Source organism: Aythya fuligula, chromosome 13 (genome assembly GCF_009819795.1).
Source record: "Aythya fuligula isolate bAytFul2 chromosome 13, bAytFul2.pri, whole genome shotgun sequence".
NCBI classification, from domain to species: domain Eukaryota; kingdom Metazoa; phylum Chordata; class Aves; order Anseriformes; family Anatidae; genus Aythya; species Aythya fuligula.
This window is the reverse complement of record NC_045571.1, coordinates 10,933,460-11,004,276: the sequence shown is the minus strand read 5'-3', so window position 1 is coordinate 11,004,276 and position 70,817 is coordinate 10,933,460. Positions and strand designations below refer to the sequence as shown.

The following is a 70,817-nucleotide window of genomic DNA, read 5'->3' as shown; positions in this document are numbered from 1 at the left end:
ACACCTCGGGTCAGCAGGGCTGGGGCTGCTGGCAGCAATTCCCATGCTGAGTGACCCAGGGCCCCAGTGGGGACTGGGCTGGCTATGCAAGCAGGGAACCCTCTCCTGCCACCTCCTGACTGCAGGACCCTGCAGCAAAGTGCCTCGGGCTCTTGCCTGCTACAGCCAGCAGCGAGCTGGCAGCGTGGCCAGGTAGGATGAGTCCCAACGAGCTGTTCTAGGCAGTGTTTCCTTCACGTGGAAAGTGGTAGGGTGAAATCTGCAGGGACGGACCACGTAAATGCCTGTCGGCTGGGCGATGGGTGATTTCTGGCTGGGGCTCTCCTCCTCCCAGGGCACTGCAGGATGAAGAGCTCTCTCTGGGCTGAGCAACATGCTCAGGTTTCCTTTGTAAAAGTGTAACAAGAAAGCCCGTTTCATCCCCAAAATAGCTAGCAAGCTCCAGGTAACATTTTCTGCAAAAATTGAATCAAATCAGACAGAAGATTTCTTGATTAAATCTCCCCAAGTACAGAGTTATAGTTAGGAGCTCATGGGAGTACTTACATGTTCTGGTTTGTCACTCAGAAAACAATTGGGGAAGAGAAGGAGAGACACTGCTAACCAGCATCTTGTCACCAGCTGCAAGGCAGCTACAGAGAAGTCAGCACCGTAAATATGGGGATTTGGAGTCGGTGTTGTCCCATTCCCCTTCACAGGGCTTCTCGCATTTCCCCCAGGTTTGCACCAGGGCTGCGGCCCCTGGCTCTGCAGGGGCTTCTAGACCTGTTGAGACTTTCAGCACGTTAATTATGAATTAAGGATGTTAATTATGAATATCTGTAGATTTTCACTCAGAGGCTTCTTGACTTGAGGGCTCTGCCCTGGGAGGCGTGGGGTGCCGTGCTGCTTAACCCGGTGCTCCTGCAGTGACTGCCTCCCCATGGCGATGTGCCCAGGGGCTCAGAGGGTGAGATGTCCCACTCAGGGTGAGAAGAAGGTAGAGAAGCAGAAAGCTATATAGGAAGAAATAGGGACAGTTTTTGGGGAGCACCCCCTCAATGGAGGGATGTGGGTGCCACTGTTTTTTGGGGGCTCTGCAGCCCCTCCCCTGGCAGAGGGCAGGGTGATGGCGGGCAGAGGCAGTGTTCCTGGGAAGGAGGTGTGCAGTCTCACTGCTGAAGGCTTCTTCATTTTTTTAAATCATGTTACCTGCCTAGATTTGGCAAGTGCTATTGTGCATGTGAAAGGGGGAAGCACGATAAAGCATCATCAGAACAAGGGCTGGCTGACTGGGAGCTCCAGCACCAGGCGCGTACATCTTCTCCCTGCCTTGGTTTACTCAAGAAACTCTGACTTATTGCGGACCTCTGAGATTTGCTCTCCATATTTTTACAGTGAATAGCTGTAAAAGCAGACATCTTTTTCACTTGTACTGTGTTAAGCACAAATGAAGCACTTCCCTTCTAAAAGCATTTTAAGATGAAATAATTAAAAAGCAGGAAAACAACCACGAGTTTGGAGCCTTGTGAATCTCTTTATGCTTCCCTCAGGACCCGTCCTGTCTCTCATCCCATTTCTCCCGCTTCCCTTGCAGTTTATGGCCCTGAGCTGGTAAATCACATTCAGACCTGTGCCTCACTCCGCACGTAAGCAGTGGTGTGATCCCGTGGAAGAAATGTGTGTGATGGGAGCACCTTCAGCGATGTGCAGCTCTGCTCCCCCCTGCATCGCCCCCGGGCTGGGGAGCACTCGGCTCGTAGGTTTATTATTTATCTCAGTGAGCTGTGTTCAAAGCCGAGGAACTGACTTCACGGCCCTGAATTACTGCACCAAATGTGTGCGTAAAGACCCGTGTTTCAGCAGTGACTGATATGAATAGGTCTGCCTGCAGCTAAAAATAGAAAGCACGGGGCAGGCTTCCTGGCAGAGCTGTAGTAACTTCTAATCCAAGGTGGCTCGGCAGCAGTTCCCATGGCGAAGCTCCCCCGAGGCGGTGGGGACGGCTGTGCCGTGCACTTGAGCCAGTAATAGGCAACACAGGTTCCTGTTGGGAACGGGCTCGCAAGGTACAAAGGCCAATATTGAGGTTTGAAGTTTCCTTTCTCCCCAGCACAAGGGTGCTGTGCCCTGGAGGGATGACTGCTTGGCTTTGTATCCCTCCGTGCCTTGGTTTCCCCTCTGTAAGGTGGTCTGGGTGCTGTGTGGATGTGTTTTAACTGCACGGCTTTCTTGCTCTCCCTGCAGCAGGGTGGCTGCAGTGCCTGGCCAGACCTGGAGACCCCATCCTGCTCCCAACGCACCCCTCCTGCCCTGCAGCATCCTCCTTCACTTCTACTCCTTCATGCAAGGGTTTGCTTCTTCCCCCATTCCCAAACTGAGGGAAAAGTGTTCTTTCTCACACCCCTGGCTGTTCCGCCCCAGCTCTTGCTTGCAATGAACTGTTTCCTTCCTTGCAAGGCTGGACATGTCTGTCGGAGCTCTGTAAATCTCCCACAGCACGCTGAGGTTATTTCCCTGCTCATTAGGCCTTATCTGCTGTGAAAATCTGCTCCTTCCCTGCTCCCCCAGAGTACTCGTGCCATCAGTCATGACAACGGTTCATCACGGCGCTGCTAATCGCAGCGAGTGGCTCGTTGTCCCCCGTGCTGGAGCATATGGTCGCCTGCCTTACCGCTGCCCCGTGCAAAGGTTTCTGCACGGGGAGCAGCTGTGAGAAGGCTTAGCGGTTCTCCCCCTGGACAGCCAAATGTGATATCCGCAGCTGGACAGCTGGCACGAAGAGGCAGCAGGAGGGCAGGGGCAGCTCGTGGAAGCGTTGCTGCAGCCCCAGTGTGGCTGCCCCTATTTGTCCAGGTGCGACGGTGTCGGAGTGCAGCTGCCTCTGGGGAGGAGGGTGGCAGCAAGGTGGCATGGGCACGGGGCTGGGCAAGGCAGGGGGAGGAGGAGGCCTTACTGCTGGGCTCGGCTTCGTGTTTGTGCAAAATGAAAGTGCTGTGAGCCTTTCAACCCTGCCCGAACAGCTTGTCCTTGGTTTCTCTGGAGCCAAGGGGAGGTGTAAAGTGAAAGACATCATAGGGCTATTGCACAGACCACAGAGTAACTAGTGGGGCTGGGACCTGCACCTGCAAGGGTGCTTAGTCCCCGTGTCAGCATGAAAATTGTGAATGTGTGCAGTGGAGAAAGGAGAAGTCACTGCTCCCCAGGCTGTGCGGCAAGCACATGCCCTGGGCTGGTTCCCCTCGGCTCTTCCCCAGGAGGGGAGAGACTTAACAGATGGGATCAATTTGACTTCAGATGGAAAACCACCCCTCTGTTATTTCATTTCTGTGATGTATGATTTCCCTCCTCCTTGCACTGGGCTTGGATGCACGAGGTGTCTCAGGGCTGATTAGGGCTCATGCAGCATCACGTCTGCAGGGTGAAGTGAGCAGCCCCACAGCAAGGTGGGTGCCAGGGACAAGCAGGAGGAGGAGAGGGCTGCCCAGGAGGGGATGCAGAGATTAGGGGCGTGCTGTGGGTAAAGAGAGCCTTTTTTTTTTGGGATGGGAGCCCTCCAGACCTTTGCTCCCATGTTCCCCTGTTTTCTCTCCTGTCCTCAGAGAGCTTCTGGGAAGCCCCAGGACTGTCACTTTCCAACACAACAGAGGCCATGCTGGGTAAGCACAAAATCCTCCCGTAGGAAGGCTGTCACTTGCTGTTGTGCTCATGGTCCATCATTTGATGCTGTCTCTGCTGCATCCATATGCAAGGCAGGATGGAGATGTGCTTGTGGCTGCTCACGAGCCCTGGTCACTCACAGACCCATGCCCAGGGCAGCCACGCTCCCCAGAGCCCCTGCTGGGGGGCTGGCTGGGGGGTACGAGCAGAGCCCAGCCCTGGCAGGGTGGACCTCCCCCATCTCTGCCTAGAAGGTTTGGCAGCATCTGTAGAGCACGTTTTGATGTTGCTTAGAGATCAGACGTGCTACCGAAGGTGCCTTCCTTGATTTGCTGTGATAATGGCTTTAGGACCATAGCTGGCATTCTTTGAGTTGAAGGTGCACCGGGGAATTTTAAGTCATCTGTTCTCCTGTTCTGCTTTGTTTTTTTTTTCCTTCGCTGACATTCCACATCCTCTCTTGTTTCAGCTCTCAGGGAGCTTTCCTGCCTGCCATGAGTAGGGTGGGGTGGATTTGTGTTCTGGGGGTCAGTGCTAGCTCCCCAGTCCCATCCCAGCTGAGGGGGGACACCAAGAAATTCCCTACACTAAGCCAGTGACAGATTCCACTTGGTGTCTTCAAGCGTGAAAATAATAGGAGGGTTGGGCTGCAAGACGGAGAGACACGTATAGATATAAGGTGGTGGAGCTGCAGATGCTGTGGTTGCTGTAGCTTGCAGCTGGGTTAGGACGTGTGCCTGGGTTTGACTGTGAGACCCTTGTAGGATGTGGAGAAAATCACTTGATGCTGAATTTTACATCTGGCCAGGGACAGGCAAAGGGCGCCCTGGGCAGCTGAGTGCCACGTGTCTGTACCACTGCTCACAGCAGGAACAGGAAAGTCACACTGGCTGCTGCTGGGAAAGGGGTTGGCAAACACATCTCTTCTTCTGGTGTGGAGAAAAAGAGCTGAACAAATGGAGATGTGCAGGTGATCTGCAGTTCAGGGACTTGCTTTTTTTTTTTTTTTTTTTTTGGCTTGTTTTGTTTTGTTTTATTTTTTATTGGTGAGCTCTGAAGGGATTTGGATGGTTGACTCTCCCCAGCCTGCTGGCCTTGGCAAGAAAGAAGGCTTTAGCTTCTCAGGGCTGAATAAGATAACTGCGCAAGCTCGAGTGTTTCAGCCAGCTTGGACGCCAAGCTGATTTATTGCTCAATAGAGCCATTGAGGAACTGGAAATTGGATGTGATTTGTACTCAGGGCCAGCAGTGGCTTGCTGGGATGAATTCTGCTCAGGGAGTCACCTCTGTGACTGCCGCCTTCCCTCCCCTTCACTTCCAGAGTAATGGTATGGAAGGGTTTCACAGCAGACCCCCCCTTCCCTGTGGTGGGTACAGCTGAGAGTGGGGTCCCCACTGCTGCCCCCATTTCCTGCCCACACAGGATTAGCCAGCCCAGATATAATCTCTTCATCCTCGCTGAACTGCTGAGAGATCCTGCGCTGGCTGCTTTTGGGCAAAAAAAGTTCTTTGCAAATTCACAACGTTGTGAAAAAATAACAAACTAAAAAAAAAAAGAAACTAGGCAGAATAATTGGCCGATTCCTGGCGTCCTCAATGGCTGCTCTTAAGCAATTACGGGGACTCAGCAACACCCGTACCACAGCACGTTCTCGGAGATTAACCGTCTGCTCAGCTGGCAATTAGAGCTGGTTAAATGGGAAGCTGCCACTTAGTTTTGACTTTGCAGTGGCTGTTTTCATTTCTCCAAGTCAGGCTCCAGGCTCTGAGGGGAGGGGTGTGAATACGTGTGGGGAGGATTAAGTGTGAGCAGCCTTTCCTGTGCTGGGAGAGAAAGGCTTGTGGACGTGGTGGCTGGCAGGGAATTAAAGCAAGGCTCTGGTTGCTTTGTTAGCCCCTCCGCCCCTTTTCCACCAATCTGGGGAGCACAGCCTGTTCCCCGCTCCCTTGTTTCTTCCCTAACTTTCCCTCGTCTTTGTCTGGAACCTTGCAAAACGACCTAGCTTGCCGATGCCATCGGTGAAAGTGCCAGTGCTCTGTGTTTATGAGCAAAACTCACCTGGACAGGAAAATCACTAGGCTGAGATGTGGGCTCACCTCCCTGTGGGATCCTAGGGAGCACTGACACGGCTGTCTCGGCACCACAGCCTCTGGTGCCTGCCTCTGGTGCCGTGGTGCATCAGGGGGCCTGAGTGATAATAAATCCTTTAGCCCAAATTGTTTGGGTGACTGCTGGTGAATTGCTTCAGTGCTTCATGCAGCCACACCAGCCCTGATGAGGGTGGCAAGCCTTCATCTCTGGTCTCTGTGGGGCTTTGTGGGGCTTAGTGCTGCACTGAGGTAGTACCAAGACTCCATCCTATCTCCTTTGGAGGAGCTGAGTGTCTCAGATAATGACACTGTAAGGAAAGGGCTGGAGTACAGAAGCCACAAGACCCTGAAGCCCAATTTCGCCTTGTTTGCTGGCATGCAGAGGCTTGGTACAGCCCAGATCCCTGAGCGTGCCCTGGGAGCACGTTGCCTGTCCAGCAGCCACCTCTGTCCCACAGAGAAGGTCCCCTGCTCGTGAGGAAGGCCGTGCAGCCACCTGCTTCCCTTGGCTGCAAACCATGCTGACATGAGGGGCTTCGGCAGCTGCCAGCCATGGCCAGGCACAGGCCGTGGTTCCGCTGGGCAGCAGGGAGGCACAGCGGGAGCCTCTCTCCTGTGGGCTCAGCAGGAGCCTCGCACTACAGAATTAGCTTCGTTTTTTTTTTTTCTTGCCGATTTCTCTTTTGAGCTTTCTAGGCCAGCTGTCCTCCTTTATTATCCTCACAGTACCTATTTATCTCATCTGCCCCCTCTTCTCCCCGCTTTCCTGCCTCTGGTTGCCTGTCCGTTGCTGAGCTCCTGCCCGCCAGCAAAAACAAGCCTCGGCGGCGGAGCGTGACAGACCCCGCTGGAGACACATCGGGCCCGACAGCCGGGACCGAGTCAGCAAAGCCGGTCCCCGCTCATGCTCCCCCAGCACCCGGACGGGGCATGGGAGGGAGCTCCGAGGTGCCCGGCCCCTGCCAGCTCCCTGGACACATCAGATGTCCTGCCTGCACTGAAGGATTGAAGGGGCAGATCACAGGGTGGTGCTGGCCACGCTGGACACCATCAGGCTGCAGATCATCCTCCTGGAAGTCCTCAGTTGTGGCCCATGGGCCTCTACACGTGGCCTTGGTGGTGATGGTACAACCTGTTTGTACACAAACAGGAACATTTTGCATTTTTGTCTTCTGTGCTGGGCATCAGGGCTTTTGCCAGAGACTGGCCAAGGGAATGAGCTGGAGGAGTTTGAGGCCATGTGCAGATGAAATAGTCTTGGTTGTCAGACCCAGAGGGGCTGCGGATAAAAGGCAGAGCCCAGGGGCCCATCATCTGGCCAGCCAAAAATAAGAATCACCTGTGGATGTAGCTGCCACAAACACAGCCTTTGCAGCTGTCTGCGTTGACTCGCCCCTTGCTTCCACATCTGCTGCACTCCAGCCACCATGCCCAGGCATGAGCTAAACTGCAGGGGCCATTAAGTCAAAGGATTTGTAGAATTAGAAAGATTAAACCCTGCCCCAAAATATACTGCATTTAACTTTGCTCCCTCATGTCCTGCAAGTCAGCGGTGCCCCACAGCAGCTCTCATCTGTAATCAAAGATGCTCATCAGAAGTAGTCTGGTGCTTCTGCGATGTGCTTCCACTGAGGCTGGAGAGGAAAACAAGCCTTCATTGCCCACAGCTGTAGGACACAGCTGCTGATGCCTGGCCCTTTCCAAAGGCATTGTGCCTGTGTCAGAGCTCTGCTTTTGGGAAGCTTTGGGCTTGCTTATAGGTTGTCTGCAAAGAGAAACCTCAGCACCTACGGGATCTCAGGGGAAGGCCAGAGGGCTGACTCAGGTGAGACCTTGTATTACAGCTGACTTACAAGCTCCAGCCCTCTGGGACAAGGCTGTGTAAACACATAACCATGACGATACCTCTGGATGTGCAGAACACCATCAACCCCTCTGGCGAGGGAAACAACAATGAAATTGAGATTGAACTGAACTTTCCTGGTCACACTCCCTCCTTTATCTCTTTCTGTCACCGTCAGACTTTGTCAGGAACTTCCTGACAAGGTACTGGGGTGAAGGAAAGAGAAAGCAAGTAGTCAAATTCCTCTTAACTTCTGAAGGCAACAGGAAGGTGGCAGAGCCTTCAATGTCTTGGTCAGCTCAGCAGCCAGAGCTGTTCTGCACGGCTCTCATTCAGCACAGCTGGAGCAGAGTATGGGCCACATCTGTAGTGCTCAGTGCAGCCCATGATGAAAAGCAAAAAGGTGTGCAACGTCCTACCTGCATGGGGTTTTAGAGAAGTAGCTGAGGCTAAAACAGCATGTAACCCATTGGAAAAAAAAAAAAATAAAATCATCAAAACCTGTGTGGCAAAGACCCTTCCTGGTGGCTTGAAAATGTGTGTGCCTGCCTTGGCTGGGGAGGGAGGGCTGGGAAGAACTCCCAAAGAATTTGGAGATATGAAGATGTCTGTCAGGAAAAGGTTGGACCAAACCAAAAACAGATGAAGGGAAGCAGACTTCATTCTGCTGTACTTAAATTTGAAGGGCCACTAGAAGAAGAGGACATGGTAACTATCTTCCAACCTCCCAAACTGGAATTAAATTTGGGGTGTGGATGTTCCTCTGGGGAAGGTTAGGGCTTAGGAAGGAGGATTTCCTGGCCCATGTAGGCTGGGCCTAGGAGCCCTCACTATTCCAGCCCTGACATCTCATCAGAGGCTTTGTCTTCTTAATGCTTGGGCTGGGAACCGCTCCAGTCCCCCAGAAAACACAACCAAAGCGCATGTGTGACTATAGGTATAGTAGGGTGCTTTTTTGTAGAGACACTGATCAAACGTAGCTTTGTGGAAGTCATTATCAGCAAGTCTTTAGCTAAAAGGTTAGACTTGATGATCTTAGAGGTCTTTTCCAACCTACTTGATTTTATGAGTCTAAAATTGCTGTGTACCATTGCACTGGGCAAACTACACTGGGCAAACTGTCTGGCACTCTGGTGGGATCTGCTCTTACCTGGGATGCTGCACAGCTAGGGCTAAAGCTCAGGGGAAGAAAGTCAATCAAAGGTGCCTGATGCTATACAGAAGACAGGAACTGGGTCTTTCTTTTTCTTTCATTTTTCTTTTTCCTTTTTTTTTTTTTTTTTTTTTCTTTTCTTTTTGTTGACGGAGGTGGTGTATTCATCTCTTTGCCCTCAGTGCCTTATCCCGTCACCAGAATGTGCACTGAGTGCACCAACACACACATCTTTTTGCAGGCCACTTGTCCATGATGAGCTGGGGTACTTATGTGCCATTTTTTAAGACAGCTGAACTTCTGCAGAGATGGAGGGCAGATTTTACTGTAGCATGGGACTGTGGAGGCTGGGGATACTTGGGCTGCTTGGTGCCATTGAGCTGGGCTGGGAGCTGCAAGGGGGTGGTAACCTCCAGCAGGATCAAAGAGAACATGGAAATGAGAACCCCAAGTTTGGATTAAAGACATTTGAAAATCTCTTGTATCAGCAAGCTCTTTTCTCTGGAAGAGATTAGGCATGCGGTTTCTCTCGCCGTGCTGTTAATCTGGTCCCCATGGAAACACGGTGATGTTAGCGGTGACGCGCTCCCCTGCACGGCTGCTTGGCAGCCCTCTGAGAGGGGGGAGCCTTGCTTTAGTTTTTCACCCAAATCTGATTAGCTTGTCCCCCGTCAGCCCCTGACGGCTGCTGCCAGGGGAGTTTTTGCTGCCTGTTCTGTGCCGGTGACACCTGCACCAAGCTCCTGTGCTGCAGGTATTTTCCTGGTGAGTTCACAGAATCGGGTCTTCACACCTTGCTCAGGCAGCCCAGAAAAAAACTGCAGATGTTTACACAATCCCAGCTTTACTGAAAGGCACAGGCTGTGGCTCTCCAGAGCTGTGTGTCTCTCACCCTCCTACAGTTCCCAGGGTGACAGAGGTACCTCCTTATCCTGAGACCATATTCAGGAGATGTACTGGGTCTGCTGCAGTGGCCACTCTTGAATGAGTATTGCAATGCAGCCTATGGACAGTGCAGCCAGAAGTCACAACACTTGCCTTGTCTGGAAGCAAATCCAACCTTGCAATGCCCAGCAAACACAGTTTGTGTGTCTTTGCTCTGTGCCTGCCGGGGTTGGGGAGAGGGGAAATGCCTGTCCCAGGGTCTCATCCCAAATGCTGGCCAGCCTGGCCTCTAAATGCAAACTGGAGGTGCTAATGTGGCTATCCAGGTTAAGGGTGAGGTAGTGGGTGGCTTGTAAACGTTCCCTGCGTTTTTCTAAATCCCTTTTCATCCTGATTCACACATGGAAGGCGTGTGGGTGAGTGTGAGTAGGCAGAGAGAGAGGGATGGGAGGGCTGCATGAATTTGGGTAAGCACATCAGCTATCAAACATTGTGCAAAATTGCTGTGAAAGCAAGGAGAAAAGATAAGTTTCATGTCACATTTTTTTCAGATGATGAGCTACTGCTGTTAATATTTTCTCTGTTAGTGGAGTTAAAGTTATTGGCTTGGATATTGAGATGAACAAGGGGTCTTCTGCACCTCATATCTCCCTATCCTAACCCTTTCTTCTTTTTTTCTTCCCACTGCTCCACAGTTATGTTTCCCTGGAACAAGTCCATGTTTTTTTCCTATAGAACCCATTGCTTTTTCAGCCCTTGAGAAAGTTCTTACAGAAAACATGCCTAGTCCAAATAGCCACTTCAGTTTTATTACACGAGAGAAGGCAGACAAACACCAGCTACAGAAGCACATCCCAGCCAACCCCAGGGAGCTGATCAGAGAGGCCAGACCTGATTTGGGAGATGGGGCTCTGCACACCCTGCCCCGGTGGCCCTGTCCCAGCTCTCAACCCTACAGAGGGGTCCTGCAGCCTCCTGTGTGGTTCAGAGTCATTCTGCTCTGAGAAGCAGGTACCAGCGCCCATGTGGGCTATACCTCAGCAATCTTAGTTCACCCCAGTTTACAAATAAGATATTTTTCCTTGACTGCTATGTCCCAGTGACATCTCCAAGTCAAGCTGTGATCTCCATGTCCTGTGAATCATCACTGATAATGGCGATCCTGCTGGCTGACTCCGACTTTTGCCAACTGCACAGCACCAGAGGTGGTGGATACACCTCACACCTACTTCTCCTCTAACTGGGGTCTGGATAACAGTTCTGGGGCTGTGGCAGGAGTCTGGAGAGCATTTACCTTCCTCTTTTAATATATGTAGGGCAGGCAAATAGTGGGAATATGGGCGTATGTAGTATGCTGCTACCAGCAGGAGCTGGGGATCCACCCATGCTTGTGCTGGGGGCACAGCTTCTGAAGAAGATGAGGCTGTTTTTACATGGATGCTGTGCTCCCCGTATGCTCAAGGCTGCAAGAACAGCCTGAGGAAGAGTGAGGCAGGGAGAGCTCCCTGGTGCTCAGGCAATGGAAAAGGTCTCTTCCTTGTGGAGCACAGATTGCTGGAGGGATGCTCTTATGGACAGCAGGGTGGTACAACTCCCTTTCCTGTGCCTGGAAGGCATTCCTGCCTCCCTGTCCCAGCCTGGGGAGTAATTGGCCTCTCCCTTTCCCTTCTTAAACATTCATGCTTTCTCCTTGTGCCAAGACCAGCTGATTTTTCTCCCCTCTTGCCTTCAGAGGTATTCACTGCCTGGCCTAAGTGCAATTGTCTCAAGCAAAAAGTGGAAAACTTTGGCTGTTTTGGGCCTTCAGTATCTCCTTCTGTTTGTCCCTCTGCATCATCAGCATCTTGGTCTCCATCCCTGGGATTTTTCCCTGCTTGGTTCAGAGAACTTACTCGTGTAAGTTCTCTGCTTGTTCTGTGTCCTCTTTTCCCTTGCTGCAAATACATTGCTCTTCATCAGAATGAAATTAATTTTAAAAACTGTGGGGCTTAGCTGCAGGAACTGGCACCAGCTAAATCTTGTGGTGTGAGAGATCAGAGCCTAAGCATTTGCTGTGCACCACTCAGATGATGCTGGAAGGACTGCCTGGTCTGTCTTGGGTCTGCTGCCTGCCTCTGCTACACCTGTCTGATGTGTCTGATGGCGTGCCATTTAGTCGCTCTGCATCTCTCTTACAGCCAGGATCACAACACCTTGTGGGGGTGAAAGTAGATGTTCATTGGCATTTGTCATCTACTCCGCTGCAAGCACCCAGGGGAGACCTATAAATAAGTGAGGGGCTGTGATTCAGCAGCTGGAGAAGCAGCAGCTGCCACCATGTCCGTTTCATGATTACTTCAAAACCCTAAATGATTTTTTTGATGTGGGGCAGGGAAGGAGGTCTGCTGTGACTCCAGGGAGGACCGTGTGGAGGTAACCACTGACATAACGACGCAGCCCATGGGACTGATTGCAGGCCCACCACAGCATCCTCATTCCTTATTGATGTGCACCTGCTTTCATGTTTCTTTCTTCTTGTTTGCCAAGATGGGTTTTCCTGATGCCTCTGATCATTGGGCAGAGAGAGGCACTAAGAAATTGTTTAGGTCAGGCCTGGGGAGAAGCAAACAGGTATCTGGATGGGCTTTGGAGGTAGCAGCACTGTTGTGTCTGCAATGACAAGGATGGGTTTAGTGCGAAAGCGAGTGATTTGAGCAAAAAGCAGAACTGTGTACACCTCGAGGCTCCAAGCAGCAAAATTGCAGCTTGGATTTAAGTTCAGATTGCTGAGTTCAGCTTTGCTTATCTAATTCACTCAGTGCTTTGGGACATTATTGACAGTCACGCTTTTGTAAAGCTGTACGGGCCTCTGTCTGCTGGGATGTGCTGAAGAAAAGGTCCTTTCCTGTGCTCACACTGGGGAGAAAAAGTGTCTGTGTGTGTATGACCTTCCGTCAGCTATAGCATCTCCATTTGGGAGGGAGGATATGCATCCCTTCCTTATGTCAGAGAGTAAATACCCCCAGAGTCTGATGAGGTAAAGCTTGCCCAGCAGAGTTGTCTGTTTTCCCACTGATGAAGGTGGGAAGGTGTCTCATGGGACAGCAATATGGTAAATCAGTTGGTCCAGAGGGAAGTGAACAGTAACCTTGAGAGCAGGCAACAGACCTGCAATGCCCTAGATGATCCTGGGGATCTTCCACATGGACCCAACTGCAGCAGCACCAAGGTCCACCAGTGGCTCAGAAGAACCCTGGCCATCAGGCCCACGATGTTTGCGCCTTGGTAAATGAAGATGTGCTCTGCAACCTAGGTGAGAATGTGGGGAAACAGCCAAGAGGCATCGCACAGACTGCTTGCTGGAGCACAGCCAGCAGGGAGGGAAAAGCTCTCAGCCAGGTCATCCTGTGGCTCTCACCCTTACTAATGAACCCTTGTTCCTGATGGCCACTCAGCCCTTCTGCTTTCAATCCAACAAATTACAAAAGAGGTAAAAAGCAAAGAGGAGGAGAAAAAGACAGAATGATGTATTTTTGTGCACACTCTCCCTCTCCCTCTTCATTCCTTTGAGCCATTTTTAACCTAAGCTAATTCAGCTGGAAATATTAATAACCCTATAAGGACGCCACCTCCTTGTAATGAAGTGTAAAGGTCACTTCTGCTCAAATCACACAACTCTTTCATTTTGTTCTCTGCGAGGAACAGCTCCTCTCTTTAATTATTCAGTTTGCTTTTATATTGCAGTCGCTGCTCTCTTGTCTCTAATCTCTGACACTTTCCCATTACGCAAGTCCCGGGGAGGCTGGGCGAGGAGGCCTGTGGGCTCGCTCTGAGCACTGCGGGTGCTCTGAGCAGCAGCTGGGACCTGTCCTGGGGGAGGATGGAGAGGCTGGATGTGGAGAAAAAGAGGGGATTCTTGGTTTTCAGAGTTCTTTCTTTGATGCTGTGGGCCCACCAGTGTTTCTTCAGGGTGTGGGCGTTGTGATTCTTTTTTAATTTTGTGTGGAGTTAAATCTGTACTTGTAGGGCCCAGTTAATGGAAGCTGGGCTGGAGGGAAGTTGGGGCATGAGGGGTTCACCCTCTGGGTGGGAGGTTTGGGGCTGGGACATGACCTCCAGCCCTTGGCTGCCTGCTGAGGAATACAGCTGCTGACAAGGCCCTGAGATGGTGCAAAAACTCTCATCAGCACAATGCCCACTGGCATTCCCTGGCCCATGGCTAGGGGTGACAGAGCGAGAGCTCACAGCAACATGCTACCGATGTGAGCCCTCCTAGGACAGGCCATGGGAGTCACCAGCATAAAAATGGATGGTGGATTTGGGGAGAGCCACTGTCCGGGGATGATTTTGGGATCACAGGCAAGATCTTCTGGACAGGTGCTCAACAGAGGGCTGGGGGACAGGGCTGGCAGGACCAGGCCACAGCTCCCCATTGCTCCCAGAGGGGCTTTGGTTTCGCAGTCCCTCAGGGTCCCTCTGTCCTGCATGGGAAATCTGTGAGGCCCTGTAAGATCTTCAGAGGCTATTTCAGTGGCTGAGAAGATTATTTTGCACTTATTATTACTGTAGCATCCTAAATAATTAATGGCCATAGTTAATTGCATGGACACAAGAGGGGTGGAAACAATTTTTGTGGTGGCTGTAAGTCCTCCCTCCCCCAAGCACTGCTCCCTCCCTTCAGAACTTCTCCATGGTGTTTTATCTCTGTGAATGTCTAAATGATTTGAGCAATGTGGGGTTTCATCCATTTTCCCGTGGGACTCTTCATTCCCTGGTCTAATTGTAGCACCACGGCAGCTATTAATGCCCACAAACACACACAGGCCCTCGGTAGCTGGATGAGTTAAGGTTTATATAACCATGTGAAGAACTGAGAGCTGAAAAGCTTTCCTCTGTGCACCGCATTAATCATTTAACAGGAGCTCAACTGATGGTTTTTACATGTGTGTGGTTATTTTTCTTTTCTCCTCACTCCCCACGGAGCCCAGCTGTTGCTGGCTGTGTATGGTGCACTTAGCACCAGCCAAGTCATTGCTAAAGCCCAAACGATTTCTGCAGACTCGTGTTCACATTAAGCTGGTGAGTGCTGGCTAGAGAGCCAAATCATAGTCTGTGCTGGTAGTAAAGGAGCATACCGAGACCTCTGATGAGAACATGTAAAAGTTTTGCTTGCTGATGGTAAGATGTATTTCACAGCCTTAGAAGTTTGATACTGAAATGACAGAACTGGCATGGTTAACTCAAGCTGCCATTCTAAACTTTCTTCTCTCTTCTGTCAATCTGTCCTCTCTGATGTTGCCTGAATGCTAGGCTTCAGCAGCTCCCATCCTTGACACAACTTGTTGCAGAGAATAAATTTTGTACCAGCACCATCCCTCCCTCCCTCCACTTCTGTGATTGCTCCTGCAGGCCATTAACAGCAGCACGATGTGCAGTAGCACTTACCAGACTGGGGCATGGTTTGCTCTGTTTGGGGTCCTACAAATGGAGCTTGGTTCCACCTGCATCTCTGTAAAATCTGATCTTAAGCATACTCCATTCATTTATTCAAAATCCCACAACGACATAAAATCCAGAGTTCAAGAGCCGTGATTTCCCAAAGACAGGAGAGGAAAAAACAGCTGTGATTTTGTAGGTGAAAAGCCAAAAACATTTGACTGTGGTTTTGCAGGTGTGATTTCTGTGCTGCATCCAGGATGAGCATTGGAGGTTGCAATGTGAAGTTTGACACCTCTGCTCCTACTACTCCCTTACCAAACTTGCAAGCATGGCTTGTGGTAACAACATTTGGGGATAGCAAAAAGTCCCAGAAGAGGTAAGGAAAGATAATTGTGGACACTGTGCTGACACTCAGGGATGAGGCTGAAAAAGTGTGCAGGGACTATGCCCAGGATGGAGGAAGTGCCACTTCCAGAGTCATCAATAAAGCAAATCCAGTCTTCCGACTGAAGATGTGAGCTGTTTTATAATGAAGACACTGGGATTAGAAACAGAAGCTGGGAAAGCAAGAGGACTTGCTCATGACTATAAGTAGCAATGCTCTGGGTAATTTGTGTCCTAAACCTGTTTGTTGGAAAGCAACTCTGCTGAAATTGATACGGCAGGTATTCCTACGGTAACCATATGTTATGGTGCCTTCTGGCCCCAGCCAGAGGCATTGCAATTAAGGAAACAAATGCTGTCTTTTTCTCCTGGTCTTCCTTAATACTCCAGATGTCTGGTGCGGCCGTGTCTTGCTCTTTGGTAGATGGTCTGTGCTGCACAGTGACAGCCCTCGCCCCAGTGGAACTGCTAAGCTCCGGCATGCAGGGGCTGGTGTAGCTGTCTGTAACCTGAGGGAACAGATGGCATGGCCTGACAAATGCAGACTGTCCCCCCCTCTTCCCTGCTCCTTTCTGCTGCAAATTGAAGCCTTAAAAAGGATTGATGGGGCTAACAACAACCTCATCTAGGATGACTCTTTGGGGGATTAATGACTAGTCGCTGGGGAAAGGTTTAATGGTCCAAAGAGATCAGCAGTCTCAAGCCAGTTTATTAATCAGCTGGGGCTAAGGCCATTATAGCTTAATGGCTCAGCTTGCAAAGGGGCAGAGGGGCAGCAGTGATCCATCTCCGCACAGAAACAAACCAAACAAAGCAAGGAGATCCGTGCAATCCACTGAAGACTCACTGGTGGGGAGGCTGGCTACCCAGCCAGCTTTGTCCCTAGCCATGGCCACTAACAGTGGCTGGTGAGGCAGCACCCCGTGCAGTGGCCTGGGCAGTTGGGAACTATTACTGGGAGAGGAATTTTCTTTAATTTCTTTCTAACATGTTGTTCAGAGATCAGGTTTTTGCCCTGCAGCATGAACACTGAGGTTCTTATTATTTTTATCACAGCAAGTCAAAGTACAGAAGCTATTCTTATTCATACAAATGTCTAATCCTACTCTGATTCCTCCTGAGCTGTTGCATTTGCTTTGATTACTTTTTCCCAGTTATAGCTAAAATAAATTTTGCAATATAATAATCTGCCTTTACGATGCAGCAGTCACTGGGATGAGGAGAGAAGGCACTGAGCAGGTCCTGCTAAGGACCGTGTCCCACCTCTGGCTGCCCCACAGAAGTTAGATGCTATTTGTATGGAGGAGGGGGAAGTACTATGCCTGGATGACCTAACGTAGGGTCTCAAAGCCCAAATCTAATATTTTCTCTTCAATCTAGACCCTTTGCAGACAATCTAATTGCTTTGGGTCAGGTTGCCTGAATACAGTGTACAGATTAAGAGATTTGCCCTGGAGCACAGTGTGGACCTGTGCTACTATTGCTGGGGAAAAAAACAAAACAAAACAAAACAAAACAAAACACCTGCTCTGAGGTGCTTGTGGTCTCTGGAACAAATTTCAATTGCCTGTGTGCAGTGGGATGGGGTAGGATTTGCTGCCTTCTTCTGGCCAGGTGTCCAGGAAATATCACAGCATGCTAGTATGTGCAGCCTAGGGTCAGCAGGCTCTTTACTTGCTTGAAAGTGAGGTCCCCATTCTTCACACTCACAAGTCTGTTTTAAGAAGCCTACAAAGAGTTTGGTCTTCCAAAGAGAGGCCTGGATTTGCCCTAGAATCAGATCACAGTGAGAAATTGCTTCTCTTCTGACATGTTTTTAGATGGTTAAAATTTTACTTTATTTTGGGGTATTTTTTTTTCTCCGTGTGCTTCACCCAAAGTCATAAACTACCTGTAAGAGCAGATGCTTTAACTGCTTTTACCAGAGGCCTTTTGGGGTTAAACTTCTGAACTCATATTTTGCTCTTCCTTTAATTGATGTATAACTTACATACATTTCTGCTCCCTTGAGAAAGAAGACAGGCACTAGTGACAAGTTGAATTTATGGGCTTCCTTATCTGGAATGCTGTGTGTGGAACCTGTTGCTTTTTCCTATCTTTTCACTAGTGGAACAGTGTATGTGGACCCAGTTTTCTGTACATTTGGAAGCCAAGACTTCCAAACTAGTTGTGTCTATTGCTTGAGCTAATGAAGAAAAGGGATCACTGTGTGTCACACCTGGAGCTGTGATCCTACAAAGTCAATAAAAGTTTGGTTATGAGACTTTATAACATAAAGTGGCAGGGCTTTATACCGCTAGCTCGGCTTACAAGGTGACAGTTCATGATCTTGCTTTTTATGGCTGTGGAGACTCATGCTATTGAATCTGATAACGATGTTGGCACACAGACCTATCACTGAAATTAATCCAATATAAAATCTGTGTTTTTTTCTGATTCTTGAATACCAACACCTATAATGACTTGGGGAGCTGTAGGAGCCACCAAGTAATTCCTTAACATGGGCCTGAAGTCTCTATGCACTCAGTGGAAGTGGAATAGCAGAACTTCCTCAGATGAGGTACATTCATCCTGCCCTTAGACCAAAGTCGGAGGTTTCCTGGGAGACAACAAACCTAGTGAGGAAACCATGTTAGAAATATGCTGAACTATATTTCAGCTTGCCAAGTTTTCCCCTAATATAAACATGTGGACAGGTGCTGAATTTAAATTCAACTCCTAAGCACTGAAAAAATATTGGCTATGTATAGTCCACATAGAATGGTGACTCTGTAACCCCTGAAACCAGCAACATGAATTAATGACTTATCTGCAGTCTCCGTGGCAAACAATTCAGTCTCTTCAGCCAGAGAGAAGTGGGCTACTTTGTGAATATCAATGCAGATCAAATAAAACTTACCTCAAGGACAAATGTATTTGTTCCAAAAACTTGGCTAAAGAAATCAGAAATATTTCTTTAAAATGTATCAGCCCAGAGTAAGTTTTTATCTTCCTTTTTGATCAGTAAAACATGGTGACCAAGCCAAAATTTGAAATATATGATAGGGTATAGTAAAATCAATGCTGCAGAAAATGCCTTGCAGTTTAGACACATGGATCTGAAGTTCTGACAAAAGCATGCTGTCTGTTCTGCAGATATTGCACTGTTCTTCATTTGACTTCATATATATGTAGCCACCCTGGCTTGCTTTGCACTGCTGACAACTGCTTTTGTATTCTCTTTGCTGTATTCACTTGTGTGGTGTTTGTCTGTTTAACATTGGGCACAACAGCAAATGTTTAGGGAAAGGGATGGTTATTTTAATTCATGCACTTGGCATAAGTGGGCCATCAAACTCAGAAGAGCATATACAAGGTGGATAAGTAGAGAGATACAAGTATGCAATTGCTCTTTTCTTCTGTTACTTACATAAAATGAAAGTAAATTCTAACTTTTTTTTTTTTTTTTTTTTTTTTTTTTTAAATCTCTTTTCTCCTCTGGAATAAAATGGCTTGTGCCTGCAGCAGAAATAGGTACCTTCTGGCTCTAGGCTGCATGCAAGAGTCCTGGGGCTATCAGCAGTGTTGGAATGGGAGAGGGAAAGGAAAGCTGATGACTCACAAAGGTTTCCATGTCTAATTTTGTTTTGTTGTTTTGTGTTCTCTGGATGGTTTAGGGAGAGATGCTTTTCCCTCATCTATAATTTGTTGCTAGATGAATATATTGAAAACAGAATATCGAGAGATCTTGGGAAACTAATGGGAAATACCTGAATAAGCTTAGCATGTTTCTCCACTGGGCTGTAGGCTTTTGTATCACAGTGTCAGAGGTGTCAGAGGAAGCATGCAGGGACTTTGAGATGGTTCCACAAGAGCTATGTGGTTTGTTTTGCTTTTTGGTTTAGTACCCACTTGGCCAAAGCACTCACACCTGGTCTGACTCACAGATGTAGTCACCTTGCATTGTACATGTTCCTTTTTTAAGGTGTGATAGTTCTAGCTCACAAAACTCCTCCTGCAGCTTTTTGTTCTTACACCTTGCCTTGGCTTTCTTCCCTGAGCTGTTGATCTCTGTTGGATGCTGCTGGGGGCTGGCTGAAACTGTGATAAAATGATTGGTGAAGGACATTTACGTGAGAGGAACAACAGAAGATCTCCATTATGGCAAGGACAGGTTGCAGTGTGAATGCCTGACTTGGTGCCATGGGTATGTCTTTGACCAGACCTCATGTATTTCTCAGGGAAGAGTGACGTATGCAAGGCAGCTGGTACTGCTCTCCCAATTGGGAAGTTTTGTCTCCAGCTCAGCTCTGACTTAGGTAGTGATTTACCCTGCAGGGGATGTAAACACCAAGAAAAGCAGAATAATGTGAGGGAAATGTCTGTGTTTCACCTTGCATCTGGAAAGAGGAAGTGTCAGAATAGAATGCCTTAGGATGTTTGTCAGGGCCAGTAACACATAAGAGGCACAAACCAGCCCAGCAACAGCCTGGGAATGGCTCACTTTCCCCACAACCTGTTTTACTCGTGTGTGTGATGTGTGACAGAAGCTATTGCAAAGCTGGCTTTCTGTGTTATCGTTGCACATAAGGCACGTATCACCTTCCTTGGGCCTTTCCTGGTGCAGATTGATGAAGAGCAAGAAGCTAATGGAAAAAAAAAAAAAAAAAGACATTTTCCAGCAGTTGTGAAACACAAGTCACTACCTGGTTTCTCCCTGGAGTCTGTGACTGGGCTTGAAAGAACATGCTGACAACCATGGGTGCACTCTCTTGTCCACAGTGGTTGCTTTCTCTTGGAGCCCTACAGACCTGTTATGACATATGTATCATCTAGAAACTTCATTTGGGGTTACCCACCATATGCCCTGTGGATTTCACACCTTGTGCAATATGCATTGATAAGAGCCCATGCTTTTCCCCCTGCCCCTGTACAGCTAGCTGGAACATCTTAGACCTGATGGCCTTCAGCAAAATGATCTGATTGCAGATGTGCTGCAGTGTCATTCAGGAGCCAAGGTAGGAACCTTCTGCTGTGGTTAACCAGATGGCTCTGCCATTTCATGCCAAAGTTGTCTGCCTTGACACGTGGTGTCCTGTGCCTTGATTTAGAAGGCACTCAAGAGGCCTTAGTCCTCTCAGATAAATGGCTCAGCTTGGAGCACTGTGGCTTGATGTTCCTGAAGCTGCTAATCCTAATTAACAGCTTTTCTGAGTCCATTTTATACCACTCTAGCAGCCCAAGTGGGCTTTAAAGTGAATGGAAATGACCCCATGGAGAGCTCTCTCTGGAGATGTTGCTATGCCGACCTGCTTACAGCGACTATTAAGGTTTCGGTTGCTCTCTCCCATCCTGGAGTGTTGTTACTGTCATATGGGCTCAGATGATGCCAGAAGTGTGGCTGGGATGGATGAGACCTGGCCTCTGTTATTTACTTTTTTTTTTTTTGGGAAGATGTGGGGAGAAAGTGGGACAAAAAAAGTAAGAGGCGTAAAGTCATGGCAGACAGTGAGATAAAGAATCTGCAACAGGAGGAGGAAAAAAAAAAAAAAGCTGCATAGAACTGAGATTCCTCTGGAAAAAAAAAATGGGTCAATTTTCTCATGCACAAGTTTTTCAAAAAAACATTTTTTTTCCTAAATGCACATCTTCACTGAAGGTATGCAGGCAATAAAGCATTCCTCCTGGTTTCTTCACCCAGTGTGATGGGAACACTGGGAGCTTGGACATGTTCCCTGCAACTTCAGAGTGCACCTCCTGCTCCTAATGGGCTGGTGTAGGTTGTGTGGTGCTGTCAGGCAATGAATGCCATTTCTCCAAGAGGAGTTCCTCTTGCTGGGAAGAAGAGGTCATGCCACCTCTCTCCACTGACACATAGCAGCAGAGAAAACCAATATAATGCTTTGGTGTAACAGTCATCTGGACACAGGTCTGGGTTGGCAGCACCCATCCCAAACCCTGCTGGGATTGCAGAGGTGGAATTGTTTCTGTCTGCCTTCTTGCCCTGCAGTACAGAGCTTGAAAAATTTTGGCTGTGCTCATTCTCCTAAATCCAATCTTCCCAGAGCCCATAAATCTGAGATATTAAGAGGAAGACATTACGAATATATTTTAGCAATATAAAAAGTAACGACTTAATATAGATTCCCCCCCATAATCTCATGTTTTTAACATTTAGAGAACTGTCAAAGCTTGAAGTTCTGAAGTCATGTAATGTGTGCCAGAGTGAGAGAAAGGAGGTTTTCCCCTTCTGGGATGGTGAGAACTGAGGTTGCAGAGAGTTTCTCCCCTTCTTCTCAGTCCTGCTAGATCATGAACAGACGTAGCTAAAGACCACTGGCAAGTAAGGACCATGTGCTGTGCCTGCTCTACTTTTTCTAGGGCTGGGCAGAAAAATGGTGCATTTCAGCAGAAAGGGAAGAACATCTTGTTTTATCATTGACCTCCCTTTGTATGAGGCACCGTCTGTGCAGCCCTGCCATGCTGGCCTGGCATTAAGGGGAAAAAGAAATTCACTTGAGAAGTGGCCAAGAGCTGTGGGACCCTTTGTCCTACGTGGGCCTGGCTGGGGCAAGCAGGCCGCTGGTAAGTGCCAGGGCACGTGGGCAGCCTGGCCTTGCTCAGAGACTCAGCACTCCCTTGCTGCAATTCAAGTAAAAATAACAACACCTCCTGTTAGCACTCAAAAGGTGGAAAAAAAAAAATTAAAAAAAAAACGTTAGAAACACAATGATTTTATAGTTTGAGCACTGGCAGCAGCTCCTGGGCCTAATGGTTTCCATGACGATGGGGAGGCCCTGCCGCGGCCCTGCTCCGCGCGTGGGAGAAATTGTCCTGGGGATGGCAAAATGCACACTGACATACCGGGAAAACTCCGGGCAGCCCGGGAGCGGTGTGGGGCAGGAAGGAAGCCAGAAAACAAGACCCATCCCTAGGCAGGCGCCATGTGATGCTTTCTGTGTTAGGATGATTTTACTGTAGTGTTTTGGGGGGAGAGCTTTTCAATTAGCATCAACACTCCCTTTCTTTCAAAATTCCCCCAAAAAACAACATTTTTCCCCAATTTAGAGTAAGAACTTTTTTTTTAAAATTATTATTTTTTTATCCTCCCACACCCCCACACCCGGGGAAATTAAAATATTAATCAGCTCCTATAATCACAATGGGAGGGAATGGGGAACAACCTGTAGTCTTCTTGCACCATGTGGATAGACAGTATTCTTGGAGACAGATAGTCCATACTGTTGTTTATTATCTATAATAAATATCATCCCAAAAACTCAGTTAAGGATCAAGCCCTAGAGTACTAGGCCCTGTACAAACATACAATAAGAGAGTCCCTGCCCTGAAGAGCTTACAGTCTAAAAATGGTCCCTTATCTGGTATAATTTGGAGGGAAGGATAGGAATTGAAGACAGAGATGTGAGAAATCAACTTTTTTTTTTTTTTTTTTTTTTTTTCCCCTGACTTATTTCTTCTTCTAAACAAAAGCCATAAAACATAAATGCTGAGATAATCATTTCCAGTTCCCCTCATTAGCCAGATGTTCTCAGGCTGTGTCCCCTGGAGCGAGCTAGTCAGACTCTGGTAAAAAGGCAACATCTGTCCCAGTCTGAAAGATGCTACAATACCACAACCCACCCCACTGTGATGGCAGAAGCTACAGCATGCAGGGAAAGGCAGGTGGCTGGTGCAATTTTGGGAAGGGAGCAGTGGGGCTTGGCTCCCCCTGCCTGGCTGAGCAGGGTCATGTGTGGCTGCTGAGTGTCTCTGTGCCCTGAATTCCCTACACCTGTTTTCAGAAGACTGGAGCTTTGCAAAGTAATTTCAAAAAATGGTGGATTTTTCTTTCTGTCTTTTCTTGGCTTTCCTTTTTTGAGATATTGTTAAAACTTAACAACATGCTTGAATTCGTGCATGCCTTTATTTATTGAGCTATTTATGATGGGCACAGATTTCCCTAAGCCAAAAAGCCCCCTCCCTCCTCCTTCCTCAGCCTTAGTAATCAGCTTCCTTGTGCTTCAGCCCACGCTAGGCTATTTTCCTCTGTCAAAGCCTCCATCATTGGTTAAATTACCTAGGTGTGTGTTGGCTTTATCTTTTTTTTGGGTGAAATCTTATAATCTTTCAAGTCTACTTTGCCCAAGTCCCTGTCATCTTCTTAGGTTGCTTGTACACTGTGCTTCTCTCCTGACTCATTTTGTTAAAGGTCTAATTTCAACGTGAGGCTGCTCTCAAGGCTGAAGTCTTTCCTCTGGTGTCCACGATGATCATCTCTATCCATCAAGGCTCCCAAGTGCTCTAAGGCTCCAACGAATTGGAGATGTTTGGACTCTTTTGGACATGTACATTGAATTTCCCCTACAGCAGTCCCTTCTTGCATGTTACCTTTCCAGATTTTGCTGTCTGCATTCACTGCAGCCTACATTGCCTGCACACCTTTTATGCCATAGTACTGTTAATGAGCATACTTGGCACAGGCCCTGGTTTACCGCCAGGGCGTCCCCTCCCACACACACACCAGCAGCTGCCTTCTGACATGTGGAGACATGCTTCACTCAGAGGCTGTCATGTGAGCCAATTTTAATCTAGGATGCTCTTTCCTTTTGGCTCCCCATAGAGATCACAGGTCCCTGTCTAATCCAGCTCCCTGTCAGTGTACAGTTGAGTCATAGGAGGCTTTTCTATTGCCACATCTAATAGCACTTTGCTATCAGGAGCAGAACATCAACCCGCCTGGCTGGGAGTCGGCACTGTCACCCAGCAGCCCTCCTCGTCTGGAAGTTGTTTTGATTCTTTTCTTAGACTTCTCCCTCTCTGTGTCTCTCTCTCTAAAACATTAATTTCCTCTAATTAGAACCTCCTTAACAATTCTTTTTCCCCCTCTCCTCAGTTAATTTCCTCTAATTAGAACCTCCTTAATAATTCTTTTGCTAAATCAATTTCCTCAGTTAGAACCACCCGCCATAATTTCTTTCCATCCTTTCAAAAGCTGTCGGAGTAGCTAAGCAAATTATGCTTCTGGGTAACCTTTATCTCTTACTTGGTATTTTAAAAGAACTGTAACAGGTTAGACAGGCACAATTTCCCTTTCCAGAGCTATGCTGGTCTGACCCCATTAGGTTATACTTAGCTGAGTGTTGTACTATTGTATACTTAATTAGGCGTTCTAGCTGTTCCTCTGCAACCAAGGTAAAGCTGTATTTATGAATGAATTAAACATGACACTTCATTATTCAGATCAGATTTAACAGTGTCAAAATCCATCTTTAAAACAGATCAAATTGCTGTCTAAGAATACATAAAATCTCCTGCCCCTGTTAGATGTCCTGCAAGCGAGCCACTCCTAACTTTTCTCTGCAGCCATGCCTGCTTTCTTCTCACGACAAGCTTTTTAAGTAGCAATTGTTTCTAATATGTGTGTTTTAAAAGGAATGTTTTTGTTTGCAATTTACACAGTAAGTAAATATTAATGTCACATTGCTTTTCTTAATCATGCTGCAGGCCACATCAGCAGTTGGTATCAATGGGGAGGCAGCTGATGTACACATTATGGACCTTGGACCTGGATTTGCCTTTCCACATTATACAGCTTCAAAATACAGTTGAGTCAGTATTTTGCATTTTTCTAGCCCTTTTCCTCAGGGTTGCTGATGAATCCTATTGCAGTGGACAGGGTCCTGACAAGCAAACGAGACCACTAGGAACCATCTCTTTCTGTCTGACCTTCCTGAGAACTACCACATTAACACTTGCTCCCCTTCCTGACTTTGGGAAAAAAAGGTGTAGGAATTGGTAACCCTCCAAGTGGAAGGAGCCATATAGTTTCATTGAAGTCTATCTTTTCTTTTAAATATATATATATAAAAAAAAAAAAAGAGAGAGAGAGAGAAAAAAGAAGATATCTGAGCTGCAGGAACTCTCTCTCCCCACCACTAGTAGGTGCAGCACTGCTGATAGCGTTCCCTTCTCTAGTACTGCTTTCTCAGGTTAGCACCTATTATCATGCACAGATCTGATGGTTTCAACAAGTGTCCTTGTGAAAGAGAGCACTGCCTCTCTGTGATGCATGGTAGAATAGGGCCCTGCTCACACGAGACAGGCCAAAGACAGCTACCACTCAATGGACTTATGAGACGGCTTCTGGTCTTCACAGCATAAGGAATTTTCTACATGTTTTGGCTACGCTGAACGTAAGTGGCATACTCAAAGTCCTGATCACAAAGCAGAATACCACCACGGGCCCAGTAAAAGTCTGCTCCAGTAAGGCAGATAGGCACTCCAAACTTACGAGGTGCTTTTCACCACTGTCTGAGGAAAAATGCCTCACCGAGTGGATGCCTTGGTTGCCACTTGGTACAACAAGTGAAGCGATCCACGAGCAATGCTCCACAGATATCCTCTGGGGAGCTGGTGGAGGCTTTCAGCTACTCCATTCTTGTCTGTGCCACTGTCAGCTTTATGGGCAGGTTCAAAACATTTTCACCAAGCCCAGCTACTGTGGGAAAGCTGTGTTGCCACCCTTGTTCACCCTTCTCTCCTTCTGACCTAGAAGCCCCCAGGCAAGCCTCTAACACAAAGTCTATTCTGGTTGAGATGGTTCAGAAGTTGTAAAATCTGCTTTATTTCCTTTGCAGACTTAGCTATGCAGAAAACTCCATTTATAATCATTTCCCATTAATTTTTGCAGTGGGAGTGGATGAAAAAATTAAACATTAAGGATTTAGTTCTTGACAAAATCCCTACTGTTTTGGGGAATAGAACTTTCTGGGCAATCTTACAAGGAGTAAAATGCTGGTGGTGCTGGAGAGAGGGTTTTGGGGAAGGGAAGATTATCTAAAAAGATATAATCGGGGGCTAAAAAAAAAAAGCCATCTGGTTCTTCTCAGAAGAGATGAGAGAGCAGGATGAAGGAATTCACCAGGTTGGATTGTTCAGAATGACAATCGACTACATGGAAGAGACACTGATCTCTATGCTCCTTGAAAAGCCTGTCTTCTGGCTTCCAGTCCATCCCAGCTGAGAAGAAAGGACAGCTAGAGATAGAGATATGCAATCCAGTAGACAATGTTGAATAGCAGGAAGGCGGTGGGGAAGAAGACACGGGAATAGGAGTCCAGGCGGGAGATATGGATGCGGACCCTCCCCTCCCGCCACATCCCTGTCTGACAGTCCTCAATGCAGCAGAAGAACCTCTCACATTCCTTCCCTTCCAGGCACGGGGAGCCAGGGTCTTCATCTTCATCATCCTCTATCTCTGGGGGCCAGTGCATGATGTTGTTGATGTTGATGGCAGTGAAGGATGGCATCACCTGTGCGCCAGCAGGTGGCTGTAATGAAGACAGATAAGTGGGTTAAAGAAAAAGGCAAGAGATCACATTTTAGACACCCAAATTTATCCAACTCGCAATTAGTCAGTTCATAACATAGGCACAGTTCAATGGAGGGAGGTGACTGATCACCCCCCCATCTCCGCACCTGGTTGCAGATAACCACCTTGGCATGCTGTGAAGACTTGGCAGCTCCCTGCATGAACAGGAGTTTCCTTCCTGGCATCCTAGGGCATGGCTTTAGACAGCAAAGAGCTACTTGCTCTGATTCCCCAGCTCTGCCACTGATAGTCAGCAAAGGGGCTGTTTGTTTTCAGCTGTGCTAGCCTCCTCCTTCATTCCTCTGATCTCAGCTATCTCTGAAGGCAGAGCACACAGTGCAGATATCTTCTGGTTGCTCTCACCTGCTTGGGGTACCTCCTTGTTTTTTGGGAGCCTCGCTGTTGTTTTGGTGTTGCTTTTTGTTGTTGTTGTGTCTCACTTTCAGGGGCTCTGACCGCGCACACAGGTTGGTCTGAGGACTCTATGAACACAACAGAGCCCACGCACCAAATAACTTCATCAGTTTCCAGCACAGGCTCAGGAGGGATATTGCTAAATGGCTTGGGGTTGTAACAATAAGCAGCTCTGCTAGCCCCTTCAACCTACCAGCCTGGCTTTCCTGCTGTTGTGCTCCAGTGGTTTCTTGTTTCCCACCAAGTAGTTGAGTGTAGCGTACTCCATGAGAGCTGCGAAGACGAAGATGAAGCACACAGAGACAAAGAGGTCCATGGCTGTGATGTAGGAAACACGGGGAAGGTGCTTGCGGGAGATGGTGCTCAGAGTGGTCATCGTTAGCACAGTGGTAATACCTAAGAGGAAAAACGAGCTGGTTTGGGTAATGAAGAAGAGCACTTCTGTCTTCTGCATGCACCCAGTCCCCAGGACACCTCTGTTTCCCTTCTCCTGGGGGAGAGAAATGCTTCTGGTTATCTTGTCCCTTTTTTTTTTTTGCTCTGCTTAGCCAGACTGTGGTCCTGCAGTGACCTCTGACCAGGCTCCACTGTTTTTAGGATGTGGAGGAGCAGCAGTAACTCTTCCTGCACTCTAGCACTCCTCTAAATCCATCTGCCACCCACTTCTGTGCTCACCCCATTGGCTCTGGGTCGGAGCACAGCAAGAGCTTTCTGTATTTTCCTGAGGTATTTGCATTAGCAGCTGCGCTGTGACTTCCCATACATTTGAAATGCCAATGGAACTGGTCTGGTTTATGTCTCCCTAATGCAGGCTGACGGGCTTCAAATGTGCTGGGGATCATTTGTATAAAGTACAACAGGGGCTGCTGAGAGAATACATTACTCTTGATGTGCGGAGGTCACTTCCCACTGAGAGGGCCTGCCTTCTGGGGGAGCCTGCCTCTGAGTTTTGAGACGGGCACCACAGTGGTGTCTTTTTGCCTCTTGCTGTTCGTTCCTTCTCCAGCCAAGGACCATGACATACCTTCACCTCCATTGGAAACAACACCCCAGATCCTCTCCTGCCCTATTCATGGACACAAAATGAATTGGTTTTGATGGGGAGGTGCGGAGGGCTGGTCAGAATGGATGGACTCTGAATAGCCCTGCCTGATGCTGACAGCCCCTCTCCCTCCCTGCAGAAGCCTGCAGGCGGGATGGGAATACAACCTCCAATTAAAGGGAAAGTCAGCAGGGCTGGTGGGAAGGGCAGCGCTGGGAAGCAGAGCTTGCTGCAAAATTCAGATACAGCCAAAGCGCTTTAAAGATTTGTAAAGCCCTCTCTAGCTCCTATCAGAGCAGGATTCAATCAACATAAGCTTTATTCTACCTCAAAGAGCAGATTGCAGAGCAGATTTAAGCAATAGGTAGATCTTCCTACCAGGCTTGCAGCTCATGCCAGAGCTTGGGACTCTGTGGATATGGCAGAGCAGCTTTGCTCATTACCCTACAACCTTCATGTCACTGGACCTACTGAGCCCTTGGGAAGTCACAAGGAGACACAGAACACATGCATGTGTCAGGGGCCAGCATTGCAATGCCACAGCACACTCCTTCCCTCTCCCTTTTGGAGCATGAGAACACCACGTTGTCAGCTTGGAAAAGGCTGTGCTCAGGTCTCAGATCGAGAAATGGGAGTCGTTATTTAATATATAATTAGAGGACATTGCTACAAAGAGAAAGATGCAGGAGCGGTACCCTTTATTAAGCTGAATAATGCTCAAGTGTTTTAGGAGTTTCCGTACTCCAACACTGTCAGTCTGCTAGCCTTGCAGCAGTCAGCATGCAAAAGTCTGTCTCTTACCCAGAGATGTCCTGGCTGGTGTAGAGTCTCTCTTGATCCAGAAGGAAACCCAGGAGAGAACAACAGTCAGGATGCAGGGAATATAGGTCTGAATGGCAAAATAACCCATACGTCTACTTAGGTCAAAAGAAACTGTCATCACCATGTACTCCCCTAGGAAAAAGTGACAGAGACATTGGAATCATACCACGTGGCTTCCTAAAACACAGGAATAAGAACACTTCAGAATTTGCAGTGTTTCTGTAGCCACCTGTCTGGCAGGCTGGCTCTGTGCCTGCCTGACTTTCTGGCTTTGTGACCAGTTTAAGAACTAATTTTGTGCTTGCCTAACTGTCTGGTTAAGTGGCCACAAGGCTGCATTTGTACTGGCCTTGCCGTGTATCCAAGCACACTGAACAGCACACCGTCTGGGAAAGTTTCAGGGAAGAAATTGAAGAGAGTACTCAACCTCAGCTGAGCGCTGCAAGGGCTTCTTTTTTTATAGAAAGCTATTTAGCTGTAGCAGACTACATGGCCTGACTTGTCAACTAATTACCTGAGCTGCGACAAAGGAGACGTCCTTCAATCACTTCCACTGACTCTGGTTCTACCCTTGGAAAAGACACATGGTGCTACACATCCTAATTGCTCATTTGGCAACTTACAGCTGAGGTTCTTCCTCTTTTTCAGAGGCTCATAGTGTGTATTGAAAGAAAGCAACCCGACAGCTCTGGAGTTAAGATGGAGCTTGCAAGCAATTACCAAGAAAGAGAATTACAAACATCAGACAAACACTAATGCATTCAAGACGCTTTCACTGCACCACTCCTAGTCTCTGTTTGTGCTGCCCAAGTTAAAGGCTGGCTGCCAGTGTTGGCAATAGCAACATTCTCTGGATGGGAGAAACTTGAAGTTGCTCCTTCAGAAGGCTGAAAAATATAAGCCAAAATACGACCCCACCTGAAGGAACCCAAAGAGGTTTTCCTCAGTTGTCTGTGGGAAGGAAAGGGGATGTGAGCTACTGTGAGGAGGAGCTGAAGAGCCCCCATCCCCTCATTTCTTAACCCACACAACAGTGTTTCTGGCTCTTAAATTAAAATTCAGGGGTTTATCAGCCCCACACCACTTTACATAAGGAAAGACTGAGACAGGATTAAGACCTGCAAGTTCTGATTTCTCCATCCATGTTCCAGTTACAGGCACCCAGGGATCTACATAGCATGCTCATACTCCAGCTAGAGGGGACCTGAACTCCATCTCCTCTCCATTCTGACCCTTTGATTAGGGATTAATTCACATAAGCATCGTCACCCTACAGTTCACAGACGTCTGTAGTTCCGACCTACACTTGCTTCAGCTTCCCCTCACCTTTCATCTCCGTTACTTCTGCTCCTCCTAGCAAAGGTCCGTCTTTTCATTCCCATGTTCCTCTAACTGTGCTCTTGTGACCTCTCTTCCCACCCACGGAGCTGTCTGGTGACTCCTCTGCATCCCGCGAGGTCTCCGACACAGTGCTGTTTCTGTGGGCTGTCTCCCTTTGCCTCACCTGCCCCAGTCCGGAGAACTTCCGAGGTGTTCCTCAGCCCCGTGAAGTCAAACTGGTAGAGCCTCCAGGTGCGCTGGTCAGAGACCTCAATGGAATAGCGCCGCCAGCGATAGACTATCTCCTCCCGTGGGTAGCCGTCTGGGAAAAGGGGCAAGGACACAGAGTACATTATAGAATCATAGAATAGAATCACGTAGGTTGGAAAAGACGTCTAAGATCTTCGAGTCCAACCATAGAAGTTCAAAGTTCGAGTCAAACCCTGATTACACGAGCACTTGCATCTCATTCCAGATGTTTTGCTAACATGAAGTTTTCATGCAGGTGTTTCTTTGGTCAGATTACCTTAGGCATCCACACATGCAATGGGAGCAGGGACTGCAGCTCCCTTTGGGGGCCAGTTTGAGTCCTAGGTTATTCCTAAGAGTAAAGCAATGCTAGAAACTGAGCCTTTCTAAGGACTGCAGTGGTGGGAAGTAGACTCAGGCTGTGTAAAAGGACTCCCAGCCTGAGATCTTTAAGAGTTTCTGCATCTTGAGGCAGCAAGGGGCTGCCAGTCCTCATGGCTACCCTTCCTTCCCAGGCATGAGCACACCAAGAAGACAAAGCTGCCAACATGAGAAGAAGCATGGCTGGGTCTGCTCCAACAGTCTCTGCACCTCTCACCCTGGGAGCTGATCTTTGTAAGGTGAAGAAGAGGTAATGCACCCTGGATTTGCTCCATGGGGAAAGAAACCTGGCTCCTGTGGGATGGAGCTTGGCTTTGGCTTTCTTGGCAAAGACACGAACCTACTGTCAGGCAGGGACCTCAACACCTACAAGCAGGCTTCTCAGAGGAGGGAAGGAGCAAAGCTTGGCAGCTAACTAAAAGTGTGCTTCTAATTATCAAGAATGGATGGCATGCACTGTTAATTAGCGAAGAATGAGGGGTGGCGGGAGATGCGGTGGTGTTATCTCCTCAGCATGCTGCCTCCCTCTGAAGCACCTCAGTGCCATGTGAGCTACATCGCTTCGGTGGCAGGGGAAGTGGGAGCGGCCAAAACAGGGCCACAGTGACTAAATCAGATTTCCAGCCAACGCATGAAGGCAGGAATCTCTTGGTGCAGAAAGGCAAAATTACCAGTGGAGATGCGCCAACATCAGCAGCCCTGTCTACTGATGAGAACATACAAATGGGGACTGAGGGGGTGTGTGTGTGTGTGAGTACTCCTCCTTTTAATTGCCTTTGGTACAGCAAGTGGGCTTCTCTCTGAGGGTGGTGTCTCCCTTGGTCTGGAAAGCCAAGCTGTTCCCTTGGGGAGCAGAGGAGTGATGATGCAATGTAGCACTTGTGTTGTTGGTCTGCCAGCTGAAGGGATATATCACGTTTAGGAGGTCAGAGTGACCAGAAGGTCAGTGAAATAAACACCTCCAACTGTCCGCCCTAATTAAGAAGAAACTCAGAGGTCTGTGAATCTGCACCTGAATAACTGCTGGCCCAGGACTGTGGGGATGCTCCAGGGAAAGGTGGGCAATGGCCTAGGAAGAGGGACATAGAGATCAGGTGAAAACGTAGCTAAAAGGGAAGTTGGTTTTCTCTGACCAGAGTTTTACTCTACTCAAATTTCTTTACTTGCCTTCTAAAACTATTTCTGAAATATGGATACTCACAACTAGAGAAAACCAAAGGGCAGGAGTGAGTGTCCATTGGGAAATTCTGCAGCTGGAGCAGGCATTCAGCCTCGATCGTCAGCCTGAGAGAGAAAAGAAGGAGAGAGAGGGAGAGGAAGGCTGAGATTTCGTGCTGGTGAAGGTGGTTTGATTTCAACACCATAATGTGACAAAGGGATTCTCGCTTCCTTGAAAGAGAGACACTAATTTGTTGAAGATCAGTCTGTTTGCAGGAACATTTCAAAACAGCAGCAAAACCAAGCATATGTTTGGATATTTTCAAAGTGAGGAAAAACATCCAATTTTCACATTCAAAAAGGCTTTTTGTTTAGTGAGCTTTTCAGATTCATTTACAAGAGTGGAAAATTATGGGAACTAAAGCCAAAAGTTTATCATCAAACCAAAATAGCTGGAGTGACCAACACAAATATTTAAAGGATTTTGGTTTGGGAAACCTGTAATACTTTTGACCTCTTTGTTGGTACGATACAGAAAAATAGTTTGATTTTTTTGGGGGGGACCCTTTGTCTTGGAAGAGGAGGCCCATTCTGTGAGCAGTGCTAAATGTATGAGAACATCAGCCCTGGGAGGCATCTCCACTACTCTGCCCCAGGACAGCTGGATCTCTCCTCTGCCTTGATCATCTCCCTGGTTCCTCACCTCCACAGCCAGATGAGGTGCCTGCTGCACCTACCTGAGCGTGTAGAGCACTTTGCCATCATTCCAAATGCGGAGGAGCTGATTAGGAGTGGTTATCCAGTGGGAATCAGCCCGCTTGGAGTTCCTAAAAAAGGTGTCTGGGATCCAGATGCGGCTCACCATGTTGGTGTTCAGCGTGAGGGCCTTCAGGGTGCTGTTGAAACGGAGACGCCGGTCGTACCATGTCTGAGCAAAGAATATATCAATGGTGTATTCCTGTGGAAGAGAAGGAAAAAAAACACATTTCTGAGAGGGATTCAGGCAAAGCAGAGCCTTGTCCCCTGGTCTGGAGGCCACTGGTTTGGAGTCACAGGCCACCGGTTTGGAGTCACGGCTTACAGAGTTTATAGTGTAAATCATTTTTATATAAATCTGAAGCACTAAGGGATCCTGGGCAGATACCCCTTGCTAAAGATTAGAAAAGAAAGCTGGTGAGGAGCTGCTATGGACCCAGCTCTTTTTTTTTTGGTGCAACCAGTTCAAAATTTGCTTGAGTATTTTGCAGGCAGAAAAGAGAGTTTCCACCAGACTGAGAACCTTTGGTTTTGGTGAGAGGCAGGGTGTCTGAGCTCACCTAGCTAGCACTGGCTCACTAGTTCCCGTCTGGATTGGACTGGCACTGGTCCACATCATTAGCCCACTGTTCTGCTGCTTGCGGCCGCTGCGAGTCAATTTGCTCCTTCCCCTCTTTTCCAGCCTGCCTGAGAAGGTGCTAATTAGTGCCGTGCAGGAGCATGTCTGGCACTCAGTGGCTGTCTGAAGCAGACCCCCAAATCCAGGTCCACCAGCCCATACTGAAGGTTTTCACCTGCTTCTGCCAGCTCCTCTCTGACTTGGACTTTGCTCCCTTTCACCCCTGTTAAACAGCCATGACCACAGAGGCATCATTTTCCTCTCTCCTGTGTGCAAAGACGAACAAAGCCTGACTTGCCATCTCCCTCCCACTCTCCTCGACCCTCTATTGATTTATCTCCGCGGAATTTTTATGACTGCAGCATGTCCTCCCTCCGCTGCCCTCACTGCTGGTTCGGAGCTGGCTTTCTCAAACCATGCCATTAAAATAGATGTGGTGCTCTTAGGATGCTCCCCTGGACATCGTGTCCTGCTTGGGGGAGGCAGAGCAGGGCAGCGCACGACTCCTGCTTCATTTTCCTTGCCCTCGTTCCACTGTCAGCCAACCGGTGATGAGTGATTGCTACCAAAAACGTCCCTTGCATAGAAATGAGATCATGAGAAAATAATATTTGCCATCAGGCGGTCAATTCACTCTCTAGGCTGATACTTCACCCTGGTTAGACATAGGGATGAGCCAAGGTGATGGGGATGAGGTCCTAATGTAGCTCTAAACAGGAACAGATGCTGCACATTAAGCTAAAGCATAATAAAAGTGACGGCATTGTCTCTACAAATGATTCAAAACAGACGTGAGGAGGCACAGCACTCCCTTTCTGAGGCACAGAGCTAGGATAACGGCAGCCCTCAAAGCCAGGCGCACATCCACCCTCCAAACACAGGAGGTGGGGAGAGCCCACTCCTGCATTTGAGTGCTCTGGGTTGTCCTGGGTGCTACTTGGACACGGAGGCATGTCTTAAGATGTGAAACAGTGAGATAGAGCCCAAAGGTGGGCAAAGAAACACTGGAACAGCAGGGACAAGATCGCATAGTAGGAGCCCAAGAGCATGACATTGAAGGTGAAACCTGACTTCATTCTGCTTATGGGCATTTTCTTTTTCTTGCCAGCTGTGGGGGCCAAAATAACACAACACCTGACATATTCTCCCCTACCTGGGCAAACCCTGCTTGAGCCAGTATAAGCTTACATCACTCCTCCTCAGGAACACCTCTGGTGTAGGAGAAAGCATCGAAAACTGCAACGATAAATCCAGGTTAGACGCCACCATCATTTTCACCTCTTAACTGGAACAACCTGTGAGAGCTCAATTCAGAGCTGGCTGCTCAGGTCAGAGGCCCTGCTGTGAAATTCAGTAGTCAGGTCCAGGATAACCAGTGCTAAAGTCCTGGGAGAGCTGAGGGTCAGATATCCCAGGGTTTTAGCACTTGCTGTCAAGCCCAGGCTTTCAGAAGGGATCAGCATTAAAGAGCTCCTCTTGTGCCATTGATAGCCTGCCTTTGCAAAAAGCACAGCACACAAGTCATTCAGCTCCTCTGTAAAATCTGAGCTGTTATTGTCACTGTCCTGTCGTTTGATCTAATTTTGGTGGCTATTATAAGCACAGTTATACACGAGGAAGAAGTTATTGGCTGAGGTAGGTGCCTTGCCTTTATGCGAGGAATCCTTTGGGAGATGTTGGTATTTACAAATGGATTTTCATTCAGAATTAGCCGAGGCAAAATTTATACATGCATGCCCTGGCTTTTGGCAGTAATTCCTTCTAGCTATTATTATTCATAATTCATTGCCTTCCCTGGATGGCCAGATCTCTGACCCACAGATAACGTGCTTGCCATATTCCTCCTCCTTCTGAGGAGGCCTCTGTGGACACCTTGGCTATTGAGGGGGGCACTCTACGGTCGTATGAGGACCTTCTGACTTTATCTCCGTGTTATCAGAAGTCTATCACTTACATGGCTGGCTGCAAACTGCCCAAAGCACCAGCCCTGGGAAACAAAAACAGTTTGGAGAGATGCTTTTCCTTTGCACAGATCCTGCCTCAGAGATCTCGCACACTGTTTCGGTGAGATGCACTCCACAGAGCTACGCACCCAGAAAGCAACCTGCTGCTCTCCTAGGGACTCAAGGGCAGGATGAGCTCAGCCCTAAAACTTACAGAGGTGCTGTTTGTTGAACTCCTGCACCTGCGAGTTCTCTCTGGCACTGCTTCATTCTCAGGCATCAGAAGGACACTTCTCTATGCCTCAATTTCCCCATGTGGAAAAAGGTTATTGTCAAATACGCCCCCAACATTACCATACCATCTGCTGTGTGGCACATGGAGGCTGTTAACTTCTCTGTAACAGCATGGGCTTTTTAGTTCTTTCAACAGAAGGAACTAGAGAAAGAAGAGGGATCATTTTTGGAGTTAGGCTGTGCCATATGGATCACGTGTGTAGTAGCATGCACACGTTGGCATGCATGCCATCTTACACCAAACTTCAGTCATAAATAACACAAATTGCCAGTAAGGCAAACACTGAAGACTGCCTACCCTGAATACTATCACGTGAGTTTATCTGAAGCCAAGGAACACCCTGCAGCATCAGCATTGCTGGTTGTGCGGGCCTGGATCCAGCTCAGCCTTACAGCATGTCCCTGCTGGATCTTGGGCACCCTCATCACCTGGCACTGCCGCACATCACTGATCAGTCCTCGTTTTCCTCATGTGGATGGCACAGATGCTGATGGAAGCCCAGTTTCAAAACTAAAAGGTAAAATTTCAAAAACATTCAACGGAAAAAATCAGTCCTGAAAAAGAGCATTTGGGGACATAAGGGGGTGTCACATAAATACAGGAATATTTAATCTGGGAAAGAAAAAAAAAAAGTCTAAGTGAAAAGCTATGGAATTTAATTGTGAAAAGCCATTTAAGAGAAAAACCTGACATTTTCATTCCCAGCAGTTCTACTTGGGATCAAGTTCTACTTGGGATCAAGTCCCATCCTGCGTTCAGGGATGATGTGAGTTAAGGCCATCCAGTTTCAGACTAAGAGCTTCAACTCACAGGGTTAGCACGACACAACCTGAAATCCGTGTTTTGTTTTTTCAGGTTACCTCGTACACCAAATAAACAGAGCTGCACAGTGCCAGAAGATCCCTGTGTTGTGTAATTTGCAAATGGCTCAAAGGAAGTTTGTGTGTGTGATCCAGCTGCCACCCCTCAAGGGTGCAATTAATGGGGTGCAGAGAAATTGGCACCACAAAGTCCCCCTGTATTAATCTATGAGATTCTTCTGTTTTCTTTAAGAGCTCAACTTTATGAGAAATGCCAAAGAGAACAGGAAAGCCACAAGATGAAGATGTCTTCCTAAATAAGGATAAAGTTAAGGATTTAAAGATTTTTTTTTTCTACTGTACTTTCATTTAATAGCAACAAGAAAACCTCCAAATAGAGGAGACAGAAATCTGGAAACAGGTTCTTTCATTTTCCTCTACTTGAGAGGAACCTTGAAAAAATCCTAAATACCAGCCAGGATGAGAGATTAATACCCTAGCCAGTCTCATTCTAGCTTTTATTGTTCTGATATTTTTCTCTGTTCATGGCACCCAGTTCCCTCTGCACCTCCAAGCAAATGCCTGGTTGCAGTGCAATAAAGCAGGCTGCTTGCCTGGGAAGCACGGCGAGTGTTTCGGTGGGCTGATGTGAACCTGGTGGGTCCGTGCTGTCACTTGATAAAACACTTGCTAAACAAAGCAACTATTTCATGTAAACCCCTCGGGATGCTGCAGTTCACTGATATCTCAGGAGTTACTGGAGGAGACCCAGGAATGGGATATATTTCCTTCAAGGGCTGGTGGGTGTCCCTGAGCAGCTCAAGGCAAGCGAGGAAGCTTCTCTTTTGGGCCGAACCACACTGAGCAGCTCCCCACCCACACAGCCTTGTGCAGGCGAGCGTTTTCCTCTCCACGACATCCCACGCATCCCTCCCTGCCTGCAAACAGATCTAACGGCACCTGGGCTGCTCGCCGCAGCCAGCTCCACGTCACAGGGAACACTCAAATGGTCTAGAGAAACTCTCCACGCCCTGAGAACTAAATAAAATAACCTCACTTCAGAAAACTCTTCGAATCTGGTGCACAACTTCTTGTCCATGCAGGGTGTGGGCAGACGCGTGCTTCTGGCATGACACATGCAAGCACTGGTAAAAGGCAGTGAGCACAAAGTACATGTGCTAACAGCACAGGTAATGCCTGCCACTGAGCTCTTCAGCAAGAGGCAGTGTCAGGCTTCTCTCAGTCCTGCCACAGACCCGCCAGAGATGTAGGACACCCTAGAAAGCATCCCTTTCCCTGCTCTGGGACAGGTGCTGCTCCTCAATGCAGGGTGTGCTGGAAAGGAAGGAATCAGCCTCGGGGACAACAGGGCTGTACAAACCTCAGCGTGCAGGGAGGCTGAGTTTTGTCTTCCCAACACAAAGAGCAAAAGAATGAGAGTCGAAGTTCCATTATGCCTGCAAGATCCTCCTCCCTCCAAGTGACACCCCGGAGAGCTTTCTGACCGTGACGCCGTGGTGACTGGGGGAGCTCACAAGGACAAAAGGAGCAGAGCTCTGCTGGTCTGTGTTTTCAAGGTGACACGCTGAACTTCCCATCTGTTTCACTTCTGCAGCAACACCGGCAGTGCTGTCCTTGTCTGAATGTCTTTCGCCTCTGCCCAGGGAATCTCAGTTGAGACACTGTTCTTTTTATAATACCAACTTGCTGTTAAAAAAACATCACCATGTCCTGCGCTCTTGCCAGGATCCTTCAAACAGGACTTGCTGCACATGCTATGCTGCCGACTGCATACTCCCTGGTCATGGCTTGCTCACCCTTGGAGTCTCTGCAGATGGGAACCGGACCGGGCTCTCACATCCAAGGGCTGCCCTCTGAAACTTCTGCCTGCCAGGCCCCCGACACCTCTGCTTGTGCTGCTCCCACACACGTGCAGGCAAGGACAGCATTCCCAGTCACTGCTCGACACTGAGAGACCTACACTTTGAGACACCCTTTCCATGGCACAGCTCCCTGTCCTGTTAAAGCTTCCTTCACATAAAACTAGCAAAGAAGGTGAGGATGAACCATAGAGGTACCAACTCCACAACACGTAACTGGGGTTCTGACATTCTGTGGTGCTGTAGGGCATCCAGGGCTGGCAGATTAATCGTTTCCCTGGCACAGAGTGCTCTGAGCATGTTTGAACGCTAGCTGCTTGCTGGCCATCCTGCTTTGGAGTGCTAACCAGGAAAAGCAGACTTTTGTACCAACAGCCAATGACCCCAGAGTTTTTCTTACCCCAAACCCTTCCTCCTGAGCTGTTCCCCTGTAATGCCACTTACTGCCCTTCAGCAATGCTGTCTCCTCACGTGAAACCCCCAAGACAGCTGCTGATCTCTGTGGTGCCTGTTCCTCTTTTTGTGGGAGCACAGCCTGGCACACGGAGCCCGGCACCGTGAGCCCCAGGGGCGTGTGACCTAGACGTGTGCGTTTTAGCATCTGATTAACAGTCATTACCCAAAGGATCAAGGAAAGTCCTTGAGTCGAGACATGACATCAGCCAGACTCGGGTTTATAGAAGCACGGTCTGTCTGCACTGTCCCTGACGAGGTTATTATTGAAAAGGCAGAGGCACAGACACGGGATGCTGTATGCAGATGGGGCAGAATTAATTACAGGGGAAGATACTGAACACTTCAGTGAAGTATTATGCAAAGCACCACAGGGAAGGAGCTGCCTCCTTTCAATTTTTTCCCACCACCCTCAGGACAGAACATGGCCTGGGTGGAAAGTTCTGTGTGAACACCTCCTGATGCACACCAGGACGCAGTCCAGTTACTGTAATCTCCAGAAAATGCCTGGGCTGCTTGCAAAGCAATGCCACACATACCCAAAGTCTTGTCTGCCCATCAAACCTTGCTGATAAATGCTGAAATGCTCCCCACGATGAGGTTGCTTGAGGCAACTGCGTGCCAGAGAAGAAAGCAGGTGTGGGGGGAGAAGAGGTGAGGACAGAAGCAGGCGGGATAATGGGAAGAGAATACCTAGCACTTTGAGCAAGTGCTCCTGTTTATTTGTCCTTTATGCTGATGAGGTGTTTGACAAGACAAAAACATTTCCTTTGAAAGGGCTAGAAGAGAAACCTCACTGCATGCTATCGACTCCCCGAGGCTGCTCCTTCAGCACAGCTTGGCAAAATTCAGCCCAGAAGCTGGAATTCCTTTAACAGCACCTCCTATCCTCATACCACCTACCATGATAAAAAAGAAACACCCAACCAGCTGCCTGGTACAGCCCAGGATGGGGGAGCAGCTGCTGCAGCGCTGCCTCCCCAAGCCAAGGAAGGGCGGAGGTCCCATGAATCCTCCGGGGTGTCCTGTCTTAAAAATTTATAGAGGTGGAGAAGTCCACTACAGACCTCTGTAAAGGTCTCAGCACCTTTCCCTTGTCTGGTCAGAGACTTAGTGGCCCAAACCTGCTGTCCAGTTCCCATTGCTGTTATTTCATCTTCCCAGGGCTTCTTGGGTTTTCCCTCTTGTCCCTTTATGCCCCATCCTACTCTTCTTGCTCCTTCCTCCTCTCCAGGTCCCCCTCAGCCTGTAGCTCACCACCCTGCCTCAGCAAGAAGGCATTTCCACCCTGCCCATGCTCCACCACGAACAGAAACAGCACAAATTATAACGGTCCTATTCAAGCATCACACAGTTTCCCACCCCCTTCCTATCTTCTTATGGGACTTTGCTTCATCTTGTAAGGCTGCAGGCTCTCCAGAGCAGGGACAGCTCTCTCTGTGGACTGAAACATGCCTAATGATCTCAGCTGGATGCCAATTGTCATGCAAAGAGAGCAGTCCCTCCCACTCCAGGCTTAGTGATGAGAAATCCCTTCAGAAGCCGTGCTTTGAGGCCAAGACAGAAGGAAAGGGTGGCAGGGAAAGGGAGCTGTAAGGGCTTTGTGGATCAGAGCTGGGAACATTCTCCCAGCACAGGAGTTGCATGGCATGGCACAGTAGGGTGCAAAACCAGAGGGGGTAAGGATGGGTGGGCAATGTCAGGCACCCAAGAGAGAGGTGCATGTCCCAAGCCCTGATGCTGCACTGTCCTCTCACCAAAAGGGGTCTTGGAGAGCACCGTGCACCCCTGCTGCCCACGTCCCTCGGATGCTGTTCTTTGTACAGAAACGCCTGTGCTGGCCAGGAGGAAAAACAGTGTTGGCCTGTAAAAATCCCTTCCTACCCCTCACCCTCCAGGTAAAAATAAATAAATCAAAAAAATATCTGCGGAAGTTCTGCTTTCACAAAACGGGAGGGGTTGTGCCCTCTGCACATAGCGTCACTCCTGACGCTGTTCTCTGCTGGCCCAGGATGAAGAGGCAGCGTGTTCTGCTCCACTGACTCTTTCAAGGAAACCTGTTTCATGTTGTCTCTCATGCCCCCTTGCTGTGCTTGCCAGCTTTCTCTTCTGGCCCTGCCAGTTCCTCGATTTAGCTCCTTCTCCCTGCTTCATTTAGTTTGTCCTTTCTCAGTTCTTCTTTTCAAGCTACCGCAGAATCACGGCCCTTCCTGCGCACGGAGATGGGATGTAACAGGCACAATATTCAGTGTTTGGCACCAAGGCACAGAGAGGTTCTTGATGCGTGTTGCCTCTGGTCACCCACAGACACTGAATCCCGAGGAACAGCCTCTCCTGCACGTTTCTTGCAGGCAGATTTCACACCAGCCTTTAAGGGGAGATGGTAGGACGGCTTCATCTACTGAAAAAAGTTTTGCTGAAAATAAACTAAAAGCGTCAAAACCTAAAATGAATTACCTCAACCGTATCATTTCATTTAGAAGCTTTTTTTTTTTTTTTTTTTTTTTTTTTTCCCCTTCAGTAAACTAATATTTTGCCCTTACCTGGTTCATGTCAACTTCTATTTTCAAACACTCATTTTGATGCTTTAGTTAGAGGACACCATTTATCAATATACGGAGATCAAATCAGAACAATCTGAGGATATGACGTAAATGTTTTGATTGTCCATAAACCCATTTTCCCTCAGAAATGCTGAGGAGCTTTGGTCATGTGTCCCAACTGGGGGAAGAAAGCAAGTGATACTCCCCAGATGGTGGCTGTGCACCCCCTACCAGAAACCCTGGCCTCTCAGCAGCACTCTGACTTTGCTCTTACCTCCTACACCTTAAATACCCAGAGCTCTCCTGTGCAGAGATCTAAAGCCTTCAGCTCAGATAAATCAACCCTGCCTTAAAAATAATTCAGCCCACCAACTGACAACTATTGGTACAGCTCAGAGCCTATATCTTTCAGATTTGACGCAGTAGCACTTTCCCTTTGACTTGGAGGAATCAATTTAATGAGGTTCAGAGCACAGATCAGTACCAGAATCAAACACATCCTTCCTGGCCTGGTCACAAATACACGTCTCGGTGCTGAGATGCTGAAGAGCAACTCCATCAGCTGACACTGATGTGTTTGCAATGATGATGGCTGCATCTGTGCTCTCCTCCATGAGCTGCGGCTGCGTGGCTGCCCTGAGCCCATGTCCCCCAGGCACATGCAGGTGGCATTCCCACCTCCCAGACATGGGGGCCATCACCCATGCCTGTGCAGCCTGGCAGAGCCTCTTCTGATGTTCTGGCAGAGGGCAAAGCTCCTACTGAACCGAGAGACAGGTCACACTGCAGCTCAGGTGCCAGCACAGGGGATGTCCCTGCAGCCCCCTGCCCTGGCTACAGTAAGAAGATAAACCAAAGTGCTGGTGGGGACCTCTGGAAAAGAAGACCCAGATGCAGCTGCTGCAGTCACAACCTCAGTTAGAAAGGTTTTCTGGGGGAAAGGGTGAGGAATCACATATCACAACACTCCCAGGTCGTGCCTGTGAGCACTCAGGCTGACCGCAGCGAGCATCCTTCCCTGCCTGCGAGGGCTCCGGGCAAAAAAAAACTTATATTAAGACTGGCTGAAGAAATGGGAGTTTCATCCAGAGGCTGGCACTGAATAAATGTGGAAATGAGCCATTGCTGCCAGCAGAAGGCCAGAAATCATATCCATGGAAGACTTTACAGAAGCCACTCACTTAATTACATGTGTTGAGTTACCCCACATTGCCCGAGGTCCGGAGGCCACTGGAGCGAGGGGCTGTGCGAGGCACCTCTTTGCCAGGGCTGATGCTGCAGTGTAAGGAACCTGGCTGAGAACAGCCACCATCCCCATTTAGCACCTGCTTGGGGAGCACAGATGTTAATTAACTTTGGGGCTTTGCTCTCCAGAAACGCCTCTGAAGAACAGCACTTTTCCCCCCAGGAGCAAGCTGTCCACATTCTCTTATTTTATTTTGCTCCAAATTTTAGAGGGGAAAAAAATAGCTTTTTGTTCATCTTCCTGATAACAGACTCCTTGTGTCTTCTGCACAATAAACAGCCTATAAATAAAATACCAACATGGATGTCATACAGAAAATATCTGGAGGGGATTAGTGTATGTTCTGGATAATAAATGGAGCCAGTTGAATTATTCATAGTGAATAAATCAGCTCTTCTCTGGTTTGGGAGCAGACCCTGAAACTTGTGGAAGCTCTTGGGGTACATTCAGGATGGGAGAAACTCATTTATTTCATTAGACCTGCTGTGTGGCTCTTGGTTTGTCCCACAGGTCATACATGATCAGTGCTATTCCTCACTGGCCTCATGGTTGTTTGTTTTTTTCTTTTTCTGAAGGCAATGCCAAACGCTGGCTACAGGAGGGATGCTGCCCTTCTCTGCATGCCTGGCCTCACCACGTGAATACGAGCAGCTACATGGGGAATGGTCCCTTCTCCTGACACCTGGGCATGCAGGACTGGGCTCAGGTGCCCGTTCCCAAATGTCAAGGAGTCAAGAGAGACGAGCCCTCTCCAAGCACGAGTATTTGTGGAGCTGCTATAAATGTTCCTCCAGCTCTGGCTGGGAGCTGCGCGGGGCCATCACTCAGGCGTGGAAACCAATGGCCAGAAAAAGCCCCGGGGCCCTTCACAGCCATTTCCCACCACTTTAAATTTCCGTGATATACATCTTCATCACAGACCAAAACCCGACCTTGCTCATTACACGAGTGCACATCCCGTGCGACTCCGGGGGATTTATGCTGACACCCGGCCCTCGCTGTGTGCTGGGCAGGCTGAGGGGAGCGCACAGCCCTCGGCACAACACTGCTGCGTGCTTCAGGCATTGCCATCCATCCCAGACGTGGGTGCTTCTGGGCTATTGCCTCCCAAACAGATGAATTGCGAAGCATGTTTAAGTCCTTTCAGTTGAGAAGTGCTGTGCAACTGCTGGAGTCTATTATTATCGAGGAAGGAGGGGGGAGGTAACAAATTTCCTTTACCTATAGGCTTATCTCGTGCTCCAGAGCAACACATTCAAGCATCTTAAAAAGTGAGCCATTTTCATTTCATTTCCTCCCTACTTATTCCAAAGCAGCCGAAGCTAAGTATAATCAAGACTTAAGTGTTCCTCAGAGCCAGACAATTATTACCGGTCTCGGTTTCCCCATCTATTAAGAAGAAATGAAGATATTAACCCAAGCCTTGCAGCGGGACAGCAGGGCTGTAACCCAGGGCTTCCCGCGGCAGCTCCTACCCTCACTGCCTTCCAACAAAGCCCGGCTGCCACTCCTCGGGATGCAGCTCTGCTTTGGCGTGGAGCTGCTGCTAAGTGCCTAAGGGCTCTCAGCGAGGGTGGCTTAGCCCTGCAGAGCCCAGCTCCCCTCTCGGAGATCTTTGCTGGGACAGCTCAGCCGCTCACAGGCAGCTGCCAACGTGCCGCACGCTCCGATAACGCGGCACCGCCGGGGATTTTGCTCAAAGAGCCGCGAGCCAGCCTCTCAACCACCCACAGCTCCAAGAGGGGAGGGAGCTGTCCTTGGAAGGGGTTGTGTGGACAGCCCCAGCCTTCCCACTCCGCTAAAGCAGCCCTGCATGGAGAGCACCTCGACAAAGAGCCCCGGGTCCCCAGGGAGGCGCGGTGGCAGCAGCAGCCCCCCGCACAGCGCTGCCCCTCGCCGGCTCCTCGGGATTTACATGAAAGCAGTCAGTGGAGAGTTCTCCTCATTCACGCTGTGCTTACACTTCTAAATTATAAAGTGTGTCAAACGAGGGTTTAATTTATATTTAACAAGACAACGTTTGTAAATTAATTATTCATCAGCTGATAACGAATAAACATTCCCCCTTTCCTCGCCCCCTCCTCGCCCTTATTTCCCAGGGTTTTCACAACTGCACCACACATGCACATCTATTAAATCTACCCTGCGATACTTCAGTCACGGGAAAATACGTTCTTCGTTCTCGATTTCGTTAGCGTGTTGCATGGTAACTACTGCAGCCAGGCTCAGCAGCATGAATTTAGCAGTGCGCAGCTTCTCCTTCCTGGGGAAGGAAGGGGGGGGGATGTTCAACACATGCACTTGGACGTCTCGCCCTCCTCGGGCTCCAGGCACCCCCTCGGAGGGGGGGCTGTGAAGGTCGTATGTTGCAGTAGTGGGGACAGGAGCTTAGTCTAACCCTGTGGAAATCACAGGGCAACAGAACCTGGCCCTTGGTGAATGCCAGAGACCTTTCTGTCTTTGGTAACACAAAGTAATGGGATTGAGGTGGTGCACAACCCCTGCTTCTAACACCTTCACATGTACCACGGAGGAGTCTCCAGCCCCAAAACTACCTCTGATCCTGGACACTCGAAGCAGTGACAAAGGTCAGTCCCTAGCTGAGAAGCACATGTCCCTTCGCATGAGCCAGGAGGCACCACGCTCTCTGTGTTGTAGTCCTTGAGCCTCACGCTTGGATTTGTGCAAGAAAGGAAGAAAAGGACAACTGCAGTCAGGGCTCTGGGAGGAATGGGAGAAGCTCCGAGCAGGACTTGCTCCATCCTCAAGCGAGGAAAAGAGGCACTTCTTCAATCCCACCCGTGCTGACTCTCACGGACACTTCACGGACATCCTCAGGACTGAAAGACACAGCCCCAGCATTTGGCAACTGCCCTGTTTCTACAGAGTCATTTCGTGAGAGTCATCCCCAGAGGAAGAACTCTAGGTGCCCTTGACATGGCCATAATGCCATCACAAAACAAAACCAGGAGTAAATCCCTCCAGCAAACAACCAGTCAGCGAAAAACCTGAACCCAGAGCCTCCTCCCTCGGTCCCTGCTACCGCAGCCCTCCCTGGCGCCTCTTCCCGCAAACACACTCGGAGAACCACGGCGGGTTTTTGTACCAGGCTTAGCGATACACCAAGGACACCTAAAACCTGCCTGCATTAATGGGAATCTAATTGGGCATCCAAACCTGCGGCACAGCTTGGAAAGCTGCAGCGCTGTGGGGGATAACTCATTTGGCTTGAGGTGCTGCTGGCCGGCACCCAGAGGCTGCAGGCAGCCCTGGAAGAGCTCGTGGCCACGCACCTCCTTTCCCCAAGGGCACAAGTACAGCTCCCCATTGCCCCAGGTATCCCCCGGTGCCCCAGTGCCACCCAACCACAGCGGGTTCAAGGGCACAGGAAAGCTGTGTATGCCCCTTTGCAAGCCCCAGCCCATGCGGTGACTGGAACCTGGAGGAAACATCAGCTTTTCTACAGCCCTTTGCTTTCAGCCCATCCTCTCTGCTCAGCCAAGCCCTGTCCCTCCATAGACCACAAGCTCCTAAACCACTCTCCTGCCATTTAACCATCTCTGTGCCTTCTATCTGATAACCGCCCCAGGGCTGGCACAGAAAGTCCTTTACACAGGGAGGAGGGAACGTAAAATTTACTTGGCTACCTAAATGGGGAACAAGACTACTGTTCTCATCTACAAGAGATACCAGGAAATCACTTTATGTTTCTCCCCCCTCCAAACCTGCCCGTGTTCTGCTGACTCCTGAATGTTAATGTTATTTATGACAAGTGATTGATGATGGGGATGCAGAATCCACACCCGGCACAGGACATTTTCAAATCACCTATTCATTTTTAAGGACTGGAATCAGTTTTGCATCCTGACGTGATTTATCATGGGGAGGTTGAGCAGTGGCTACGCAGGACCAGCTTCCAGGCACTGACAGAGCATCACCAGCACGAAGGCAGCCGCGAGTGGTTAACTGTTTGAGGGGTGAGCAGAAGATGACAGGACACCAATATCTAAACTATACTGCTTGGATTGGAGCCTTCCCTTCACCTGGGCATCAGGACTCTCCTGCAGCATTCAGCTTTGGACTACACTAACCAAAACTAGTAGCCACAACCATGGTGCTGTATTTCTTAAAGGGAGAACTTTTTTTTTTTTAAAAAAAACTTTTACATGGCCTGGCTAAGTGTGACCTGAAAAAGATCAATGGGACACATGCCCTTCAATGGACCTGCAGCTTTCCCAAGGCTCTGTACCTGGGGAAGGCACCACAGATGCTTAGGCAACGCACCTAAAAGAAATCTCACCGTGGGGTCTGGAGAGATATAGCTCCGAGTCAAATTCGGGTTCCCTTCCTGTGGAAATGTGCATTGCCACGACTGCAGCCAGTTGTGACCAGCACCACAGGACCCCACAAGCCCTCAGTGCCCGTGCCCAGCAGTTTCCTGCCCTGCCCAGCAGCTCCTTGCTGTGCTGGGTGCACTGACACCTTCCCCAGGTGAGGAGGCTGCGGCTGGGTAAATTGGGTAAATCTGGGCAGCAGCACTCTGCTGCGATTCTCTGGTGTCTAGTAAGGGTTGAGTCCTCGGAGGGAATGGCTGCTCTCTCCACCTGTTTTCACAAAATACTGGAGAAACTGAATATGCTTGAAAACCCCGCTGCCACATACGACTGGTATTAGCCTGGTGGATCAAAAACCACTGAAGGGCTGGGATGGATGTACATACGTTCTCACATATGCATCACCATGGCATAAGCTTTGTTTCTTAGGAAACCAGCATAGCAGCAGTGTCTGGTAGCCCCGCTTAGGAGAAGGGATAAGCTCCAGATGCAAGGATGGGATTTCTAAGCCACTCTCTGCCCCCCTGCGCAGTCGTGAGGAGCTCCAGGAGGAGCAGAGTTTCCAGGAGGGGTGGAAGAGGGGAAGGGAAACAGATGAGGAGGAAAGAGGAGGCATGAGGATGTGCACTGTGCTTTGGCTTGGTTTTCTCAGCACATCCTTGGGCGGTGCAAAGCAGGTGTCTGCGGGCACCAGGGATGGCACCCACCCAGCCTGGGCTACACCCGCATGCTGTGGGTCTTCTCTCAGAGACCAGGCCCCCAGGAACAAAGACAACAAGGGCTGCTTCAAATGCTTTTTGGAGCAAAAGTGGCACTACGTCTACAGCACCATTCCTCCGTCCCCAGAGAACTTTGCTCAGTGGAAATTTTCTACTTGGGAAAGTAAAATAAACAAAGATATACCTATCAGATTTTCACTTTTTCTTTTTTTTTTTTTTTTTTTTTGGCTTAACAGAGGCTGGTTTTTTTTCTGCTCCATCTTGCTAGGAAAGAGAGCCTCCCTACCCCACTGTCCTGTGAGCCAAAGCTGACAGAAGTCAGCTTTGTTTCCTGCTAGAAAACATGAAAAATGACTTCACACTGAAAACAATAATGGAAGTTTCCTGTAAAAAAAGAAAAAAAAAAAGGCAAACAATAGTTGCTGTCATGGCCTGGAGGCTCTGCAGAGCAAAGAGCACCTCTGTTGGGTATTTCCAGTGCTCCCAGTGCAGCAGGGGCCTGAGCTACATGCAGAAGCCATCACAGGCATGGTGGCATCAGTCTAGGGTAGCAGGAGCAGAAGCAGAGCTCTTGCACCTGAGGCACCCTGCCTGCACCTCCCAGCACTACGGGCTGGCCTGGACACCCAAATATTGCACCTTCCGACCATTGCCACAGCAACCACTGCTCCCTCTCTCCCAATTATCACAGCATCACCCAGTGCACTCCCTGGGCAGCACAGAGCCAGCAGGCAGAGGTGTCGCTGGGGGAGGACACAGAGCATCTCTTCCCCAGGCCTTTGGGGATGGAGGGTCACTGAGCTCACCAAGGGCACTCAGGGACCTTGCCCCTAACCCGGGACGTCCACCAAGCCTTCCTAGCTCCAGCTATCAGCTGCACCTCTTCCCGAGGGAAGCAAATAAATCCACCTTTCCTTGTGACGCCACCACCAGGACACGGCACCAGTGGCGGGCCAGCTGCCCCCACAGCCCGCGCTCCGACCCCGCAGCAGGGGTGCCACCACTCACCATCTGGATGACAGACACCGGCCCGATGCTGTTCACGTAGATATCCACATCGATGAACGTGGGCTTGACTGCAGAGAAAATAAAAAAGATGTGGATGAGCTCAGGGCCAGGATCACTGGCTAGTGAAGGGTGGAGGGCCAGGGGAGACGGAGGTGAGCATCAGGGAGCAGAAGGGCTCCACCTGACCAAAAATACCACCTACAGCAGCCACAAAAGTATGGAAAATGTGGGACAAAGCCTGGCCAGGCCATCAGTGGGGACACTTACTGCCAATGTCGGGCCTCAGCTTGTTGTCATAGTTCTTCAGCAGCGAGTTGAGGATCTGCGTGGCATCAGTCTCCTGTGTCTTGGGGGTGAGGACCCAGGTTTTATTGATGCTGAGGTAATCATAATCATACTCCTCTGTGCTCTCACACCTGGAGCAGAGAGACAAAAGGAGAGAGACATCACCGTGACATCTCTGCGGTGCACTGTGGGAGTGGGGGCACAGCTGGCTTTCAGAGATCCTGAAGGGGGGAGGAGGAGCTGAGCGTGAGGAGCTCAGGGATCTCCTCACAGCGATGCTCTAAGACCTTACCTGGCACCTTTGCTCACTTCACAGCCCCCAGACAGGGGCTGCCTGTTAGCTCCAAAACCTCAGCTGCTCGCACTGCTGCTGCACCTGAAGCGGGATTCTTGTCAGTGACCAAATAGCATTTTGGGGGAGCAAAGCATTTATAATAGAGGCACTTCAGAGAAAAGGGGTCCTGAAACTACCAAGCAGACAGCAGGCACATCTGGCTCGCCAGGCACCCAGCCATCTGCCCTGCACAGATCCTGGGAAATTAAAGCCTTATGCAAACTCCTCTGCCCTTGGGCCATGATCTGCCACAACCCATTCCCGTGCTCACCAACCCTTCCACCCCAGCCAGCTCCCAATTAAAGATGCTCCACCTTTCTGATCATCCAGTTCCAGGCCAGAAAAATTGCGTCCTCCTTCGGATGCAACATACTGAGCAACAGCTTCTCCCACTGCCTTTTAAACACACCCTCTCCAAGCCGTTTGTGCCTCCAGTTTTCCTAAAGAAGTCTTCCTACACCCCCTAATTAAATTAGGTCCACATGGTCACAGGGGAAACTCCAACCACCTGCAGCCGATCTGGGCAGCTCATTCACAGGATCGTCCCTGGAAAGACACAGCCATATGGGGCAGAGGATGCCGAGCAATCCTGTACCCGGCACCCCCCTCAACGTCTGCTGTGCCGACATGTCACCTGCTGCAGTGCCTGCAAGGGGCTGGCAGTGGGAGCTGCCACGTCCCAGCTGGAGCCTCGCAGCATCGAGCAGGCACCGCGGGTGCACGGCTCCCTTTGGCACCAGGGGAGGCAGAGCCTGGCAAAGGTGCTGGGAGAGAGGAAGCAAGCATTAAATTGACACGTTGCAGTTAATTTATCAGAAGCTCCTCTTCTAAACCCCCAGATGGAAGTTGCTTTCACAGCCACTTTAAGACTCTTTGCATCTCCCCAGCTTTCAGGCGCTGGGACATGGCTCCTGGCAAGGGCTGGGCTGCGCACAGCTGCCCACCTGCCGCTGCATGTTAGGTGTTGGTACATCAGCCTCTTGTTTCCCCTCTGATTGCGTGCTGCACTTCCTAACGAGGCTTAAGGAGTCTTAAGCAAGGCTGTCAGGATGCACTTCCCTATCCGAGTGGCAGTGCGGGCTCACTGCCTTCAGGATGCAGCCGAGCCAACAGCTCCGTTGTGCCCAGGGGCAGCAGGAGGCACAGGGACCACTGCTGTGCCCACCCCAAACCTGGCCAGAGCTGGCTTCCAGGAACAGGAGGGACACGTCTCTGCCCCCAGCCCAGCAGGGGAAAGCCAGCCTAGCTCCTTTTCCTCGCTGCCTCTAGAAGAGTGGGAACAATTACAACTAAACCTCATTTTAATGGTTGCTTGACCCTACTGGAAGCCAGCCCAGGGCATGTTACCTGCCAGCACTGAACTCTGCCTGTCCTGCCGTCCCACCAAAATCCAGCTCCTACAGCCCTAAGGCGGTGGCAGAGCTCTAAATATCCCCTGGAACTGAAAAAAAAAATGCACTGGTTACTCTGACCTCAGCCTTCTGGATTTCCCTCAATTTCTCATTGCTGCTGAACACCCTGAGGTTTGAAGTAGCATTTTCAGGGAGTCACATCCCCATTACAGATGCAGTGACACTACCAAAGATATGCTTTTTTTTTTTTTTTTTTTGCTAATGCAGCTAATCCTGGGCTACTAAACCACACTAAGCCATTTTAGCATAAGCAAGCCAGCTTTTGCTGGAGAAGATATGCTTTTCTGGGTGTACGCACAGACACACAGAGAGCAACTCTTGATGGTCAGGAGCGACTCTCGTGCCACCCTACACGGTCCCCTACCTCCTCCCCTGTTCAAATCAGGAAGGGAAGAGTCCAGGAGCTATTGCAGAGAAAAGAAGTGAGGGACAGAGGGCTGTGCATGCCTCTCCAGCTGCATCTGGGAATGTCACACTGCAAACCCACAGCGATGCCCTGTGAACACTTGCTGTCTGGGTGGCTCTGTCCCCTTGCACAAAGCGACTGGCTAGGTGACAGGGGAAAGCCAGCTTCCATATGTCTCCATGCAGTCAGGAGGAGAGGCAGAGCAGTGTTTCCTCACCTCTGCTTGTGGAAATGTCAAAACAGACACCTTGCATTGCTGCTGCACGCAGCCCCGGGGCTGGGATGCAGCTGGGAGGAGAGCAGGCACGGGAGGGCTGGGGCACCGCAGGGCAGGGCTGGGGACTGCCTCTGGCTGAGGCAGTGTAGCACAGAGGTGTCCTTTTGGATGTGCCCAGGTACACAGATGGGGTTGGACAACCCTCCTTGGGCAGCCCTGGGCTTTTCTACAAGACATCACTGTTTGCCTTGCCTCCCGAACTGTGTTTCACTCGAGCAGGCACCTGTTTTACTGAGGGCTTCGAGCACACCAACGGGCAGATTAAAAGCAGGGCCAGAGAAGTTGTCCCTGCTGGCAGCCTCCTCCTGGCAGGAAGGTCTGGGAGGAGATGCTGACCTCGGGCTGTGACTGTGCCGCCCCTCTGCAAACAGCTCAAAGCCTCACCTGCTCCACAGGAACAGACAGCGACAAAAAGCAAGGACATTTCACCTGGGTGAAAAGCACGGTGCTCAATCCCAATTACTGCATGCTAATGTGTCCTTGTCACCCATACCAATGCCTCCGAGGGCTTGCAGACACAGGAATGCTCAGGCAAATTAATCTAAATTAGAAGCAGGCAGAAAAATTAGGGACAGAGTGCTCACTAAAGAGTACTCTACCTGTTTCACATGTCAGTGTACCTCTCCTTCCACAGCTCGCTCAGTGAAGCCCTGTTGGTCAAGTCTGCACAGCTCCAGCCATCCATCAAGCCCAGCTTTTTGGTGGTGTGATGCTGTGCAGGATCCTGCCTTCAGGGCTCTGAGCTGGGTGCCTGGGTCCCAGCCGAGGCAGAGCTCTTGGAAACGCTGGTGAATTAGCCTCTGTGGTGGGGAAATCGTCTGGGGAGTGCTGAGTCACCCAGCACAGAGCGTGCAGCCCACCCCAGCACCAGGGACAGGTCTTGCAGCACATGCTGGAGAAGAGCTTGCACACACTGCTTCGGTGTGGCACCTGCACCACACTCCTCGCCCAGGCACCCACCCAAGTGCAGAGCAGCCTGCACGCAGGAAAAGGCAGCGAATCCAGGACAGGACCCTGGTACAACTCGCTCCTTTTCTCCTTTTTCTCCCCCAGGCTTCCTCTGCTGCTCCATCACCCCCACGCCACGCACAGACGCTGCTCCTGGCAGCTCGGTGAAGAAGCAGGCACAAGGGACAGGGCAGAAGGGAACCTGGGCTGGTTATGGGGCAAAGCTTCCCACTCAAAGGCATGCGAACCCAGAACTTAAGGGCACCTCCAGGTGATTTTACCGCTTACAACTCACCCCATCAAAACACAGTGCAGGTGGCACTGTGCTGCAGGGACAGCAGGGCACAGGAGCCGGGACCACCATGAACCCCTCGCTGCCCTCAATCCCCCAAATCCTGCATGATGGAGAGGCTGGGGACCAGGGTGTGAGCCACAGGGCAGCTCTCGCTGCCTCCACGCTGGCGAGGCTGTGCCCTGGAGGACAGTGGTAGGGACGGGGCTGCTCGCACCCGAGTTCGGGGAAGCCTTGGCAGAGCAGACCGTTAGTAGCAGGATTCATGCTCCCTGCCCCTGCCTGCATTTGTAATGGGATTTGATCGGCTTTAAGGCGGCTTATTCTGCCAATTAGCTTCAGCCAGTGAAATCCCTCTTCCCCGGAGCCCCGGGGGCAACAATCTGCTGACAACATGTTCTTTCCCCGATCCAGCCATTAAACTCACCAGCAGGGCTGGCAATTGTTAAAAAAAAAAAATAATAAAATATATATAAAAAAAAAAAAAACAAACAAAAAAAACAAACAACACCGAAACTTGAAAAAAACCCTTGTGCGTGGGGCCCTTCATCACCGGTTGCATTACAGCGCTCCGAGCCGCTGGCCCTGGGCGAGCACCGTAATGTGCCAGCCCCACGCCGCCGCTCGCCCCGGGGCCAACCTGTGGAGCAGGGCAGGAGCCTGGGCTTTGGGGTGGGCTTTTGGGGTGTCGAGGGCTGGGGTGCCGCGAGTGGGGGGCTACGGGCTCCTTCCCACCCAGCGCAGCTCCGCGTGGGGATGCCCCGGCGGTGCGCGGTGCCGAGCCGCCCCCGGCCGTGTCCCGGCTGCCCCCAGACGGGGCTCAGCCCCCGGCAGCATTGGGCCGGCGAGGGGGCGGCGGGGTGCTGGAAACGGGGCGTCCCCTCGCTTCTGGACACGCAAAGCGGGGACCCGAAGTGCAAAGCATCCCCCGGGCGAGGCGCAGAGCCTCGGGGGCGGGCAGGATGGAGCGGCCGGGGGCACGGAGCCCGGAGACCCCCCCCCCCCAAATCTCCGCGACGGGGAAACTGAGGCAGGGAGCGGGGCGCACCGCGGCCGGCGGGGTGCTCACCTGGAGGGGCGCAGAGCCGGCCCGAGGGCCAGGCAGAGCAGCAGCACCGTCCCGGACATCTCGGCGAGGAAAAGGCCGGTCCCGGGCGGGGGGGGGGAGCGGCGGAGGCGGCGGCGGGGCCCCCCCTGTGCCCGCTGCGCCGCGCTCCAGCCCCGCCGCCTCCCGCCCGGCTCCGCGCTCGGCGCCGCCGGGGAGGCAGGGGAAAGTTGGGCATCTCTTCGGCGAGGGGAGGAGGGGCTCCGTGCAGGGTCCTAGCTCCACGCTCGGGGGCCCGTGCCCGCCCCCGGAGGGCCGGGCAGCAGCTTAGAGGGGGGGGGGGTGCGCAGCGCTGAGCCTCCCCCTCCCAAAAAATCTGCCAGCGCTGCGCCCCCGGGAGCGAGCAGCGGCGGGTGGCACGGTGCTCGCCCTGCCCCTCTGCGGAGCCAGGAGTCGTCGCTTGCCATCGATACGTACGAAATAAGGCTAATTAAAGAAATAATTGAGGGTAATTATTGTTACAGCACGCAAGGCAGCGGTCCCCGCTGAGCTGCCGAGGAGCTGCAGCCGGCAGCGGGTCCTCTCCCACCTGTAGGGCCGCTGGCCCGTGGGAAAAGGGTGGGAGTGTGTGGGTAGGAGCAGGGGGTGGCTGGGGCTGCAGGGGGCTGAGGGTGGGTTGTGAGTTTTTGAGCTCTCTGCTGCTGCTTTCCCCGGTTTGCCAAGCAGCCTTGGGCAGTTCTTTTCACTGCTGGCATCCGGCTTGTGAACAGGGATAGCAGATTCCTCCTTGGCACGTTTTGTGTGAGTTACTGGGACCCAACTTTGTTACAGCTACATGCAGGAGCAAGAATTGCCCTTCACCATCTGGTTACAGCCCGTGCTTTGCAGGAGCCTGTCCCCTGAGGGGCATGGTCCTGCCTCTCCCAGAGGACCTGGTACCATCGATCACAGCTTGGGACTTGATGCCATCGGATGTATTGCAGTGGCACCATGGACAAGTGGCTCTCCTGGCCCCACCACAGCCTTTCTCACACAAGCACAAGCAAATCGCTTCCTTTTCTCTGCATTGTGCCTCTAACCACTGCCTCATTTGCTCAGCAGGACAGGGAGATGTCCCTTCCCCACACGCATTCAGTGTCTAATAGCTAGGGCTGGTCTCGGTGGGGACGAGGGGGCTACAGCAGCACAAACAGTAAATAACAGCAGCACACCTGGGTGATTTTTCAAGGCTCTTCCTACACAGGCTCTCCCTTGCCGATTCTAGCAATGATCACCTCAAGCCCTCGAGCATGAGATCTGAGCAGCATCAAAGCCGTAGGAGCCAGCTGCAGGCAGCGCCGCTCCGAGATGGAATTTCCTCATAGCGGAGCAGCTGCAGATGATGTTTCTTTTTAGTGCAAGCACAGGAGCCGCTCTGGGATGGTGGGTTTATAGGAAGCACATGTCAAAAGAGTAAATAACGAAATCAAAGCAACGGTGAAGGTGAAAGAACCCTTTAAACTTCAAAGCAAGGCACCTGATTGCCCCAGAAGTTCTGCAGGGATCTGGATGAAGCTGAAGTTGGGAGAGATGCACCAGTAGCTGCGGGGAGGATGTAGCTGTTGGAAGGTTGTGGTCCTGAACGGATCACAGAAAACCCAGGGGTTCGTACATGTGCTCTCAGCTCCCCCTCAAGACGCTGGATGTGAAGTGGCACGTGGGGAAATTCACTGCACCACTTCGGTTTTCACTTGCACCAAAGGGAAGAAGGAAACACATCGATGGGGCTTGGAGGAAAGCAAAAGGAGGGCGCTGCTTTTCAGACAAACACCTTATATACCAACAGTGTAGGCTGAGGCAGGAAGAAAGCCTTTTCAAATTCAGCAAATTATTTTGAACAGGAACAAACCACCCTCAGTCTGAACACTGAGAAGCACAAGATGTCCCACACCAGTGTTTGGGGAGGAAAGAGTCCCTGTTTTCCACTTTGAAGAGACATTTGTTTCAAGGTCTTGTCACAGGATTCTCCAAACTTAAACAGGAGATGAAATATTTCATTCAAAATACTTTTTGTCCCTTCTGGTGCTGTTGGACAGTCCCAGCCACTGTCCTTGGTGCTCGCTCTCCTCATGGTAACAAAACGGGGCTGTGCTGTGACCTGGCCATCATGTGCTGTCCTCTGGGAGCCACGCAGGTTCCCACACCAGGACTTCCAGTGGGTCTCCTCCCTCTGTTATGGGAGAAGTCCCAGGAGAAGCTGGCTACAGGGCCTCTTTGGAAAACTTCTATGATAAAACCCCATGCATAAGCCTAAACTCTCTCCTCTGAACTGGGGCACATCCTGTACACCAGAAACATTTGTTTACTCTACCAGGGCATTTGTTCGACACCGCTGAGGTTTTGTCTGTTCAGGCTCACTGGGCACAGCAGCAGATGCTCATCTGGGCTCACACGACATCAATAACCACTCCAGCTGGGCTCTGGCTTCCCACCGACACGGACAGCGATGATGTATGAAGCAGACAGGACACGGTTTGATTTTTGGGTGCAGGAGTGAGCTGGCAGTGCTTGCGGATAAAAAAGAAGTGCTTGGATCCTGAACAAATGTGACGTGAATGTTTTCCAAGGAGAATGAAAGGAGTGGGAGGACAGCCCAGGTCATAGCAAGAGCTGCTGCATGCTGTCCTGGAGGGCAATGGGAGCACTGATGGGAGCAAGAGCTTTGCTTTCAGCCTTGGCTGCTACATCAGGCCGGGCCTGAAGGAGCCTCCATATCCCCTTCCACCACGGACAGTCCCTCATTCAAGCTACTTTGTTAGAAGAGATCACCAAATGGATATGTGATCTGATCCTGGGTGTCAAAACGGTTCTCGCTGTCATCCCTGGATGGGAAAGATGCCATTGCCTGCTTTTTCTTTATGGTTCTGCTCTTTTGGCAGGCTCCCCAGCTCAGGGCTTAAAATGTTACATTCCTCCTCGGGATCAATACGTGAGAAGAGAAAATGCACATAGGAGAGGGTGGGGAGGGGGAGAGAGTTGGCAGTACTTAGCAAAAAAATAAAAAAGGAAAAATCTCAGCAAATTGAGCACGAGGTGCCTCAATGCAGTTTCAAAGAGGAATTTGCAGCTATGCCATCCATCCATCAGATGTCCAGCACAGGACCACGAGCTGGTAGTTTGATGAGCAACCACCAGCATCACTCCCAGGAAGGATATTCCAAACGGTCTGCAACTCCTGACACAAACCTTGGGGACAAGCAGCTGCAGGAACAGGAGTGATTACTCCTCATCACTGCAGAAACACTTCTGCCTCTGGATCAAGACAAGCTAGCTCCTTGTCAACATCAGTTCAGGGGAGGGGAAAAGGAACCAGGAAGGTCAAGGACAGAAGATGGTGCTCAGGACCAAATCCCATGCAGTCCCTAACCCTAACCAACTCTCTCCATGCCTGCTGGGAAGCTGAGGCACACCATCATCCGCCAGCCTGGCAGGCTTTGAGAAAGGCAGAGGGAGTCACAGTTATGTTTTTTGTTAATACCTTTAGGGCATTTCTGCCCGGAGATGTGGGAATTTCTTTCCACACTGCCTCAGGAATGTTTATCCAGTAGTAAATAGTGCTCACTTGTGGCAGGGTTCAGCTGCCCGCAGCGAGCCCATGTTCTCACACCTCTTTTCCTCTTGGAAGCTCCAAGGGATTGCAGGGTCTCTTTGCTTCCCTTCCCTGCGAAGCTCTGGTATCACACCAGCAGGAGGGAAATGTCCCGATGCCCTTTTCTCTCAAGTGCCTGAACCTGAGGGATGCTTTTAGGAGGGGCTGGATTTTGTCATGCCTTAAGGCAGTGTTTGGGTTGGTGGCGTTCACAGAGCCACCCCAACAGGGGTTCGTGAAAGCTCTCCGGGGAGGTGGCTGCCCTTTGCTGCGTGGCTGCTGGACCTGGTAATTGCCAGCACGTCGGCAATGAGAGATCTTCCCCTAATACTCGCTAAGCTCCAATCTTAATCTTGTTCGTCGCTGTTAAGTCTCAGGGAAACCGGGCCGATGCGCTGAAAGGAGGTGAAGTTAAAAGATTCGAGAGGAAACTGAAGTCTCTTCAAAAAATGAAGAGAAATAATCTTCAAAGGTTCCCACGAGCCCGCACACCCTGACCTGCATGAGCTGCACAGATAAACACTGCAAAAGCAGCCGGAGCCTAGCAGGGCTTGTTTCTTAGCCTGATATTTTGTAAGAGAGACGATTTGAGGCTGGAATGGGAAAGCAGCACTGGGAACCAAGCACGCCGGGCCAGGCAGTGGGGTTATGGGGCGGAGAAGTAGGTGTGGGAGCACACGGCAGGCTCCCCATGGGGTGCAGTGCTGGGGTGCCTCCCCTCTGGGTATTTCCAAACAGCCAGTGCTCTGCAGCAGAGGTGGATTCCAGAGCCAGGTACTCATCACCTGCCACGGGTACTTTGGGAAGCCTGGGAAGGGAAACCATCAGCTCCTGGGGGAGCTTGGCAGCAAATTTCCCCCTTGTCTTCAGACATGGGTTTGGTGGACAGGGGACTCCTGCCTTCCAGGAGGCTGTTAGAGAACGCCTTTCAACAGCAGTCAAATCCACCAAAAAAAAAAAAAAAAAAAGCAAGCCATAATTACACCCACACAGCTCTCCACACACTGCGCTAAGCTTCACCCCCCTGTCAGAAATGCACCCGCACTGATGGAGTGGATATGTTGATTAAAAATCCCCCAAAATGAATAGATCAAGAGAAATCTGCCATATCCCTGCAGCAAGGGTGAAGCGCTTTTTAATTAAGGACAAAGAGATGCAAATGTCCTGAATCATCACAAGCAAATAGCAAAATAGCACCTGTCAGAATATTAAAAAACAAGCACTCAGCGTTCCCTTGTGATCAGCTCGAAGGAGGCCTTGAGTTTAAAAAAAAAAATTAAAAAAAATAAATCCCACCGAGAGTTGAAAAATGTAACAGGCTGAGATAGAGGGAAGGGCTCAATGAAAACAAGCGGGTGCTGCTCGCTGCTGGTTCTGGTGCCAGAACAGAAGGGTCAGAGCCATGCACCTGTGTGAGACCTGCCATTGCCAAAGCAGAGGGGATTTCAGGTTTTTCAGGAAATGAGAGCAATAGGGATGGGGTTAGGAGCTTTGCAATGCGACCCCCGCAAACCCTTCTCATCTTTGTTGAATTGAAGTCCCAGGCCCCAGGGCCAAGGGGGACACAGGGACAGGAAAGGCAATGAAAGGAGCAAGTGTAGGGACGCACGGCAAGGGCTGGCACAGCCCAGAAGCAGCGACAAAGGGCTGTGAAAGGAAGGCAGAGCGAAAGGGAAATGCCTGGAATAATAAGTGACGGACGGATGCCTTTGAAGGGGACTCGGGTATCTCGGGTCTCCAGCCTGACCTACTTAAAACTGTCGTAATCTGATGAAGGAGCATCCTCCGGCTCTAAATATAAACTTCGTTCCTCTTCATTTAAATCCCTTCCCTCTGCCACCAAGGGTGGGACGGTGCTCAGCAGCTGGGCACAAGGTGCTGTGTGTGTCCCATAGGTCCTGGGGTCATGCAGAAGGGTCTCCCACCAGCTGGGGACCCCAGGGAGGCTGCTGGGCTCTTTCCACATGGGAAACAGAAACACAGCAGCAGGGGCATCAGCATGGGGCTCAGGGAGGTGGCGATGGCATCACACGGGCTTCTAGCAGCCTGCTTAGGAACAAGGGTGACACTTTGCATTGCCTGTAGGGGAATTAAAGGTTGAAGTACTGTCAGGTAATGATTCTCGTGCAAGCAACACAAGGGACCCAAAAGTAAGGAGGCTCCTCTTAGCTCCTTGCATACGTGTGGTTTGCAGTCAGACATTTCCGTGGTTTTAAAAGAACCACAGCTCTGGTGCACAACAGAGGCTTGCAGCATTTGAACAATTAGCAAACTTAAGCAGAATTTGGCAATTAGTTTAAGCTAAAAGCAAAACAAACAGAACCACAATCCAAGAGAAAAGAGCAGCAAAACATTTTTTTTTCCCAATCTGTTTCGAAATGAAACATTCTAAGAATACCAAAACGTTTCACCAATCCTTTTTCTAAATGAATTGCTTCAAGTTTTTCCACATCAGCACACCATTATTCATTTAAAACGTGACCTTCTTTAAATAAAAAGGGGAGAAAAGGAACCACTGTTTAGGTTTGAACAAAATATCAAGATGACAAGATGAATTTTTTTCATTTTTTCCCATTTCACTGGAAAGCCATATAGGGGGGAAGAAAAAAAAAAAAAAAAAGGAAAGAAAGAAAAAGCTTTTGAATCAATCTGAACCAAATTCACTCCATCCCTCACTCTGCTCTGGAGCAATTTCCACATCCGTAATGGGTATTCCCCAGGGAGCCGTTCACTGCAGCCCCTTGGTGTGAGAATGAAGGGGACAGCTGAGCAACTCGGCAGAGTGCCTGGGGCAATCTGGTCCCTGGCATGAGCTCGGGGAGAGCTGGCAGATCAGAGCAAGACTCATAATACTCTTTTATCAAGGGCTTTCATTGAGCCTTGCACCTCCCAACTCCCAGAGAATACCAAGTTTCCAGCTCATAGACTCCGGGACTGTACAAGCTATTTGGGAACCTCTGCATGCTCTAACCAACTTCTTCAGTTTGGTGGTGAAAATGCATGTAGAATTAGAAAGGAAAAACAATTACGTTAAAAAAATGTCATTACAGAAAACTAGCAGGCTGCGCATCTCAGTACCACCAACAGACCGAGATGGGCTTGTTCCCTTTGTGGAGACAGGCCCCGTTAATTTCCTTGGCAGGATCTCCCATGCTAAGACTACAAGGAAAATGTTTGGTTTGACTTTTTTCCCCCCCCCACAGTGTTTATGAACACTGGGAAGCTTGGGGTTAAAAAAGCTCTTAATCTGAAATGCTACATACATTAATTTTTGCAAAGCTCAAGTTTAGGGTAAAATCTGAACTGACACATTCTCCTTGAAGGAGGAGGGGGGGCTGAAGATAATGTTTACAAAAGAAAAAAGATCAAACAGGCAAAGTGGATTTTTTTTTAAGCTTGCAGGAAGATACTAAGCTCAATAATCAGACAAGAAAGGCAATGAGCAGTTATCAAAGCAGCAGCCGTTTTAAGAGCTGCGCTCATCTGAAAGCGACTTTTAGTTCTCGGGAAAACTGCCGCCTCAACAGCTGTCCCAATTAGAGCCAGCCGGAAATTTCCAAATAAACCAACATTTTGTCAGAAAATAATTCGCTGAGTCTGAAGCGCTCGGAGCTGGCTGAACTTTTGTTGGGTGCCAACGCGGGGCTGCGGCGGGGGCCGGCGCTCAGCTGGCAGCTCTGCGCCACCAGCAGGAATGGGGACAGGAAAGTCAATTTTGGGGAGCAGCTGCAGGTGCCAGGAAGCGCCTAGTCCACGTCATTTATGCTTGGGATTTGGTTTGAAAAAAGATGAAAAGGCAACTGAGTTTCTTATGAACTTGAACTCGAGCCAGGCGGATTCGTTCCTGCCACGATCCCATATGCCTGACCCCATTTTAGGAGCTGGCAACTGGATCTGCCAGGAAAGGAAAAAAAGGGGAAAAAAATACTGTGGAGAGGCCAATGCTGGAAGTGTCTCCTGGCAGGAGGGGATGCTCATGGCCATGCCCAAGTCTGCCTGGCTCTGAGGCCAGCAGGTCTCCTGGGGGCTCTCCATCCTTGCAGTGGCCTCACCAGGAACCTCCTGATGCCTCCTTTCCCCTCTTCTTCATTTTTGTAAGCATAGCAAAGGCAATAGCTACAGGTGTTAGGCTTCTCAGCTGCATCTTTGAAAACTGATGTGTTACCACTGGACACCTCACTGGGCTTGTTCCAGCTGCCTCCCTGCATGAGAAACTTACAAAAAGGAGAAAACCCATAAGACTTAGTCTAGAAGATCCTGCACAAAGCTTCACATGAGTATGGAGAGATGTTAGCTAGCTGTATTTAGATTATAAATTTTAAAAGACACCACACAGGACTGCTCAGACCACCTGCCGCAATCCAAGGCACTTGCTGGACCCAGAGAAGTCCCTGAGTAAAAAGCTGTGAATGCCTCGTGTGCACCCTGACCAGCAGGGAAAAGCCTTTCTGAGAGCGGTAATCACTGATTGCTAACAATAATTAACCTATAACAACATTGAGGGCTGAGGCACACACCCCGTCACATGCATCTCCAGATGAAAACAAAGCCCCTCCTAAAAGGGATTTATTGTTAAAAACACCTAGAAATGTTAATTTGCAACACAAGCAGAGTTTTTCCCAGCACAAGGGAACCAACCAGGGCAGTTATCAGGGCACAGAGCCCTCCTGCAGGCACTGGTCCCCCTGCCCACAGGGCCGACTGCTGTTCACAGCGGGACCCATCTTGTCCCTGCTCATGTTCCCCTGCACCCAGCCTGCCCGCTTGGAGCTGCTGCCCTCCCTGAAGCCAGAAAAACCTGCATCTGCTGCCTTCCCCATCTCATCCCGCAAGCTGTGAGATCCCACCCCTCTCGCCGCCTGTCCCTGCTGACAGCCGTGCTTCCTACAGAGCAAATGGGCTTGCAACTCAGCAAGCAGAGTCATTTGCATTGATTTCCATGGCCTGGATTCTTCGCCTGGATTCTCCCGGTCCCCACCACCGCCCCATGCCTCCAGAGCGGGAGCACCACAACCCCATCCTAGAGCTCTGCTGTGCTCCTGTTTGCTCCCAGAAAAGAGCAGTGACAGTGGCTCGCACTCCCAAAAAGGATCCCTACAGCAGTCAGAAGAGCACCAGCACAACAGGAAGACTGTGCAAGAAACTTGAGTGTTGTTTTTTTTTTTTTTTTTCCTTAGAGAAAATGCTTCTATTTTTGACAAAAGGACTTTCTGAGGTATGAAACCTCTTATGAAATTTCTCCCACGTCGGTGCTTTACATAAACTATTTTGCTGCAGTTGTGTTATTCATTGCACGCACTTTACACCTGTGTGAACCAGTTTATCTCAGGAGAGTGGAAAGTGAAGGCTGGCTTTAGGATGTCCTGCAAGTCCCAGATCTTCATCCTCTGTAGCCATGCTACAGAGCGAGAAAAGGGTCTCACCAGCACAAACATCACCACTAGCCCTGCAGGAGCAGGGTGTAAACGGGCCAGGAAACACCACTTGGATGCACCGAGCCACAGCCCCTGCCAGTGGAAGCTGCAAGGGCAAGCAGCATCGCACCGACGTGCTCCTGAAGAGCCCGTGGCTGCCGAGCACGGTGAGAAGACATCCTCGGAGGGATTAGCAGGGTGAAGAGTCCATCCACCGCATTAGTATCGCAGCCTTAGTTTTTTTTTCTCTGGGCCTGAGATGTCAGGGCTGATAGTGGCGCAGTTTGTTTCACACCAAATGTACAGCGATAGGTCAGGAGAACAAGTGAAAATGCCACCTTTGAGGGGAATTGGATCATTAAAATGTCACAGCAGTATCTTGGGAAGCCAACCAGAGATTCCAGCTGCAACTCCTTGCTCCCTCTGCTAGGAAAAATAAATAACACCTGCCAAGCGAGACCAGGCCTTTCTTTTCTAAAGAGATTACTGTTGTTTTTTTTTTTTATATCACTATTTTTTTCACACCATCCTGCCAGCCAGAGAGTCGTGAGCTCATTTTCCATTGTCACAAAGTTCAATTTGGGGGGGAATAAAACCTCTTCTCCAATCTGGGACTAGTAGGTGAAGGCTACATCCTGGGGATAGCGCAGAAGGGAAACGTGTACACCACTGCATCTCCTGTCACATCAGAGAAAAATTAATGGCAGAGCTATGATGGGATTTATTCCCTTTTCTAGCTTTTCATCATCACTGCTTTTTTTTCAAGCAGCAAATTGCCTCCTTCTTTCCGCTTCCCCCCCATGCCATGTTTCCCACCATGGCTCAGGTCACCCAGGATGGAGGTACAGAGCCAAAAATATCTCAGGGCAGCACTCAGCACAGTCAGGCTGCCCTCAGGCTCCCTGATCCATCCATCTGGTCACAGGACAGCCGATGTAGCTGCTGCCACCACTGCAGACCTTCCTCTGCTTCCCTCTCCTGCTTTCCCTCTGGAGGAGCAGCTCCAAACCTTCCCAGATCTCAAAAGACTCAGGCTCTTACAGTGGCAACCCTCTGCCCTCCCTCCGTGCTGTGCTTTGGTGCCTAATTGTTCTAATAGTTTCCCAAAGCCCCCATTCATCTTCTGCCATAATTCAGGTCTTTGTTCCGCACTGTGGAGCGGAGAGAGTAAAGCAGTGTGAGGACAATGACAAATCAGACTCCGAAGGGCAGATGACTCCTTCCCTTTGACCATGCATACAAGGAAAAATCAGAGCTACCTGGTCTATTGTTTGTCAACACCCATCTGGTCCAGGCGAGATAATAACCACAAAAGTACAGAGCTGGGGCACAAAGAATGAGGAGGGAGCATGCTATTGTAGCTGCCTGAGTGGCTCCACTGCTGGCACAACAAAGCCTTTTGTCCACTGATTTTTATTTTTTTTCCTTGCAGATTACTTTTTGGTTACCTTCTGTGTTTTCCCTTCTCTTCCCAAGCATCTCATTACTAAGTTTTGAGGAGGTTTCCAGAATTTTAGGGCTGGCCAGGAGAGGGCCATTCAAAGCCAGGGCTTTCTGGAGCTGAACCCCCACTTCTCTTTGCCCTGGAGCTGGACCACATCACTGGAATTCATCGGGGCAAATTTTTAACTCTTTGCCCAGTACTTGGGATAACCGATGTTCAGCCACTGATTAGCCACCAGGTTCATCCATCTGCAAGGTGATCTCTGTGCTGCAGGATGGGCCAGTGAAGCCCCAGCTCATCCTTTCCTGTCCTTGATTAGATGACGCTATGATTTTCTAATCAGGAGAATCACAGATGGCAAATAAATGAAATGGTGAAAAAAACAAATTAATATTTATTTATGCTAAAATGCATCATCACTTTTATTTGCAACATAACCATGCATCAGAGAGACTGAACTTCTCTGACCGGCTCAAGCCCTTTGCGCAGGAAATAAGCTAGGAAGATTTGGAGACGGGCCATACAAGCAGGTTCAAGGCAGAGAGACACCTTAAGAGCTGAATATATTCACATCTGAGGCTTTGATTCTCCAATCCTCCTCCTGGTGATTACAAGGAGGAGAGAGAGGGATTGTTTAACTTTGAAACTCCAAAATGGCCTTGGTGTCCACAAAGGTTTTAGAGAGCGCTCGCAACACAGCAAGAGCCAGGGATTAAGCTCTAAATCCATGTTTTGTCCCTGAAAAGCTGTCCTGATCACTAATAAAGTGAATTCTCTGCTCTCAAGAAATATTTATCTACATCATTAAAACTCCCTGCTATTGTTGGGCACGACTGGCAGCCAGCAGCTGGGAGCAAAACCATAAAAACCCTTTGGTGTGAGATGGAAGTGCCCCTGCTGAGCAGAGCAAGGGCAAGGGAGGATGGGAAGAGCTGGGTGTTGATGGGGATGGAGGGGCCTGACAGCCCTGACAGCACCATTAGCAGCCCCAGCCAGGACAGCAGGGAAGCTGGGGTCAGGGCAGAGCTGCAGAGGGAGGCTCGGAGATGGCAGCTCCAAGCACCCTGCTGCCCCCATGGAGCTTTCATCGGTCCCTCCTTTATGTAAATCTCATTTACTTCAAGTGCTGCTAACTGAGAGCTGCAGCCTGACAGCACTCTCAGTCAGCTTCTGCGAAAAGCAGCACTCTGCAGAACAGGCTCCTATAGCTCCTTCTGGGGTGGAGAGCACTGAGGTGCTACAGGCACAGCTCCTGCAGCCTGTGGACTGAGCTCATGTGCCACATGAGATGTCTCAGTACACTCTGGAGTCATCCAGTCTGATTTTTGGAAATGTTGCCGCTCACAGAACCCATGCTCAGGTGCACTGCACACCCCACTGGTCACAAGAGGGTCCTGGCATGGCAGCACCCAGGTGCTCTGTGTGGAGCAAACATCACCAAGGGCACTCCGGGAAGCCCTAAGTCAGACACTGAGCAACAGGCACACATCTGAAGGGCACAGATGTACCACATTAACCCCACCTTTCTGGGCACATGTACGTCATGTTGCTGCTCCACACCTCTCATCTTCTACTCAGGAGCAGCTGTACATGGAGGTATGAAGAGACGAAAGCACATCGTGCCTTTGCCTGCCATGCTCAGCACAGCTTGTCCATGCCAGGTCACATCCTGCAGCCGTGGCTTTGCAGCTCCCTCAGCCCCCAGAGCCATGACTCTTCCAGCTGGAAGGGCTCTTACATGGGGATGAAGGGCCCCAAGTCCAAGTGTATAATTGCATGAGGTAGGGAAAGGATGGACAAGGATCCAGGGCTCACCTTCTTTTCTAACACAAACTCACCAGTGGACATGCAATGAAAGGGGGAAAAACAGACCCAAAGCCTAACTGAAAGTTCTTCATGCCACAAAGCAGCAGGAAAACTCCTTTCTGCAGGACGTGGACATGGCTGTTACGAGTTTACAAAGCTACTGGGCCAACTCACAGCACAGCAGCAGGAAATCCAGTGAGAACTATTAAGCACAAGGACACATCTTTTACTGGCAAATCCCTGAGCCACAGATTGCTGGAAGCTGAGAAAGAACCCCAGGGAAGCTCTGCAAGATGCTTCCTATAATCTTAGGCTTTCACTGTCATGCATCTGCTGTTTGACTGCTATCAGAAACTGGATACTCTTGCGACAAGCATTTTGGCTCTCCCAGTATATCAGCTCTTCTGTGCCCGTAAATTGTGAGCACAGGAATCACCTGCACTAAAGCTGAGCTAAGTTTTGAAATACCTGCCTTCCCCCCACACATAGCTGGGCAATAACTTCTCAGCAAATGACTTATTTACTTTATATACATGCAATTTCCAGGCACCCAAAGTGATGCAAAAATCCAGGTCAAATTCCCTGAATAGCTTTCACCACCAAAAAAAAAGCAACCACCGCTCTGAAGGGTTGGGCAAATCACATGGAAAAGGGTTGAAGTCCTTCCAAAATGCCTTTTTTTTTTTTTTTTTTGCTATTTCCAAAAAAGCTTCTATTTCAGGCATTGTCTATATACGCCAGCAAGAGACTCCCTGCAAGCATGAGAAGTGCAGACCCAGTTCCCTGCCCTCCCTGGGGTTACGTGCCCCCACAGCTCCCTCCTCACCACTGCCGCAGGACCTGCTCTCATCCTGCTGTGGCCAGTGCAGTTCTCCGGAGCTGCCCTGAGCATCAATCTGGTTGGGGAAGGGTCTTGAACAGGCAGGAGCTGATGCCAGCTCTGACATTGCATTCAGTGGCTTCTGCTCCCCGGGGATGCCAGCTGAAATAGCACCTTGTGCCTTTGCCCCGTGCCTTAAAGGCTGACTTTCTGTGCCTGAGTTTAGGTGCCAATTGATTCTTTCACCTCTGAAGGAAAGTCAACCCCAAATGACCACCTTATTCCAGGCAAAGAAAGGGATGCAGGATTTCAGGCAGGTGTCAGGGTCCAGATAAGTGTTCAACCCACATCCTGGTGGGGCAGTGCACCAGCCTGTCCTTATACAAACAACTCCACTCGCAGACCTTTGGGTGCCCCCATAGACAATATTTAGGAGTTTGCAGAATCAAAGCCCCCAACCAAGTTGCCAACATGATTTTCATTTTGAAATGAAGTCAGCACAACACAGCTTTCCCTGATGGCACACGGCATCTCCAAACTGGGAGTCTCTCGCCAGAAGCCCAGCCCTTCCCAGGCCCAAATGTCTCTCCAAAACCCCAGTTCAGGCTTTCTGATATCCACAGGGGCTTACATCGTCCAGGTCTGATTTTCACAGAAACCATGAGCACTCATGATCAGAATAATATGTAATAAGCATGTAGATATCTAGCTATAAGGGAGCCTTCCAAAGTATTTTGGCTAAGGTAACACACTTTGATCCAATTTTTGGGAACAAATTGTTTCTTTGATCCAGATAATATAATGCACAACAAACATGGGGTTGCCTTTGAAAGCAATTAAAGATTTCTCTCATCAGATCTGCATCCATCCCTCTCCATGACCTCTGCAGGTGCTGCCCCCCACAGCACACAGGGTAAATCCCTTTCCCTGGGCAGCTGTAGGGGGGACTGTCACCCCTTGCAGGGAAAGGGCATCTTTACCAGGCTGTTTTGGGGAGCAAAGCAGCATTAGCACACCCTGATTGCATTAAACTCCCGTTAGTTGGCAGAATGCTTCATGAAACCTTCATTTTTAGAAAAGTGTTTTCTCCAACTAAATTCCGCCCCATTTTCCTCAGGCAATAAATGAATTTTGTTTACAAAGTATTTCAACACGACTTGAAATTTCATTTATGGAAAACCGGTCTTAGACTTCTGAGGCATTTGAAACCATGCTGAAATATGGCAATTTCAAGCACTTACCTGTCTCCTTCCCGCAAGTCTCCGAATCAAAGGTTGCCATGACAACGAAGCCCACTCTCGGTCCAGCAAAATGAATTGTTTTTAAGTGACGTCATTATTAGCCGGGACCCAACAAAATTACGCAAACGAGCTCCCCAGACAGCAGGGCTGCAAAAAGCCCAAACAAGCAGCAGAACAATTACACTCCAAACTTAGCACAGGAAGGGAAATGTCACCCAAATCCTACTCATTAATTCTTTAAAAACCCTATGGAGGAGGCCGACCTCCTCCCAGCACCCCTGATGGGGTGCAGAAGAGGAGTAGCTTTGCTCTGCCACAGGCTTGCTTTCCACCCTGGGACATGGCACAGCTACCTGCACATCCCAGCAGACAGCCACTGATGTTCCCAGTACTCAGGAGCTGGTTTTTGTTTTGCTGCTCCTCACCACCCTGAGCTCCTGTGACCACCACATAACCCACCCAATGTTCCTACCCCAGTACCCAGACTTTGCACATCTCTACTCCTCACCCAGGCCACCACACCACCTCCATGAGGTGACAAACCTCCAGGAATTCCCCTGCCCAGGACCATTTACAAACCCCACACCTCTGGAGCAGAGCTCTCCCAAGCCAGTTACTTGGAGAGATGCCTCCCTTTATAACCACAGTCAGCTGAACCCAATCCTCTCCTCCCTGAGTGAAGCCTTCCAACACCAGTTGCTTGAGGGGTCACACTTGGTAACGAGTGTATTCTGGCAGCAGCTGTTCTCCAGGAGAGGGAGAAGAAAAAGGAATTGGAGTTGGAATTGGAGTGGGAGTCACTCAGTGCTGCATCGCTATAGATGGTCATTCAAGCTTAATAAATCCTCCTTATCAACCCTGTCTCAATGCCCCTCATAATTTAAACTGGATGTAATAAGGCAGTGTGAAGGTAAAGGCCAGCTTTACGGTCAAACTGGGGATTACAGTCTGGCGCAGATACTTAAAGATTCACAACAGCAAGGAGGAATTGTAAGAGGAGCCTAAACAACCGCCCTCAAGTGCCAGAGATAGGCTGATGAGTTACAGTCCTTTCCAGCACAGGGCTGTGCTGATGTATAGCTGAGCTGGGATCCAACCAGAGACTTACTGCTCCTTGTGCAAATGCAAAACCCATGTGTGCTGAAAAAAATGCACATTAACTTTAGAGGAGGTTTCTGTCTGTACCCTATGTATTTTTATCTCCCTATTTATTTTTTTAAATCATGAACATTGCACGATTTTTTTCTTTTTCTGAATAAACTCAGCAGTGCTATTATGTCTCCTGTTCTCCCCCATTCCTCACAAAAGCCTAAGAAATACCTTTTCCCCTATAAGCGGCTTGCTAGGCAGCATGGAGCAAGGAGCTTTTTCTCCCTGATTGCCTCATTACCAAGCCAGCCCAGCCCAGCCCTTCACAGGCCTAAGCCTGAAGTTTATGGCACCAGATCAGAAGAGGAGTTTGTGGTCTTGAAAGCCTGGCTTCTTTTCCCTGGCTGTGCTATCTGGGTAATAAAAAAAATACTTCTTCCTACCAGCCTTGCCTCACTTACGTCCTTAGACTATCACGGCTGCAATACCACCTCTGCTGAAACCACTGCTGTCAATTCCTAGATTGCTATTTATCAGGGATTCCAAAGTGCTTTTATAAAATGCCTAATGCTCAGCTAGCTCCAACGCCTCTCCCCTTCCAAAGGAAACCACCCAGTGCTGTTTTTCAAACATTTTCTCTCTGGGAGCTGAAAGGGTGGCTTTCCCACTACCAGGAGCTTTCGTGTGGTCGAAACCCATGCCCACAGCTCCGGGCAGATCGCCTGACAAAGGGATGTGAGCATCCACAAATGGACCTGAGCAAGTCTGTGCTGGGAAGCAGCCTGTCTTGCTGCTCGGGCTGCTGCACCTGTACCCCTAACATGAAAAGGGAAGGTGCTGGGGGCAGGCAGGAGAGAAGCCGCAGCCACTTTTTGCCACCTCCAGTTCGCAGGAGCGTGTGCTTCAGGTGCCAAAGCCCGGGACCCCCCACGGGGCCCCCGCAGCCTGCCAACATGTGAAAGCTTAAGGGAGAGTGAATCCCAGCAAGCCACAAATCCATCAAGCGCAAACTTTCTCTGTGGAGTGGGGCGACCGCAAAGTCTCAAATCATGTTCCTGCTGACAAGCTGCTGATGGATGAGCTCGGTCAGGAGGAACCGGGCTTTGCAGGAAGAAGTGCCATTCACTCGCAGGCAGCAGCACAGCGATGGAAGAGCCCCATGAGTGGGAATCCTGCGGTGTCAGACCTACTCACATTATGGGGAGAGGGAAGCAGAGCTGAGAGCTCCTTCCACAGGGGGAACCCCAAGCTGATGTTGGGATTTTTGATCCCATCACCCAAATGCATGAATGCTAACTCCCGGCTGGCTTTGGGGCTCTTACCCCACCCCAGGAGGAGGCTTCTGGAATAGCTACAGAGGCTGAGGACCCTTGAAGGGCAGAGGAAGAGCACTGCATCCCAGGGGACATTTTCCTTCATCCGGCTGAGTGGGGCTCTGGGCTGTCCGGGCACAGGGGACACATTTATCTGCTCCCAAATGTCCTTCACTGCAGGAGCCGTACATCAACAGTTCCCCCTCTGAGCACTGCTGTGGTGTAAGCACCTAATAATAAAAGCTGGCTATTGCTTCCCTAAGACACCTGTCAGCCGGAGTGTTAAGTGCCAGGGTAATAAATACTTGCTCTGCTATG

At 49.8% G+C, this 70,817-nt stretch overlaps 1 protein-coding gene across 1 annotated transcript; it reads right to left on the bottom strand.

Annotated features, from left to right (window-relative positions):
- Positions 1-25,248: 25,248 nt before the first annotated feature.
- Positions 25,249-53,827, bottom strand: LOC116494580 (gamma-aminobutyric acid receptor subunit gamma-4). The gene is made up of 9 exons (XM_032196514.1): positions 53,769-53,827; positions 49,013-49,161; positions 48,746-48,813; positions 32,887-33,107; positions 32,193-32,275; positions 30,546-30,683; positions 29,021-29,173; positions 27,371-27,573; positions 25,249-26,722 (listed from the first exon to the last, which is right to left on the bottom strand). Exons 1-9 carry the CDS (start codon positions 53,825-53,827, stop codon positions 26,429-26,431), a joined length of 1,368 nt encoding a protein of 455 aa, XP_032052405.1. The 3' UTR covers positions 25,249-26,428.
- Positions 53,828-70,817: the final 16,990 nt, after the last annotated feature.

Bases quoted from the DNA above. Each gene is read 5' to 3' on its own strand.
- LOC116494580 (XM_032196514.1), bottom strand. From the start codon at position 53,827: ATGTCCGGGACGGTGCTGCTGCTCTGCCTGGCCCTCGGGCCGGCTCTG. The intron at 49,162-53,768 runs GTGAGCACCCCG...TCTCTGCTCCAG, and splicing joins CCGGCTCTGCGCCCCTCCAG to GTGTGAGAGCACAGAGGAGT. The intron at 27,574-29,020 runs GTAAGAGACAGA...TTTTCCTCTTAG, and splicing joins ACCAGCCAGGACATCTCTGG to GTATTACCACTGTGCTAACG.